Raw genomic sequence first — 72,089 nt, forward strand, 5'->3', positions numbered from 1 at the left:
ATATTTGGTATGATGGGAGACCTTATGACATCACATCCTGTACCTCATTAATTATGCGCATATCTAATTCTGAGCCAGCCAATAGAGCTAGATGTCTGATTTTTAGTATATAGGGATAACTTAGCAGTACAATTTTTTTGACAAAATGTCATGTGACCTTCATGACCTTTGACCTTATATATACATATATGGGCATAACTAAGTAACCCCAAGTGCTAGACCCTTCATATTTGGTATGACAGGACACCTTATGACACCACATCCTGTACATAATTAATAATGCGCATATCTAATTCTGAGCCAGCCAATAGAGCTAGAGGTCTGATTTTTGGTAAATAGGGATAGCTTAGGAATAAAAATTTTTTGACAAAATGTCATGTGACCTCGATGACCTTTGACCTTAAATATACCTATATGTCCACAACTTGATAACCACAAGTGCTACAGACTTCATATGTGGTATGATGGGAGACCTAATGACACTGCATCCTGTACTTCATTAATTATGCGCACAATCAATTTTTCTTTTGCTCTTAATGCTGCTACTTGTGTCGAAACCCGGTCATCGCTGCTTGCAGCTATATTTATTATTATTATTCTTCTTCTTCTTCTTCTGTCGCACTTCTGCAACTACCACGCGAACACCGTTGCACCTAGAGACTTCATATTTGGTACACAGGTACAACTCAGCAAAAGTAATTTTTTGTCACATGACCACAACAAAAGGTCACGTGACCTTTCGGCCATTTTGAAAATAAACTTTAAAATTGAGCTCATTTGCATAACAAGTGAAAAATCAAAATTCTGCTCCAGTCACTTTTTAGACCTTATAGCCTTGCTCCTTCATGCCAAATATCAAGGTCACAGGTGTTGCAAATTTCGAGAAGAAGATTTTTAAAGTATTATTTTTCTGATTTTTCAGTGACCTTTGACCTCCCCTATACCTATGCAGCTAAGCTATTGCAATGGCTTATTCTGGCCTATGTTTAAGTCAAAGACAGCAAACGTCAATTGGACAATGACCAGTAGGGGACCAAAGTGCACTCCACAATTTTGGGGATTCTCCTTGACCTTGACCTTGGCATCTTCCTGCAACCATTTATTATGCGCATATCTAATTCTGAGCCAGGCAATAGAGCTGGAGATCTGATTTTTGGTATATAGGGAAAGCTTAGTAATACAATTTTTTTGACGAAATGTCATGTGACCTCGATGACCTTTGACCTCAAATATACATATATGTCCATAACAAAGTAACCATTAGTGCTACACCCTTCATATTTGGTATGATGGGACACCTTATGACACCACATTCTGTACCTCATTAATTATGCGCATATCTAATTCTGAGCCAGCCAATAGAGCTAGAGGTCTGATTTTTGGTATATAGGGACAACTTAGCAATACAATTTTTTTGACAAAATGTCATGTGACCTCGATGACCTTTGACCTTGAATATACGTATATGTCCATAACTCAGTAACCACAAGTGGTACACCCTTCATATTTGGTATGATGGGAGACCTAATGACACACATCCTGTACCTCATTAATTATGCACATATCTAATTTTGAGCCAGCCAATAGAGCTAGAGGTCTGATTTTTGTATATGGGGATAATTTAGCAATACAAATTTTTTGACAAAATATCATGTAACCTCGATGACCTTTGACCTTGAATATACGTATATGTCCATAACTCAGTAACCACAAGTGCTACACCTTTCATATTTGGTATGATGGGACACCTTATGACATCACATCCTATACCTCATTAATTATGCACATATCTAATTCTGAGCCAGCCATTAGAGCTGGAGGTCTGATTTTTGGTATATAGGGATAACTTAGCAATACAATTTTTTTGACAAAATATCACGTGACCTCGATGACCTTTGACCTTGAATATACGTATATGTCCATAACTCAGTAACCACAAGTGCTACAGCCTTCATATTTGGTATGATGGGAGACCTTATGACACCACATCCTGTACCTCATTAATTATGCACATATCTAATTTTGAGCCAGCCAATAGAGCTAGAGGTCTGATTTTTGGTATATAGGGATAACATAGCAATACAATTTTTTGACGAAATGCGACGTGACCTCGATGACCTTTGACCTTGAATATACGTATATGTCCATAACTAAGTAACTAAATGAGCTACACCCTTCATATTTGGTAATTATGCACATATCTAATTCTGAGCCAGCCAATAGAGCTAGAGGTCTGATTTTTGGTATATAGGGATAACTTAGCAGTACAATTTTTTGACAAAATGTCATGTGACCTCGATGACCTTTGACCTAAAACATACATATATGGCCATAACTAAGTAACCCCAAGTGCTACACCCTTCATATTTGGTATGATGGGAGACATTATGACATCACATCCTGTACCTCATTAATTATGCGCATATCTAATTCTGAGCCAGCCAATAGAGCTAGAGGTCTGATTTTTGGTATATAGGGATAACTTAGCAATACAATTTTTTTGACAAAATGTCATGTGACCTCGATGACCTTTGACCTTAAATATGAGTATATGTCCATAACTCAGTAACCACACGTGCTACACCCTTCATATTTGGTATGATTGGAGACCTTATGACACCACATCCTGTACCTCATTAATTATGCGCATATCTAATTCTGAGCCAGCCAATAGAGCTAGAGCTCTGATTTTTGGTATATAGGGATAACTTAGCAATACAATTTTTTTGACAAAATGTCATGTGACCTCGATGACCTTTGACCTTAACTATACCTATATGTCCACAACTTCGTAACCACAAGTGCTACAGATTTCATATATGGTATAATTGGAGACCTTATGACACTGCATCCTGTACTTCATTAATTATGCGCACAATCTATTTTTTCTTTTGCTCTAATGCTGCCACTTCTGTCGAAACCCGGTCATCGCTGCTTGCAGCTATATTTAGGGTTTCGACACCATGGGTGCGAAACCCTATTGTAATCGTTATGTTTTTTATTATTATTATTAGGGTTTCGACACCATTGGTGCGAAACCCTATTGTAATCGTTATGTTTTTTATTATTATTATTATTATTATTATTATTTTATTATTATTCTTCTTGCGACGCACTTTTGCAACAACCACGCGAACACCGTTGCACCTAGAGACTTCATATTTGTACACAGGTACAACTCAATAAAGTAATTTTTTGGTCACATGACCATAACAATAGGTCACGTGACCTGGCGGCCATTTTGAAAATAAACTTTAAAATTGACTTCATTTGCATAAAAGGTGGTAAATCAAAATTCTGCTCCAGTCACTTTTTAGACCTTATAGCCTTGCTCTTCATGCCAAATATCAAGGTAACAGGTCTTGCCGATTTTGAGAAGAAGATTTTTAAAGTATTATTTTTCATATTTTTCAGTGACCTTTGACCTCCCCTATAGATTTACAAATGCTCATTATAGGCTAGCCATTAGAGTTAGGAGTCTGGTTCTTTTTCGACATAGACGATCATTGGCTGTTAATGTTCACCGAAATATTTTGGGTCAGGTCACGTGCCCTTGACCTCATTAATTATGCGCATATCTAATTCTAGGCTAACCAATAGGGCTAGAGATCCGAATTTTGGTTCACAGGGACTACTATGGGATAGAAATCTATTGCAAATATGTCACCTGACCAGACCTCATTAATTATGCGCATATCTAATTCTAGGCCAACCAATAGGCCTGGAGATCCAAATTTTGGTACACAGGGACTACTATGGGATAGAAATCTATTGCAAATATGTCACGTGACCAGACCTCATTAATTATGCGCATATCTAATTCTAGGCTAACCAATAGGGCTAGAGATCCGAATTTTGGTACACAGGGACTACTATGGGATAGAAATCTATTGCAAATATGTCACGTGACCAGACCTCATTAATTATGCGCATATATAATTCTAGGCTAACCAATAGGGCTAGAGATCCGAATTTTGGTACACAGGGACTACTATGGGATAGAAATCTATTGCAAATATGTCACGTGACCAGACCTCATTAATTATGCGCATATCTAATTCTAGGCTAACCAATAGGGCTAGAGATCCGAATTTCGGTACACAGGGACTACTATGGGATAGAAATCTATTGCAAATATGTCACGTGACCAGACCTCATTAATTATGCGCATATCTAATTCTAGGCTAACCAATAGGGCTAGAGATCCCAATATTGGTACATAGGGACTACTATGGGATGTAAATATATTGCAAATATGTCTCGTGATCAGACCTCATTAATTATGCGCATATCTAATTCTAGGCTAACCAATAGGGCTAGAGATCCAAATTTTGGTACACAGGGACTACTATGGGATACAAATCTATCGCAAATATGTCACGTGACCAGACCTCATTAATTATGCGCATATCTAATTCTGAGCCAGCCAATAGAGCTAGAGGTCTGATTTTTGGTATATAGGGATAACTTAGCATTACAATTTTTTGACAAAATGTCATGTGACCTCGATGACCTTTGACCTTGAATATACGTATATGTCCATAACTCAGTAACCACAAGTGGTACACCCTTCATATTTGGTATGATGGGAGACCTTATGACACCACATCCTGTACCTAATTAATTATGCGCATGTCTAATTCTGAGCCAGCCAATAGAGCTAGAGGTCTGATTTTTTGTATATAGGGATAGCTTAGCAATAAAAAATTTTTGACAAAATGTCATGTGACCTTCATGACCTTTGACCTTAAATATACCTATATGTCCACAACTTGATAACCACAAGTGCTACAGACTTCATATGTGGTATGATGGGAGACCTAATGACACTGCATCCTGTACTTCATTAATTATGCGCCCAATCTAATTTTTCTTTTGCTCTTAATGCTGCTACTTGTGTCGAAACCCGGTCATCGCTGCTTGCAGCTATATTTAGGGTTTCGACACCATTGGTGCGAAACCCTATTGTAATCGTTATGTTTTTTATTATTATTATTATTATTATTATTATTATTATTCTTCTTCTTCTTCTTCTGTCGCGCTTCTGCAACTACCACGCGAACACCGTTGCACCTAGAGACTTCATAGTTGGTACACAGGTACAACTCAATAAAAGTAATTTTTTGTCACATGACCATAACAATAGGTCACATGACCTGGCGGCCATTTTGAAAATAAACTTTAAAATTGACTTCATTTGCATAAAAGGTGGTAAATCAAAATTCTGCTCCAGTCACTTTTTAGACCTTATAGCCTGCTTGCCCTTCATGCCAAATATCAAGGTAACAGGTTTTGCCGATTTTGAGAAGAAGATTTTTAAAGTATTATTTTTCATATTTTCAGTGACCTTTGACCTCCCTATAGATTTACAAATGCCCATTATAGGCTAGCCAATAGAGCTAGGAGTCTGGTTCTTTTTCGACATAGACGATCATTGGCTGTTAATGTTCACCGAAATATTTGGGTCAGGTCACGTGACCTTGACCTCATTAATTATGCGCATATCTAATTCTAGGCTAACCAATAGGGCTAGAGATCCGAATTTTGGTACACAGGGAGTACTATCGGATAGAAATCTATTGCAAATATGTCACGTGACCAGACCTCATTAATTATGCGCATATCTAATTCAAGGCTAACCAATAGGGCTAGAGATCCAAATTTTGGTACACAGGGACTACTATGGGATAGAAATCTATTGCAATTATGTCACGTGACCTTTACCTCATTAATTATGCGCATATCTTATTCTAGGCTAACCAATAGGGCTAGAGATCGGAATTTTGGTACACAGGGACTACTATGGGATAGAAATATATCTCAAATATGTCATGTGACCAGACCTCATTAATTATGCGCATATCTAATTCTAGGCTAACCAATAGGGCTAGACATCCCAATTTTGGTACATAGGAACTACTATGGGATAGGAATCTATTGCAAATATGGCACGTGACCAGACCTCATTAGTTATGCGCATATCTAATTCTAGGCTAACCAATAGGGCCAGAGATCCAAATTTTGGTACACAGGGACTACTATGGGATAGAAATATATTGCAAATATGTCACGTGACCAGACCTCATTAATTATTCGCATATCTAATTCTGAGCCAGCCAATAGAGCTAGAGGTCTGATTTTTGGTATATAGGGATAACTTAGCATTACAATTTTTTTGACAAAATGTCATGTGACCTCGATGACCTTTGACCTTGAATATACGTATATGTCCATAACTCAGTAACCACAAGTGCTACACCCTTCATATTTGGTATGATGGGAGACCTTATGACATCACATCCTGTACCTCATAATTATGCGCATATCTAATTCTGAGCCAGCCAATAGAGCTAGATGTCTAATTTTTGATATATGGGATAACTAAGCAATACAATTGTTTTCACAAAATGTCATGTGACCCCGATGACCTTTGACCTTAAATATGATTATATGTCCATAACTCAGTAACCACAAGTGCTACACCCTTCATATTTGGTATGATGGGAGACCTTATGACACCACATCCTGTACCTCATTAATTATGCGCATACCTAATTCTGAGCCAGCTAATAGAGCTAGAGGTCTAATTTTTGGTATATAGGGATAACTTAGCAATACAATTTTTTTGACAAAATGTCATGTGACCTCGATGACCTTTGACCTTAAATATGAGTATATGTCCATAAATCAGTAACCACAAGTGCTACACGCTTCATATTTGGTATGCTGGGAGACCTTATGACACCACATCCTGTACCTCATTAATTATGCACATATCTAATTCTGAGCCAGCCAATAGAGCTAAAGGTCTGATTTTTGGTATATAAGGATAGCTTACCAATACAATATTTTTGACAAAATGGTCACATTACCTTAACAAAACGTCACGTGAACTTTCGACCATTTTGAAAATAAACTGTAAACTTAAGTTCATTTGCATAAAAAGTGATAAATCAAAATTCTGCTCATGTCACTTTTTAGACTATATAGCCATGCTCCTTCATGGGAAATTTAAAACTCACAGACCTTGCCAATTTTGAGAGGAAGATTTTTTAAAGCATTATATTTCATATATTCCAGTGACCTTTGACCTGCCCTATTTCTATGCAGCTATGCTATTGCAAAGGCTATTTAAGTCCTTTTTAAGAGACCAAAGGGCCAAATGGGCTAGTGTCTGTTTAACTTTGACCTGTATGAGACCAAAGTGAAATCGAAAATTTTTGTGATTCCTCTTGATCTTTGACCTTAGCATCATCCCAATACCCGGCACATATTATACATAGCCAATACTGATGGACAAATTTTGAACACAGCACTTTATTCAAGGATATATAATCTTCAAGGATATATAAATTACATAATACAGTTAACTGGAAATACAGTTGCTATACAATTGAGGATATATAAATTACATACTACAGTTAACTTGAAATACAGTTGCTATACAATCAAGGATATTACATACTACAGTTATCTGGAAATAGTACAGTATATTTTCAAAAACATCAAAAACAAAAAACAGACAAAATATTTTGAATCCTCACAACACATATCAAATCTGTAGGTACTGGTATTCTCAAAATATTCTCTAAGGACATTCAAAAATACATACATACATACATACATACATACATACATACATACATACATACATACATACATAAGTACATATGTAGACAGGTACATATGCACATACATACATACGGTACATACATACATACATACATACGGTACGCGCTGACGATGGATACCAGATAGATATTCATTCCAATAGTTTCTATAGACTATAATCCCCCTGGTGGTACAGATGTTTTTGGATGCAGGTCAAATGATATGCTCTTTTTGAAATGAATTATTATGGACCTCATTGTTGTGTTGAGGAAATGAACAGCACATCTCATACATGGCCAATACATACAGGTGAATAATTCAGAAAAAGCATTTCCTTCAGCGATATATAAATTACATCCTACAGTTAACTAAAACTACAGTTGCTATACAATCAAGGATATTTTCATTATATAATACAGTTAACTGTAAATAGCACAGTGGAGTGGAAATACAGTTGAATGTTGCATAAAATGAATATGACTATGTTATAGTGACACCATAATCCATGCTCAAGCCACATCTCTTTGAAACACTTTTATGCACTTTTTCATAAATAGCCTTCTTGAATATCAAATCTGTGGTGATGAACCTCAATAAATAAAGAGCCTCACAGCTTATATTATTCAATGACAACTTTCCTTTAACAATATGTGCAATTTTACAAGAGTTGTCACTACCACAATGACTACTTGGACTGAAACACGGCAAATGTGTATGGACGTCACTTTGATGAATGCTACCGTGACATAGTACCATCCACCTCAAAGTGAGTCATGCAGAGCACAATATGCACCAACAGGACTAGTTTACATCAATATATTTAGCAAGTGTTCTGACATAATCAGGTTCTGTTACTTCCATATGTATTGTGCCATTTGGAAAACACTGTCAATACAGCTTTGTCATGGGCTGTTATCATTTGCAGAAAATGCCCACATCTGACAATGCCCATAACCAAGGTGAGATCAATATTCTGCAGTTACCGAAATTAGAGGTATTGTCACATCTGTTCTATTCTATTTGGAAAACAATCTGAGTACTTCTTGTTTATTGTGCCTTGCCACCATCTGCAGACAGGGTCACACTCAGAAAGAGAATGACGCATTGTGTGTCATCTTCTATAGTCATAAAAGTTACAAGCAATGGAACATTCTGTTGTTTCCCTTGCTTCACAGATCTGTGGGATGGCAATATTGTACAGTGACACTGGTACATTAGTGTAGAGAACATTTCCATACTCCACAGTGTTGTGAGATATTCAGAATATGTTATTCACATAAATGCATTCTCTCCTGTGGCAAGACACTTCAATGTCCAGACTTATCATCTGCTCTTATCATCTGCAGAAAATATCTTCCTGGCAATGAAAATAAATGACTTGAGTATCCTTCTGTTACAGTCATCCAAATTAGAATCATATGAACTCTCAGTTACTGTCCCATGGCACTGTTGCACACTGATGTGAAAGTTGCTTTAATTTGAGAATGAAACATGCCTCTTTCATTGTGATTAGTCCATAGGTGACTTGATATTGCACCCTGAAAATGAAATCAGACAAAATACATATATTACTGATACTAAAATTTGTCAACTTGGTTTAGGTGTGTTATGCCATAATATGCCATTTGGATGAGGCCAGCATTAGCTTTTAATATGTTATATTTACTTCATTGCACTATCTTAATTTCCTATATGAACTTGTTATGAATGACACAGTCAAAGTCAACAACACCAAAATTTCTACTATGTCATGTTTTTCCTGGCACAAATCACCATTCACAAAACTAAAGGTTGCATTCACTGAATAAAAGTACAGAAGACAATTGAGTAATCCACTTGTGTATAGAGAACTGTTCAGAAATTCTTTCACACATATTACATGCTATTTTACATTGCAACTAAACAAGTCTGCTACTCGATAACAAATCTATTCTTAAAACATTCTCTTTTCCCAAAAATATTTACATAAGGTCATTTATTATTTCACATGTAATGCTATTACGAATGTTTCATTATTACTGTGCAGTGCGTACCTTTCAAGACAAACAACTTCAGTGACATACTATGGCCTGGTTTCACTAAGCTCATTGGCTAGAATGTCAGCTATATTTTCTGGGTAGAACATCCCTATCTCCATAGAACAGATTTAAATGAATACAGATCACTTCAAGCGACTTCATTTCAGCAGCATTTGATAGTCCATTGCAAGGCAGAAAGGACATTTCTTGCTGAATCTCAAAATACATTGTTCAATGGTAGGTCATCTTTACTTTCTGCATCTGTTAAACCTCCATTCACCACTCCACATAATGAGTTTACAGTTTGTATTCTTTTTGTGTGTCTGATATCTATAATTTCACCTCTTTGCAGACCAACAACTTTAAATGTCAATTGCTAACAGAGTTAGTTACATTGTGCTTCTGAAGCAATTCAACAAACACATAGCTTTCAATCATTTCAAAGCCCACCTCCCACTGTGCATAACAGGGCCGTAACCTGACAGAACCTTGGGCTTGGGTAAATTACTAATTATTTTTCTCTCACTACACTCAAACACTACACACTATGTCTGTGTGCACTGAATTTTACAATTCAAATATAAATGTTCATTTTGTAGAATAAACATAGGATCATATGATCTTGTCTCTCCTTCTGGCTAACATTGAATATTTACAACATACAGACAGAGATGAAATATTCTGAACACTATGGTACATCACAGTTGTGTAAATGGTAATAACATGAAATTGTTAGTTTTAAAAATAGACATGTATAGCACCTCTGTTTGTCAGTAGAACATTTTTGTAGTGGTACGGTTCAACTTTAGCTATGCATCTATTAGTGGCTATTTTATTGTCTATCCATATATCCTTAAACATATGCAATTGTAATGATAAGCATGTCATTTACATCACTGGCTGATTGAGGAATTAATAGCCAGTCAGTCACTACACAAACCACAAATTGTGACCTAAAAGGTTGATACAACTAAATGTTTACATTAGTAATGCTAACTTCTACCCAAGTCACATTACACCTGCCTTCAAAGTAAATACCAGTGCTCATAACACTTTTGGAAGTACAATGGTGATTTTTCAGGAATGCTAAGCTCCTATATTACTTAATATTATTACATGTGAAAAATTCTAGGACAGTGTGCCCTGAAGCATACACCACGTGCAGTCAAAAGTTTTAGTTAAATAAGGATTCTATACCTTTACATCTCCTATGCATAATTTCCTTGCTTTACCTGTGACTTTGTTTGGAAAGTGGTGTTTCACATTGGCTAAGAGCGCACACTGTTCTTAGATTTTTTCCAGTACCCCTTTCAGGCTACGGCCCTGTATGCAAGCACACACACACTCACACACACACACACACACACACACATATGGGGGCCCGTCACAATCAGCCCTCCCCATCTGTTTCTTATTTTCATCAGGACGGGATAACCTTTTGTGATTCCTTTTCCATAAACATGGTCAATGAAACAGCTTCAGAAGATTGTAATCTACACACACTTTAAAAACCATATCTTGCATTAAGTTCACAAGTGATGGTGATATTATTGGAATTATGAGTCACTTGACCATTTGCATATTTACCCTTTTTCACTACCATTCAAGGAAATGTTTCCCTGAAAACTTCTACTTTGTACAATACTAGTCTGTAAACTACTCATATACCACATACAGCATATGTAGCACTAGCTCATCTTTCATCACAAAGGTAAACAGTTAACATGACACCTTTGCATGCATTCAAATCTTCAACAAAAGTGCATTGTGAAAACTAAAATAAGTTTGTATAACTTCGACACCTACACTGTCTACATTTTTCACATAAACATGGTCAATCAATGTTCCACTTTCTGTTGTTGCCTCTGAAACACACTGTGAGAAGCCTCTCTGCTCCATCAATTTCAGCAAACATGAAGACACAAATATGTTTTCATTGAAATCACCAATGATGATGTTGCCACCAGGGATCTTCTCAATCTCTATCACTAATTTCAACAGATTTCTCTTGAACACATCAGCTTTATAAGACTTAGGTCTATATATAACAGCTACTGTCAATCTTATCTCTTAACATAGAATGCAAGATATTCCAGATTTGTTATACACAATTCCAAGATTTCAATACATTGATCCACACTTGAATAAATGCCTACTCCACCATGAGCTTGCTGCTTCAATTCAGATGTCACTGGGTCAGATGTATCGTAACAAAGTTCTCTTGGCTTGTGATAAAGTGCAAAACCAGTTAATTGCAAATCATTCTGCATATCTGAGGTTGGTAGCCAAGTTTCTGTCAAGCATATAAAATCAACTGTCATAAATCTATGGTCATTTCTCAGATCTTCAAAATGAGAGTGCAAACCCTCTATGTTATGCAGCATTATGGTACATGAACTATCTGCATTATAAGTTCCTTCTGACGATGTCATGAACTTTGGCATACAGGACAGGGCAGCATCAATTTTGTCATTGCAGTATATAGCTGATTGTTGGAAATCGGTTATAGTAAGTCCACTTAGAGACTTTACTCGACTTAAGGCTACATAAGCTTGTCCTGGTTGGAATATTTTGTCCAATGATACTACAGCTTCATCTACAGTTAATCCTTGCACTTTATGTACAGTACTAGCCCAGGCGAGCTTCAGTGGGAATTGACGCCGTATACTTCCACAGTTATTCACTTTGTCTTCCTCACACTTGATTGGCGTGCTTTTTTCTGGTATCATTGATAATGTCTCTGTATGGCGGCGAAGTTTTGCACCAACCTTTTCATTGTCAAAACAAACATATATAGTAGATGGAAAACTCTCTCTGGATTCCACATGTATGTATGACACAATGCCAAAAACGCCATTCACTAAACCATCAGACACATCAATATTCTTTGTCAACATCACACGAGCACCAACGGCCAGAGTAACAGTCTTTGCCAAATTGATTGTACACTTTACGATGTTGCCCACTCACTTTGACTAATTTCTTTGTTTGGGATCTCTGTACAAATCCTGTGCATTAATACAAATTACATCTGAACTTAACGAGTGAAGTTTCTAATGTTACATTCATCAACTTTTCGGTTGGTTGCAAAAATATGAATTCCTTTACCCTCCTCACCAGTTTCACAATTTGAAGCATAGTAACAACATGAGCATCTAAATCATCAGATTTCTGTCTTTTTCTGATTACGTTCAATGTTTCGGCAAATTCAGAGTCTTGCTGTCTCACTACTTCAGTCAATTCAGCAATGGAAAAGTAATCATTCCAGAGATCAACTCCTTCATTGTTGGCATATAATGCCTTTCCCTTCACTGGTGGTAATTGGTAAAAATCACCTACACCAATCACTGCTACACCACCAAATGGCAACTGATCACCAGTTTGTTTGATTTGTCTCAATCTTCCATGCACATAGCCAAGTAGTTTCTTATCAACCATAGAAATTTCATCAATAATGAGAACGTGAAGACTACCAAGCTTGGATCTCAGCGTGTTTATTTTTTCATCTCCAAGTGGTTGGTATGGGAGTTGTGCATCAATAGCTATTGAGAAGGTACTGTGTATGGTATTCGCATTTATATTAAACGCAGCTACACCAGTTGGTGCTGTTAACAAAACTGATACATCATCTGGATTTGGTAGAATACGAGCCAAAATTCGTGATGCTTCATAGTACACTGCTTTGATTAAATGAGATTTTCCTGTGCCTGCACCTCCAGTTAGAAACATGTGAAAAGCTTCAACACTTTTTCCATTGGCTTTGTTGAGACACCACTGCCGCACTTTGTAAAATATCTCTCTCTGTGTGCTATTTAAAGATCTTAGCAATATTACAGCTTCATTCCTTGACATTCCACACTGGTGATACACTTCTGAGGCTGACACTTTCTGTTTTTTCTCCAGCAAGTCAGGTATAGATTCATCATTTTCTCCTTCATCTGACACATAATTGTCCTTCCTCTCTTGTAAACTTTCCAATCTATCTATTTCAGACTCTGGATGAATTTGAGCCCATGCATCTTCCAAGTTATCACTTGTTCGAAGGATCTCCTCTGCTGAATCTAGTACATCAGCTTCTTTTTCAAAGACTGCTCTATTCCTTTCAACTATAGCCTTCACCCTTTCTACAGCTTTGCTACCACACTTCACTGCACCAGTGTTATAGAATTCTTCATATGAATTAAAGTTGTCAGGTTTCAACTGAGCATCAAACTGATATGGCAAGAACAGTTGAAGAATGCTTTGATAATACTTCTCTGGCTGTTTCATTGCTGAAAACCTTGCATATCTCACCACAGCTGGAGCAGTTCGAGTTCTTTTCTTCATATGACCAAAACCATTTTTCAGTTTAACTACATTCTTCTTTGAACATGTATTTGACACCTCTGATGACGACATTATTCTGTACTCAGATACAAAACTAGCAAGACACATTTCATCAAATATATCTCCATCTGGTCTGTTTTTATAACGATCTATGATGCTAGTCATCCAGATTTCCTCCTCATTAAGATCACCTTCTTCACTTCTCATTTGTAGAATTTCAAGAGGTAAACTCATTTTGATAGGGTTATCCCCTGTTGGGATAAAGTGTACTTTTCTTGATCCTTCTTTCAACCTCAAGTTGCACACTCTATACACAGCTTCTTGGGCACTCACTTCTCGATTATTAACATATAACAATCCCAATCGTCTAAGTGCTTTCTTGGCATCTACATTATCTTCTTTAGAAGCTTCCTTTTGTGCATGATCCAACAGTAAGCCCATTTCTCTTTCAGCTTTGGAATGTAACTAATAATGTACACAATGCAACTATATGCATCAACAACAAATTGTATATCCATATTAGCATTCCAACATCGTAACAAGTCCTTGTTGTATTGGTTTACCCACACATCAGTTGATTCTCTTTTCAAGACCACACTGGTTTTCTTAGTTAATACACTGCACGCTCTCTCAAACAAGTCTTGTGTAACTCCTATGCTAGTAAACAGAGATTCAACTGTTGAGAAAGTCTTCTCAGAATCTGAAAGTGCAGTCCAGATTTTCGACAGAATTTTCTTGGCCTCACCTTTACTTAGTACTTTTGGTGCTGATCTGATTCAACTTCGTCTACTTCATAGTATTCAACAGAACTTTCTGTACTATTGGAATTGATTCCACTGAGTGCTTTATCTAAATCACTAACAGCCTTTCTTATGACTTCAGGCAACTGAGCATCAGTGTCAGGTCGAGCAATAAACGTTTTTTCAGAAGGTGGTCTGGGAAAGTTGAATCTACAATCAGTACCATGTTTTCTACAAGATTTTGAATGCCGTGTGCTGTGTTTTTGAACACTGTTTACAATTTCATGAAGTTCTTCATCATATTCTGAGCATGGCATTTCACAAGTCACATATTTGTCAACAAATGAAGTGACATCATCGTCATCATCTTTGTCTACTTTTGGTGCATCCTTCACCCAAACAGACAATGTGTATGTGGTGAACCACGTTGCTGGAACTCAACTCGATAAAAGTAATCTTCAATTTTACCGATAGGTTCTGCTGGTGACATTATTACTTGAGTCAAAAAGTAATGAAATCTCTGATCAAACATTCGAGCAGCTGTTACAGGGTTATCTCTTAACACAGCACATTTCTCTGACCAGTCCAGCTCTTCTGCTTTGCGAATATCACCTTGTGCTTCAAGAATACTATCAACCATCTCAGGCCATCTCATATCAGCAGATGAAAATGAGCAAAACCACGTCGGAATACCTAGCTGCCTCACCATTGCAAACAGATCTTTCTGTGCACTTTGCCAATAAGGTGGTGTTCCTCGGATTGGTTTCAGAAATTTGTAACCTTCATCATAATTTAAAATTTTCTTTAGTGATTGTTCATCTGTCAAACTTGAAGCAGTTATATTTCACGGCATGTTTTGCTAGACCCTTTCCGCATTGCTATAGACACATTTGACAACACTTGTTGCACCTCTGATAAACACTGAGCATAAAATATGAAGTCGGTGTTTCTCGCAAACCTGCTATCTACATTCATCAAACGATTATGAAGATATCGTGCAAGTGTAATTCTAACTTCGCGACTGTCCAGAAAAGTTGGTGACCCATAGGGTACAATACAGGGAAAGACTTTGCTTCATTACTTTCATCACTTAACATTTCAACAGGATGATTTCTTTCTGCAGGAGCAACACAATAGATTTTGTCAAAATGCTGATCAAGAACTTCCTGAGCTATGTCAACAGGTTGAAGACATGTATCCATGAACATTCCTTGCTGCTCTTCACTATTCTTATCATCATTTTCTGCGTCTGCATTCCTGAATTATCCTGTGATTCTGTATTCTCAGCATTATCTCCTGATTTGCTATTTCCAGCATTATCCTGTGATTCAATATTTCTAGCATCATCCTGTGGTTCTGTCTTTGTTTATCACTCTCATGTCTTGTACCATCTTCATCAGAAATACATTCATCTCCTTCATCAATTCTGGACAATGGATTCCTCCAATCTTTATTGAAAGAAATACCTCTGTACCACTTATTGTTCATTGTTAGGTAATGAAGTGCACTTTTGATCTTCGAATCATTCACATATTGATATTGGTAATGACCTTTATAACTGAGTTTCCGTTTCAATTTCACCCTAATCATTTGATCATCTGACTCCTGTCGCGGCAAAACATAAGTACCTTTCTCTAGGCTAGAAGGAACACAAAGAACAGGTCCATGTACACCATTCTGACCACCTTTTGGTAGAGCTAACATTTTCATAAATGGAATATGCAAAGCAATCAAATGTTGCTCTAGAGAATTTAAGCATTTCAGTTCTTTTGGAATATTCATTACATGAAGATTATTAGCTGCAGCTTCTGCCGGCATATTCCCATTCAACAATTTACGATGACAAGTATAACATATCCACATTAATTTCTGTTGTTTCTGTCTCCAATATAAACAGTCACTATCACATACATCTGTGCATTGGTGAAATTCAAGACACTTCTTTGCAATCTTTGCTACAAAGCCTCCTTTCTTCGAATATATTTCTCTTTTACACTGTATTACTTGATTTTTGAAAAGTTGTCGATAGCAAACTGAACATACATAATTGGGGCCATGAACTATTTCATTTCGAAACATAGTTATAACAGTTTCAATGTTCTTCTGTTTATTAGCTTTGGACTGTCGAGCAGCAAATACCCTACACTTAGTATCATCCCTGTAGCTTTCACTATCTTTATACTTTCTAATGTATCTTGCTTTAACCAACTCCCTGTGACTCTCATTTTCCTGATATTTCTGGACACTTCTTGCCTTTACAGCTGCTCTATGACACTGATTCACTTCATACTTTTCAATACTTCTAGCTTTGACAGCTTCCCTATGAGACGGATTGTGTCTATACTTTTCAATACTTTGTGATTTCACATCTTCCCTATGACTCTCATTATTTGCATATTTCTGAATACTTCGTGCCATAACATCCTCCCTATGACATTCATTGTCTGCATATTTCTGAATACTTCGTGACCTAACATCCTCCCTATGACATTCATTGTCTGCATATTTCTGAATACTTCGTGACCTAACATCCTCCCTATGACATTCATTGTCTGCATATTTCTGAATACTTCGTGACCTAACATCCTCCCTATGACATTCATTGTCTGCATATTTCTGAATACTTCGTGACCTAACATCCTCCCTATGACATTCATTGTCTGCATATTTCTGAATACTTCGTGCCTTAACATCCTCTCTATGAATTTCATTCTTTTCATATTTCACAATACTTTGTGCTCTCTTAGCTTGTCTATAACAGTCCTTGTCTGCATACATTTGTTTTGCTTGTGCTTTTTTAGTTTGCCTATAACACTCTTTGTTTTTATACATTTGTTTCCCTTTCCTTTTTTAGCTTCCCTATAACACTCGTTGTCTGTATACATTTGTTTTGCTTGTGCTTTTTTAGTTTGCCTATAACACTCTTTGTTTTTATACATTTGTTTCCCTTTTCCTTTTTTAGCTTCCCTATAACACTCATTCTCAATATACATTTGTTTTGCTCTTGCTTTCTTATTTACAGCATTATCTATGTAGTGCCTATTCACAGCACTTTTCTTTTTTGCATGGAATTCAAATTCTCTCCAATATTTCTGTTGTTCCTTTTCTCGTTTTTGTTTCTTAATCAAAGTACTTCGATCAGTAACTGTACATGGTCGTTTCCGTTTCAAGACTCGATGTGCTATTGATCTACAAATCTCATCAACAGATACTACATTCTCCTCATACTTCAGTTGTTTTCCAGCTCTTTTTCTCCCATCGACATGTTTTGGGTCCACTACTTCATTTACATCAGTTCCTAAACTCCTCTTAACTTTACGGTGTGGAACATTTCCCATGACTTTAGTTGTATTCGTTGATGTATTCATTGCATTGTGGCCACATTCATACACTAAAACACCTGGAGGCTTGACACATTCCACAAATTCATAGTGAACTTCCATACAGTGTTTCAGAAATATTGATTTACCAGTAGTTTCACTGTTTTTGTTAATCTGAGTGCTAGAATATTTCAACCATTTACCTCTACTAAAAGTGACAACATCTGATTTCAAAAGGTTTGCAGTTGCTAGTATTTCTACTTCGGTTGCCCATGTTCCCAAATCTTGCATGTGAGATTTTACAAGGTATTCATCAACTGACTGATATCCAGATCTTAAATGACAATAGAATACTGCAGAGTTCTCTTTAAGATGCTTAACAATGGCCAATCGAATTACATCATGATTATTCTCTGTACCACACAATGCATATGATACCGCTCTAAAGAAACAATTTCCATCCTCCTTGATTTTCTTTGTTCTACAAGGGTCACCCATTTCAATACCTGGACCACTGTGTAAATATGCAACATTTTCATTCTTAATGCTTAGTTCATTGCACAGCATTTCACACAACTCAAAATCCAAAGGGCAATATAACTGTGGTGTCTCTTCTATGCCAACAACAACTACTTCATCATCATTGTTACTGTCTCCATTACTTACATTGGCAACACAGTCAGATTCAATATTCACAGTAATTCCAGTCACTTCAAACTGTTCATTTCTACCAATACCCATAGAAGTAGCTAAATTACAGCAATGTTTATACACTACCTCAATACTGTCCAATGGTATCAGTACACTTGTGCCATTTGCTGTAACCATGCCATTTGAGTCTCTTGAGTGACTGTCAAATGTATAGAAGATATTCTCTTTCTTCAATACGGCAAAAACAGCTGCTCCAAAATTAACAAAACATGCATCATATTGTGTTAATGTCACTACTAATGCATTGTACAAAGACATCACAAAACTATCTATATTGATATCTTCACCTATTAGACCTGTGACAGATTGTCCAAAACTTGACTTAAACCTTGTGTCAAACAACTCAATAGACTGTGGTAGTTCTGTGACTAAAAGATAAACATCCATAACTGATGGTGATTGCTGCACACAACTATACAATTCATTACCTGTTTGCAGTATTAAATCCATGTCGCACGTATTCCACATTTGCACATTTTTTATTTTACTGTACAGTACAGAAACATAGCTATTAGCAACACACTGCCTCCCACTGTTCTCACCAAATTGAGCATGACTTTGGTTAAAACTGCCCTGCACTAAGTTTGAGCATTTGATTTGTATCTTAACCTTCTCACTGTCAATCATTTTATCAACTTTAATGTCAGTTTCATTCACTCTCACTTCATATTCAGTATTACTTGTAGTTTTCATTGCCATACTAGTCATGTCATGTTCTGATGTCTCATTTCCTTCCTTGTATGAAATAAATCTTTCCCTAGTACTTACATTGTCATTTGCCATGTCATTAGAGTCACGAAGCACTGCATTTCGAGTTTCATTTGCCATGTCATCAGAGTCCCGAAGGACCACATTTCCAGATTCATTTGCCATGTCATTGGAGTCCCGAAGGACTACATTTCCAGATTCATTTGCCATGTCATTGGAGTCCCGAAGGACCACATTTCCAGATTCACTTGCCATGTCATTGGAGTCCCGAAGGACTACATTTCCAGATTCATTTGCCATGTCATTACAGTCCTGAAGGACCACATTTGCACATTCATTTGCCATGTCTTTACAGTCCCTAAGGACTACATTTCCAGATTCATTTGCCATGTCTTTACAGTCCCGAAGGACTACATTTCCATCTTTACAGTCCCGAAGGACTACATTTCCATCTTTACAGTCCCGAAGGACAACATTTCCATCTTTACAGTCCCGAAGGACTACATTTCCATCTTTACAGTCCCGAAGGACTACATTTCCATCTTTACAGTCCAAGAGACTACATTTCCATCTTTACAGTCCCGAAGGACTACATTTCCATCTTTACAGTCCCGAAGGACTACATTTCCATCATTTCTAGATTCATTTGCAATATTATGACAGTCCTGAAGGACTGTATGGTCCAAATGCACAGTGGTTGATGGGACACGACCCAAACTCAACCTCTTCTTCAGCACTGCACTCCTCTTCCAATTCTTCTTGCGGGGCATCTGAAAGATATTGAGACATAATATTAACATCAAAGCATAACTTAACAGGCCATTTTCAATAACATGGTACCCTGCAAATATACATATATACATACATATACATATAAATACTGACACACATATAAATACTGACATACAGACACACAAATATAAAAATACAGTACACAACAAAACTTGCGTTCAGACTCGGCGGGTGTTTGACGGCGATTAGACGCGTCCGAGACGCGTATAAGACGCGTCTAAAACACGACCCTTCCAGCTCATTATCTCACAATGGAAAGAAGGTCATGAGTGGCCCTTGTTATGTAAATACAATACTCCACCTATTCCCGTTTTTGTCATATTCTAGACGCTCCAATTCCTTTCGTCTACCATAATAAAATGTTGTCTAATCTAGCAAAATTTTGCCTAGTCGATGTTTCATAGTGTAAAACATTTGGAGAAAAGACCGATTGATTATATGTTGTTGCTCCAAAACCACCCAGCTAAACTCATTGCATTACCGATATCGTGTTGACCATGCGTTGTTCACTGTGCATGTCCATGAGAAAGTCATTATCGAATGGCCTGGACCGATGCCACGAAGTAATTGCTAGTACATGAAATCAAAATCTTCCCTTCTAAAATATTTTGGATATCAAAATACCGTACTAAGTACTAGTAGTAAATGTATGTACAGTCATGGTATTGTTGACAAAATGAACAGAAACACTGTTCATTCATGTGTCTGTGAGCTTTTTATTGCACTGTATGCATATATATTATTGCGGATTACTGTATTACTGTTTAACCCTTGCGTCTATTTTACACAAGCATAGGATTAAAAACACCAAGAAACGATAGCCCGCATAGCAAATAAAATTTATTACGAAAACCCAGATTTTATAATGTATCAGTTATTGTTAAAAACGTAACGATTTAATTCCCATTTGAGTAAAATAACTCGACAGTTGTAAATGGAATTCATGTTCGAACCCAATCACAATTTACCTCTCCTCTGGCGGAAATCAACCATAGGCAGACTTTACGCAGCTTTCCCACAATTTCGATGATCACATTATGTCCAAAAAATGTCATTTTACGTCTTCATTGTCATTATTTGCAATACCAGGGAAATGAAGACCATCAAAAACACAGAATACAAAATAAGATTTAAAGTTTTAAAAAGGAACTTCTAAATATAGAGGGAATGGCTCGGCAATTTCAGAGTTGCGTTGTACTAAATTCGAATGAAGTTACAAAAAAGATTAAAGAAACTACAGAAACGGCCTCTTCTGCTTCATATCTGGACATTTTACTTGAATTTGACTCCAATGGTCACCTTTCTACTAGGCTATATGACAAGAGAGATGATTTCAACTTTAGTATAATTAATTTTCCACACCTCATCAGTAATATTCCACTCTCACCTGCTTATGAGGTATACATTTCCAAGCTTATACGATATGCAAGAGCATGCAGTTCATATGGTGATTTTGTAGAGAGACATGGCCATCTCTCTTTCAAACTGTTAAATCAAGGTTACACCAGAGCAAGACTTGTCTGTACATTCAAACGCTTTTTTGGCAGGTATCGCAAGCTGGTAGATAAATACAATATCTCTCTTCGACAAATGATCACTGATGGCATCGGTGACATTGGGCCTTAGTTAGTGACCACTACCTATCTGACTTACAGATTGATATATGGCGGGTGCCACATGTGGGGCAGGATGCGCTTACTATTTTCGAAACACCTGACATCACTTCTTGGTCTTTTGGCCAGAGGTCCATATATCTTTCTTTCATGAATTTGACTTTGTTTGTACCGTCTATTTACTGTCTGTTCTGTGCTGTTTTGTGTCTATGTTTACAACTATTGTCTTACAAATTTTGACCAAGTGTTATTGGATTATGGATTGGTATGATTGCGATTATTTTACAAATGCAAGTTCGGAGTCTAGCAACAAACTTTTATTAAATACATTATTATTCGATCACTGTGTTATAGTTTTAACCACTTGTGCCCTAGTTCTACTGGTAATGTGCAGTATTGTACATGCTGTTACGCAACTGCATTGATTGGGAGAACAAACGTTCATGTACTTTTATAAGTGCACATTCATGAGCTGCCATGGACATTCCTTGATAAATATGAATATTTCTTGAAGTCTCTTTTATTTGTCGATGCGTATGTCATATTTCTGTCTTGTTTTCAATTCAAAAATGAATACACAACTTGTATACAATGTAACAATGCACACAACGACACAATCATACATTCTTCAGGGGCACAGATATATAGTCTTACATTTATTTCAGGAGTTTCATTGCACATCGTATCAACATGACTTTCTCACACCATGGAATTTCTTTACTCGAGTTTGAACTAACATTGACAACTGGTCCATTCAAGAACTCATGGAAAGAGACGCGACGGTGCTTCGTAATATATAGAGGTGTACCTCGATTATAATATTAAAACTTCAGTCGTATCTCGTCATCTTTCCGCGGTCGGATACAAAGCCACCTTACGGCAGCACAATCATAATCATACACCGAAGCCTAGAATTGTATTTTACACAGCGGTGTCTTGCACAGCGGCATAGAAATACCGGTAGACACAAGCTATACTTCTACGTGCAAAAGCGTGACAACAATGTTTGCTTCGAAATGCTCAGATAATTTTGAAAACAAACACTGGACAGACAAACTTGGCCTTCAAGCCTCAGTAAGATAGTGGGCCAATTCGGCTACCTCGGAAACATAAGTCAGATCTTTTCTCACTGAGAAATAAAACGGAATTAAGCAAAATCAGTTAGCCAACGAAATCACTTGCATTTTTCTACAACATTATTACCGTTGACTTACGGTACAGACCCATACAACCACAACCTACCGTACTATCACGTTAAACTATTTACCCTAGATAGGAGCAAAGTCGTACGTGAAAAAAGTAAAGGACAAAATACAATTTGCAGGTTTTCAAAACAAATTTTATTGAGATGTAAGTTCTCATTTCCATGTCGCTAGCGCTCCCGTTCAAGACCTGTGTAGAAAGGACACGTGGTTTAAAATGTAATAAATTGACGGAGCAACATTCATTTGGATTGATTCGGTGCTCAGTGTTCTTGTTTTGTTTTTTTCCCAAAATTCGTAATTTTTCAAACAGAACATAAAACCCATGGAAACCACTGTCTGTCACTGGTACTTTTCTTTTATTTGTTTTTGTAATTTTATTACATTGGACCTGCAAGGTATAATTGTCTCAGAACGGGTTAGTTTTACCCGGGAACACAACTTTTTTAAGTTACCTGCCCTGGTACTTGGTTGCAATGTAGTCCGGATGTTTCGCAACTAGTCTGTGAACATGAATTGTTCACTTTTAACATGTCAGCGGTGTGGACTCAGCGACCCAGCCGTACCAGGCTCTGAAACAATTCTAAAAAGACTACGCAAGACAGAGACTATAGACTTTTGTCTTTTGTCCGTTCATATTCCTTGTTCACTGGCATTTGGCAAAACGAACGTCCCACATATATTTCTAACTGACCACATGTTTTTATAAACGTGCTATCTATAGGCTATAGCTTCATGTGTACTTCGTCAAATCGCAATATCCCCATTCTTGCTAGCCAGAGCAAATCTCCGCTCCGCTGACCTACGCAAAAACGGGTAGTGCTAAGCTATCGCCATAAAGATGCACGTGGATTACGACGATGAATATCCCCAGCTATTTATCGAAATAGTTGTAGAAATGCTACGTTAGACAAATACAGAGAGGTGTAAAAGTCATGTCTTTATTGAGCTCTATACATATACCTATCCCGTTCCTCTGTAACTGCTGCTGTATGAGAGTGGAAATTACGCTGGCTGGGGCGATGACATTGCATGTGTTTGAGGATACAGTATATCGTATGATGTGTTTCAAATTCTGGCAAAATGTTTACCACTTCTGTGAAATGCCCATCTAATTTCCTGGCAGCACAAAAATATAACCCATTGTTTTTCATGTCCGTACGGACTTTGGCATATGAATTAGCAAAGTGTTGAGTAAAAATTTCAGCAATGTCTATACGAGGGACACTGTGTCCCCAAGACAACGCAACTCTACATTGGCTGTAAAACTTGATAGGGTTTTGGGCAAAGGGTCAATCCAAATTGAGACACTTTAGAGATACCAAATGAAATTGACAAGTTGATGAATATTTTCTTGACTGCGTCAAAAAAACGGTAACTCTCGCTTGAAAAAATTCTGGTGCAACCTACTGGCATACTTTAGACAAGTTAGCGGTGGGTTTTTTTGCATTACCTCTGGTGCATACAATTTACATATATGAATAACAGTCGCGTTTTGGACGCGTCTGAAACGCGTCTCAGACTGAGTATTGTCATGAAAAAGTCACATCAGAAACGCGTCTTTCTGAACAGAAGTTTCGCTGCATAATATATATATATATATATATATATATATATATATATATATATATATATATATATATATATATACACACACACACACACACATACAGACACGTACGGAGGTAAGGGAACAACTCACATACAGACATGACATACACGCATACATACATACATACATACATACACAGGGTTTTACATGACGCGCATTTCTGCGTCCTTTACGCATAAAACCGGACGCAGGACCCCTCAAAAACTAAACCACGCGTCCCTTGGGACGCAGCAATATCTGTTGCTGGTGTACACCTTGCGAAGCTGCTGAACACGTAAAACACATCCCAGTAAACCTTACCGACCCCGTACTTTAACCCTTAAAGTGCCGCGTCGGTTTATAAACCGACACGGCATTCTCGCTCTCAGCGCCACGTCGGTATATAAACCGACAGTGATTGCGTTCTATGCTTATGCCTAACTTAGCTATGCATTGCCGAACTCAGCCAGAAGGAGGGTATTCCTGACCCTTTGAACCCAGTTTAGTACCATATAAGGACTAAAATAATGACATCATGCAGCCTAACAATCGAAAATTCCAGTAATTTATGCGAACTTTCTTCAAAAGAGGTCAGCGGTTTTCATGAATATTTAATCAGGTCTGCAGTTTCACCGTGCGTACGCGGATACGGCCACAGTGCATTGAACGAAACACGTACGTACGTTTTGAAAGCTTTACCATGCCGTAGACACGGAAGACAACTATATTATGCCAAGCTACTGCCCTCTGGGTGATAGAAATGATAGATTTTACAGTTTTTTTGAGAATATTTTATGGAAAAATGACGCGATTTGGTGACCAAATCGATCGCGATAGTGAACTTTGAACGTATCGGCGGCCAAGATGGCGGCACTGTGTGATGCCTAACTCTCGACATGGAACCCGAGGTTAAGGTTTTCGAAGTCCAAAACATGCAAGATTGAGAAATTTGTAAGGATTCGGTTAAATTGAAGTGTATTTTGTGAATTTCAAGCGTTTGACTGCCAAAAAGCCCCTTTAAACTGTTGATATTTGACCTCCGGCCGTCCTGAAGCGAGACGGCCATAACAGTCGACCCGGTTTGTAAATGAAATGTAGTTGTTCTGAACTGTTGACATTGCGAGACATTTCCTACGTGTTACGCATTTTTTTAACTGAAATAAACCTGACATGAAACTTTTTTCTCGATACTTAGTGGTTTCTTTCCATTTTGTGGCGGATTTTGTGGCGTGCTTGTCAAAAAATGTGATCAAACTTGGCGAACGGATTGACTAGTATGTATGGTAGTACGAGTCCGTGACTCGATAAGCCACAGATAGTTACACACGCGTACGTGAATTAAACTAATGTAAGTTGGGTCAAACACCAAAATTAATCGATAAAAAGGTTAGTGAAATGTGTTTTGTCTTCAACTCTTCATTATAGTTATACAGGCGGTTCAAACTATACAGAGTCAGTTGAATATGCCCTATAGTTGTGTGCATGTGTTGCACAATAGTTACCCCTCCATGTACAATATGGAACCTTGTTGTCTCTGTGTATGCAAATTAATACTAATTGAACACAGTGAAGACCATGGCATTGATAAACTATAAAACGTTTTTGTGAAATAAATTGGGACCCCCATATTTTGATGTAGGACTCCCATTTTCTAACACCAGGAGTCCCAGGGACTCTCAAAGTTAAAAGTGATGTAAAACCCTGTGTACATACATACATACATACATACATACATACATACATACATGTATACACAGCTCAACAGACACATACATAAAGACAGACAGACATATATACATAAGATACAAATATACATTCAAAGACACATACAAACATACATATTGATATACACACATCTATATAGACATACAAGCAGCCAGACATCATATATGCATAATTGGAACACATACATGTATGCATGCATACATGCATGCATACATGCATGCATACATACATACATACACACATACTCCTAACCAAGTCAATCTGAATAGTTAGAAGTCAAGACAGTATTATGCATCGTTACAGTTGGTAGAATTACTTTTCAGATCACAGAACTATCAATGGATGTCATACATTGGGACACTGAACCTCCCATGACAGCTTCACAAGGAAAATGGCTTGTTTTTTTCCATGGTCTACTTTCACTGTCTTGTGATACAATACAGCCTTAAAAACTCTGTAGCAATGACTAGCAAGATTACAAATTGTTCATAAATGCCTCTATTTTATTCCCCTACAACACCAAGCCTCCAGCCTCCCTCAAAATGTATCAAACACACAAAACTCAACTACACATTTAACAAACAAGATCAACACTTTGCTACATTTCATCTGATTACAACAGCAGTGTCACCTCAATTATCTGTGGATACTAACATGCACAGAAACAATACTTAAATTCAAATACACTCTCATTAAGAATATATGATCACTAAAAGTACAAGCATTGTAATCTCTTATCAAAAAAATACCACAATTATACAATGTCGCTCAAATTTGATCAGAATTGGTACATACCAGTATGGGTAGCAAAGATCAACAATAAATGTCGTTTCTATCTGTTCAGTGCAGGAAAATTCTACGTTGATGTTATGACAATGATTTCTGCACAGTACAACCAGAAAAACAACAAGAAATATTTAAACCAGAAAAACAAGAATGACAAAAGTAATTAAGGTCTGAAACTTTAGGTACTGGAGGACAACTTTAGCAACATGCATAGCAGAAAGGCAGCTAGCCCTCCTTAGTTTGACCACAGACTGTCTTCCTCCCCTCTACTGACGGTCTTCCTCCCTCTACTGCATATGGTTTGAGCAGGTCTGTTAATATGTAACAGTTCAATGACAATGACAGGAAATGACTCAAGTCAGTGGAGTAAGCCTGTTTCAGAATTTCGCTTTTTCTTACCTCATTTGCACACTTTTGACACTGATGTGTTCATTTGAACAAATTCACATCTCAACCCTACATCTACCTGTACACCAAATACTGAGACGGTAGCTTTGGCGGTATGGGAGCCTTTGTATGTGATGGACATACATCCGCACATACCCACAAATATACAGACATAGACGCCACTTAGACTCATCATATAAACTCTTTTTGGTATTTATATATAAAACCAAATATGACTAACAACACATGACAAGAACACTTACTGTGAGAAATGTTTGGTTACCCAAAATGTTCAATTTCATAGTTAACGCAACACACAGAGACCACAACATACCTCGATCATTCCAACTATTTTACATACAATTCTTACACATACTCTTACAGTCACTATCAAAATAGTGACAATATCACTGTTTGCTCCCATATAGTTATCAAAACAAACCAACAATTGTATGAAATAGGACATACATACAGACAGACTGACACTCACAGACTGGCACACAGTGATGACATTGACCCAAGTGTGCCTTGGCCCATGGAGAGTGATAAAGATATAACAAAAAGCTGAATGTTAATATAGGCCTACAGACACTGAGGGTGAATATGTTACAGCAATTTGATTAGTTTCTTTTCATTTTCTACTTCTGTGATAATTTTAAGACAATCAAACTGCAAGGCAGTTTTAATATGTATTAACAAACATATTATCTTTTACAAGCACACTGCAAACTGTTCTTGATTTTTCATTTACAATATTTGACACAGACTGAAATACATAACATGCAACCAATATTTACATTTTGCCCATGCACCAGATACATTGGAGTTTTTGATGTTGAGGGACACACATACAGACATACAGACATACATACAGACAGTTCCCTAGCCTATAAGAATAGCTTCCATTGCCATATATACATAGGGCTATGGGAGCTAAAAATCATAGTATAGCATATTCAACAACTTTGTCGCACCATAATATCTTATAAACATCAATCACACACACAAGTTGACAAACAAATGTAAGCTTATATTGGGTTTTTCAAATTTTGTTCAAATGTGCAGAGTTCCAGAATTTTTTGTAAATGTTTGCTCTTTTTTGTCCAATCAATATTTTTGTCTACACCGGCTTGTCTGATTGCTTTGAAAATTGCTGTGGACCTTCCGTAACACAGTAATAATCTCAATGAACATTGTCCTTGATGCTATTTTTTACATTTACTTACACAGTTACTGATTACATACAAAACCCACATTGAAACTACCATGTTGTCCCTAGCATTCATACATTCCTAATACTACAGTACACTAGTTACTTATGATAAGTGTACATTCAAGATCACTTTTTACACTGGAATGCTTTAGCGTAAATATCTTTTCCTACATAATTTCACAACAACAGTATTCATCACATTTACTGATTATTACTCTCACTATGAAAACAACACCAGCTTCTTACAACAATTCATCAACATGTATAGCTATTTGTCACTTTCTTTGTCTTTTATGTATCACATCTCTTCAAAATCTCCTTTAAACTCAGCATCATGGTAAAAGAATTGCTTACAAATCAGCCATGTGTTCTTAAAACTGCAGAATTTACAAGGAAGCACTTAGGATTCATGATAACATGTGCAGAGTTCCAGAATTTTTGGTAAATGTTTGCTCTTTTTTGTCCAATCAATATTTTTGTCTACACTGGCTTGTCTGATTGCTTTGAAAATTGCTGTGGACCGTCCGTAACACAGTAATAATCTCAATGACATTGTCCTTGATGCTATTTTTTACATTTACTTACACAGTTACTGATTACATACAAAACCCACATTAAACTACCATGTTGTCCCTAGCATTCATACATTCCTAATACTACAGTACACAGTTACTTTATGATAAGTGTACATTCAAGATCACTTTTTACACTGGAATGCTTTAGCGTAAATATCTTTTCCTACATAGTTTCACAATTTACTGATTATTACTCTCACTATGAAAACAACACCAGCTTCTTACAACAATTCATCAACATGTATAACTATTTGTCACTTTCTTTGTCTTTTATGTATCACATCTCTTCAAAATCTCCTTTAAACTCAGCATCATGGTAAAAGAATTGCTACAAATCAGCCATGTCTTGTTAACACTGCAGAATTTACAAGGAAGCACTTAGGATTCATGATAACATGTGCAGAGTTCCAGAATTTTTGGTAAATGTTTGCTCTTTTTTGTCCAATCAATATTTTTGTCTACACCGGCTTGTCTGATTGCTTTGAAAATTGCTGTGGACCTTCCGTAACACAGTAATAATCTCAATGAACATTGTCCTTGATGCTATTTTTTACATTTACTTACACAGTTACTGATTACTGTACATACAAAACCCACATTGAAACTACCATGTTGTCCCTAGCATTCATACATTCCTAATACTACAGTACACTAGTTACTTTATGATAAGTGTACATTCAACATCACTTTTTACACTGGAATGCTTTAGCGCAAATATCTTTTCCTACATAATTTCACAACAACAGTATTCATCACATTTACTGATTATTACTCTCACTATGAAAACAACACCAGCTTCTTACAACAATTCATCAACATGTATAACTATTTGTCACTTTCTTTGTCTTTTATGTATCACATCTCTTCAAAATCTCCTTTAAACTCAGCATCATGGTAAAAGAATTGCTACAAATCAGCCATGTCTTCTTAACACTGCAGAATTTACAAGGAAGCACTTAGGATTTATGATAACAACGAATCTCAGCTTAACTTCAACAGCCAACACTGTCCTTTACATGATTTCTAACATTCCATAATGGCTGTTATACAAAACATTCTCTACTTACCTGAAATATTTGGTAAACGGCATCGCATATTGCCAATGCACTGACATATAAAACCCCTGATATTGAAACACACACACACACACATATACTTCTACACTCCACATCAACACTCAGTCGACAGTCTAATAATTACTTAATCTAAGGACTATATTTGTGAACAATCACAAAATCGCAATTTTCACATGTCACTAAGTCAGGTTACTAGCCTATATTTGTCGCTCTGATGGTTGCTATTTATTTACTAAAAAATACCACAACTTAAGACCAAATGTTCCGCCATTTATCACACAAGCCTATCGTTTTGCCACGGAATAGCTAACTGAGCAAATATGATATTTCCCTACTTTCCTCGTTCTGGACATATTCTGTCGTATCGACGCAAAATCAAGATGGTGCCAAGACAACAGTATCACAATCACCAGCACGAAATACTCGTCACTTTATACGGCACATTTGCACGACTTATTGTTGACACCACTGAATGTAAAATACCCAGAAGGAAACAGATATATTTCACGATACAAACCTGCCAATCTCACTATCATTAACAAAGACCCATTACTTTGAACACATTTTTTTCACCGTCCATTTCTGCTGTCTTGGAATATTGCGCAATTGAAAACGCCATGTGACTAAACTCAAGACACCATATTGGAAGATCGCGAACCCATTTTAATGTTTCAAATCTCCTTCGGAATCAAAATTTCCGCTATATAATTATTGTCGAGTGTTGTACGAACTCCCAACACACATCGACACATAGTCTAAACCTCATGCATAAGTTTCCTAAGGTCTAAAATTCGAATCAATCGGCAGTAAAAAATAGACATGATGAACATACTCACCTTGAGTTGAACGTCATCTGAGATATGTCGACTCGTTTTCAGATATTCGAGACATGTCTTCAGACGATTTTTAAATATATAACGTGAATATCCTGCATATTTAGTGACACTTTACCGTTACACTTGTTTAATATGTTCAGTTTTTTACTGAAAAGCAATGTAAATAATGCTGCAACTTTAAAATCGGCTTCGGTTACCCGATTACTAAAAGTGTAATCCTAAACTGATTCAGAACCCGGCGCCTTTTTTAATGAACGCAATGCATTCCCAAAACATTCTCCATTCTGTCCCCTTGGTGGCGCCACCCTGGACTGAAATTTCAATAGTTAAACATACACTTTCAAAACAAAGTTGTACCCAATGTAAATTACAGGTCTGGTTTATGATTGACAGGCAAAAATATGGAGCTACAATTAATTTTATATCTGTAATTGAACACGTGATGCACATATCCCACTCTTTAAAAATATAGGGATAACTATGGCATTTAATTCCTTCGACAAAACTGCTATTCTCTACATATTTGATAGGATATTAGACCTTAAAATATCATATCTTGTAGCACAGGTCTGATTTTTAGTATATAGGGATAACTTGGTAATACAATTTTTTTTGACAAAATGTCATGTGACCTTCATGACCTTTGACCTTGAGTGTACGTGTATGTCCATAACTCAGTAACCACAAGTGCTACAGACTTCATATGTGGTATGATGGGAGACCTTATGACACTGCAGCGTGTACTTCATTAATTATGCGCACAATCTAAATTTTCTTTTGCTCTAATGCTGCCACTTGTGTCGAAACCCGGTCATCGCTGCTTGCAGCTATATTTATTATTATTATTATTCTTCTTCTTCTTCTGTCGCGCTTCTGCAACTACCACGAGAACACCGTTGCACCTACAGACTTCATATTTGGTACACAGGTACAACTAAGCAAAAGTAATTTTTTGGTCACATGACCATAACAATAGGTCACATGACCTGGCGGCCATTTTGAAAATAAACTTTAAAATTGACTTCATTTGCATAAAAGGTGGTAAATCAAAATTCTGCTCCAGTCACTTTTTAGACCTTATAGCCTTGCTCCTTCATGCTAAATATCAAGGTAACAGGTCTTGCCGATTTTGAGAAGAAGATTTTTAAAGTATTATTTTTCATATTTTTCAGTGACCTTTGACCTCCCCTATAGATTTACAAATGCCCATTATAGGCTAGCCAATAGAGCTAGGAGTCTGGTTCTTTTTCGACATAGACGAGCATTGGCTGTTAATGTTCACCGAAATATTTTGGGTCAGGCCACGTGACCTTGACCTCATTAATTATGTGCATATCTAATTCTAGGCTAACCAATAGGGCTAGAGATCCGAATTTTGGTACACAGGGACTACTATGGGATAGAAATCTATTGCAAATATGTCATGTGACCAGACCTCATTAATTATGCGCATATCTAATTCTAGGCTAACCAATAGGGCTAGAGATCCAAATTTTGGTACACAGGGACTACTATGGGATAGAAATCTATTGCAATTATGTCACGTGACCAGACCTCATTAATTATGCGCATATCTAATTCTAGGCTAACTAATAGGGCTAGAGGTCCGAATTTTGGTACACAGGGAGTACTATGGGATTGAAATCTATTGCAAATATGTCACGTGACCACACCTCATTAATTATGCGCATATCTAATTCTAGGCTAACCAATAGGGCTAGAGATCAGAATTTTGGTACATAGGGACTACTATGGGATAGAAATCTATTGCAAATATGTCACGTGACCAGACCTCATTAATTATGCGCATATCTAATTCTAGGCTAACCAATAGGGCTAGAGATCCGAATTTTGGTACACAGGGACTACTATGGGATAGAAATCTATTGCAAATATATCACGTGACCAGACCTCATTAATTATGCGCATATCTAATTCTGAGCCAGCCAATAGAGCTAGAGGTCTGATTTTTGGTATATAGGATAACTTACCATTGCAATTTTTTTGACAAAATGTCATGTGACCTCGATGACCTTTGACCTTGATATACGTATATGTCCATAACTCAGTAACCACAAGTGGTACACCCTTCATATTTGGTATGATGGGAGACCTTATGACACCACATCCTGTACCTTATTATTTATGCGCATATCTAATTCTGAGCCAGCCAATAGAGCTAGAGGTGTGATGTTTGGTATATAGGGATAGTTTAGCAATAAAACTTTTTTGACAAAATGTTGTGTGACCTCGATAACCTTTGACCTTAAATATACCTATATGTCCACAACTTGATAACCACAAGTGCTACAGACTTCATATGTGGTATGATGGGAGAACTTATGACACTGCATCCTGTACTTCATTAATTATGCGCACAATATAATTTTTCTTTGCTCTCAATGCTGCTACTTGTGTCGAAACCCGGTCATCGCTGCTTGCAGCTATATTTATTATTATTATTATTCTTCTTCTTCTTCTTCTTCTTCTGTCGCGCTTCTGCAACTACCACGCGAACACCGTTGCACCTAGAGACTTCATATTTGGTACACAGGTACAACTAAGCAAAAGTAATTTTTTGGTCACATGACCATGACAATAGGTCACATGACCTGGTGGCCATTTTGGAAATAAACTTTAAAATTGACTTCATTTGCATAAAAGGTGGTAAATCAAAATTCTGCTCCAGTCACTTTTTAGACCTTATAGCCTTGCTCCTTCATGCGAAATATCAAGGTAACAGGTCTTGCCGATTTTGAGAAGAAGATTTTTAAAGTATTATTTTTCATATTTTTCAGTGACCTTTGACCTCCCCTATAGATTTACAAATGCCCATTATAGGCTAGCCAATAGAGCTAGGAGTCTGGTTCTTTTCGACATAGACGATCATTGGCTGTTAATGTTCAACAAAATATTTTGGGTCAGGTCACGTGACCTTGACCTCATTAATTATGCGCATATCTAATTCTAGGCTAACCAATAGGGCTAGAGATCCGAATTTTGGTACACAGGGACTACTATGGGTTAGAAATCTATTGCAAATATGTCACGTGACCAGACCTCATTAATTATGCGCATATCTAATTCTAGGCTAACCAATAGGGCTAGAGATCCGAATTTTGGTACACAGGGACTACTATGGGATAGAAATCTATTGCAAATATGTCACATGACCAAACCTCATTAATTATGCGCATATCTAATTCTAGGCTAACCAATAGGGCTAGAGATCCGAATTTTGGTACACAGGGACTACTATGGGATAGAAATCTATTGCAAATATGTCACGTGACCAGACCTCATTAATTATGCGCATATCTAATTCTAGGCTTACCAATAGGCTAGAGATCCCAATTTTGGTACACAGGGACTACTATGGGATAGAAATCTATTGCAAATATGTCACGTGACCAGACCTCATTAATTATGCGCATATCTAATTCTGAGCCAGCCAATACAGCTAGAGGTCTGATTTTTGGTATATAGGAATAACTTAGCATTACAATTTTTTGACAAAATGTCATGTGACCCCGATGACCTTTGACCTCAAATATACATATATGGCCATAACTAAGTAACCACAAGTGCTACACCCTTCATATTTGGTATGATGGGAGACCTTATGACACCACATCCTGTACCTCATTAATTATGCGCATATCTAATTCTGAGCCAGCCAATAGAGCTAGAGGTCTGATTTTTGGTATATAGGGATAACTTAGCAATACAATTTTTTTGACAAAATGTCATGTGACCTCGATGACCTTTGACCTCAAATATACGTATATGGCCATAACTAAGTAACCCCAAGTGCTACACCCTTCATATTTGGTATGATGGGAGACCTTATGACACCACATCCTTGTACCTCATTAATTATGCGCATATCTTATTCTGAGCCAGCCGATGGAGCTAGGGGTCTGATTTTTGGTATATAGGGATAACTTAGCATTACAATTTTTTTGACAAAATGTCATGTGACCTCGATGACCTTTGACCTTGAATATACGTATATGTCTATAACTCAGTAACCACAAGTGCTACACACTTCATATTTGGTATGATGGGAGACCTTATGACACCACATCCTGTACCTCATTAACTATGCCCATATCTAATTCTGAGCCAGCCAATAGAGCTAGAGGTCTGATCTTTGGTACACTGGCATAAGTATTTGATAGAAGTTTTATTCAAAACTACCAGGTTGAAAGGATGACTTTGAGTACCATTTTAACAAATATGCCAATTATTCATTAGGTAGGTGCAGTCTTATTTTTCTTTTGCTCTAATGCTGCCATTTGTGTCGAAACCCGGTCATCGCTGCTTGCAGCTATATTTATTATTATTATTATTCTTCTTCTTCTTCTTCTTGCGACGAGCTTCTGCAACTACCATGCGAACACCGTTGCACCTAGAGACTTCATATTTGGTACACAGGTACAACTCAGCAAAAGTAATTTTTTTGTCACATGACCATAACAAAAGGTCACGTGACCTTTCGGCCATTTTGATTATAAACTTTAAAATTGAGCTCATTTGCATAACAAGTGATAAATCAAAATTCTGCTCCAGTCACTTTTTAGACCTTATAACCTTGCTCCTTCATGCCAAATATTAAGGTCACAGGATTTGCCAATTTCAGAAGAAGATTTTTAAAATATTATTTTTCTGATTTTTCAGTGACCTTTGACCTCCCCTGTACCTATGCTGCTAAGCTATGGCAATGGCTTATTCTGGCCTATGTTCAAGTCCAAGACAGCAAGCTTCTATTGCACAATGGCCAGTAGGGGACCAAATTGCACTCCACAATTTTGGGGATTCCACTTGACCTTTGACCTTCGCATCTTCGTGCAACATTTATTATGCGCATATCTAATTCTGAGCCAGCCAATAGAGCTAGAGGTCTGATTTTTGGTAAATAGGGATAACTTAGCAATACAATTTTTTTGACAATATGTCATGTGACCTCGATGACCTTGACCTCGAATATAGATATATGGCCATAACTCAGTAACCCCAAGTGCTACACCCTTCATATTTGTTATGATGGGAGACCTTATGACATCACATCCTGTACCTCATTAATTATGCGCATATCTAATTCCGAGCCAGCCAATAGAGCTAGAGGTCTGATTTTTGGTATATAGGGATAACTTAGCAATACAATTTTTTTGACAAAATGTCATGTGACCTCGATGACCTTTGACATCAAATATACATATATGGCCATAACTAAGTAATCCAAAGGGCTACACCCTTCATATTGGTATAATGGGAGACCTTATGACAACACATCCTGTTCCTCATTAATTATGCGCATATCTAATTCTGAGCCAGCTAATAGAGCTGGAGGTCTGATTTTTGTATTTAGGGAATAGCTTAGCAATACAATTTTTTTGACAAAATGTCATGTGACCCTGATGACCTTTGACCTCAAATATACATATATGGCCATAACTAAATAACCCCAAGTGTTACAGCCTTCATATTGGTATGATGGGAGACCTTATGACATCACGTCCTGTACCTCATTATTTATGCGCATATCTAATTCCGAGCCAGCCAATAGAGCTAGAGGTTTGATTTTTGGTATATAGGGATAACTTAGCAATACAATTTTTTTGACAAAATGTCGTGTGACCTCGATGACCTTTGACCTTAAATATGAGTGTATGTTGATAACTAAGTAACCACAAGTGCTACACCCTTCATATTTGGTATGATGGGAGACCTTATGACACCACATCCTTTATGTTCATTAATTATTCACATATCTAATTTTGAGCCAGCTAATAGAGCTAGAGGTCTGATTTTTTGGTATCTAGGGATAACTTAGCACTACAGTTTTTTTGACAAATGGTCATGTGACCTCGATGACTTTTGACCTTGAATATACATATATGCATAACTCAGTAACCCAAAGTGCTATTCCCTTCAAAAATTGATAGGATATAAGGCCTTAAAATGTCACATCTTGGCCCTCATTTATTCTGCACATTTGTATTTCCTGGCTTACCAATAGAGCTAGAGGCCAGATCTTTGGTAAACTGGCATAAGGAGGTCAAGCAATTTTTTTGCAAAAATGACAGGTTCGAAGGATGACTTTTAGCACCATTTTAATACATGTGCCCATGACTCATTAGGTAGGTGCTTATGTAATTATTATTATTATTATTATTATTATTATTATTATGTCGCACTTCTGCAACTCCCATGTAAATACCGTTGCACTTAGAGACTTTATAGTTGGTATACAAGTGCAAGTCTGCAAAAGTAAATTTTTGGTCACATTACCTTAACAAAACGTCATGTGAACTTTCGACCATTTTGAAAATAAACAGTAAACTTTAGTTCATTTGCATAAAAAGTGATAAATCAAATTCTGCTCATGTCACTTTTTAGACTATATGGCCATGCTTCTTCATACAAATTTCAAACTCGCAGACCTTGACAATTTTGAGAGGAAGATTTTTGAAGCATTATATTTCATATTTTCCAGTGATCTTTGACCTGCTCTATTTCTATGCAGCTATGCTATTGCAAAGGCTATTTAAGTCCTTTTTAAGAGACCAAGGGCCAAATGGGCTAGTGTCTGTTTAAAAGTGACCTGTATGGGACCAAAGTGAACCCGAAAACTTTTGTGATTCCTCTTGATCTTTGACCTAAGCATCATCCCAATACCAGCACATATTAAAAATAGCCAATACTGATGGACAAATTTTGAACACAGCTCTTTATTCAAGGATATATAATCTTCAAGGATATATAAATTACATATTACAGTTAACTGGAAATACAGTTGCTATACAATTGAGGATATATAAATTACATACTACAGTTAACTTGAAATACAGTTGCTATACAATCAAGGATATTACATACTACAGTTATCTGGAAATAGTACAGTATATTTTCAAAAACATCAAAAACAAAAAACAGACAAAATATTTTGAATTCTCACAACACATATCAAATCTGTAGGTACTGGTATTCTCAAAATATTCTCTAAGGACATTCAAAAATACATACATACATACATACATACATACATACATACATACATACATACATACATACATACATAAGTACATATGTAGACAGGTACATATGCACATACATGCATACATGTATACACATACATACATATGGTACATACATACATACATATGGTACGCGCTGACGATGGATACCAGATAGATATTCATTCCAATAGTTTCTATAGACTATAGTCCCCCTGCTGGTACAGATGTTTTTGGATGTAGGCCAAATGATATGCTCTTTTTGAAATGAATTATTATGGACCTCATTGTTGTGTTGAAGAAATCAACAGCACATCTCATATATGGCCAATACTGGTGAAGAATTCAGAAAAAGCATTTCCTTCAGCGATATATAAATTACATTCTACAGTTAACTAAAACTACAGTTGCTATACAATCAAGGATATTTTCATTATATAATACAGTTAACTGTAAATAGCACAGTGGAGTGGAAATACAGTTGAATGTTGCATGAAATGAATATGACTATGTTATAGTGATACTATAATCAATGCTCCAGCCACATCTCTTGAAACACTTTTATGCACTTTTTCATAAATAGCCTTCTTGAATATGAAATCTGTGGTGATGAACTTCAATAAATAAAGAGCCTCACAGCTTATATTATTCAATGACAACTGTCCTTTAACAATATGTGCAGTTTTACAAGAGTTGTTACTACCACAATGAATGAACTTGAACTGAAACACGGCAAATGTGTATGGACGTCACTTTGATGAATGCTACGGTGACATAGTCCATCCCACCTCACAGTGACTCATGCAGAGCACAATATGCACCAACAGGACTAGTCTACATCAATATATTTAGCAAGTGTTCTGACATAATCAGGTTCTGTTACTTCGATATGTATTGTCCCATTTGGAAACACTCTTAATACTACAGCTTTGTCATGGGCTGTTATCATTTGCAGAAAATGCTCACATCTGACAATGCCCATAACCAAGGTGAGATCAATATTCTGCAGTTACCGAAATTAGAAGTATTGTCACATCTGTTCTATTCTATTTGGAAAACAATCTGAGTACTTCTTGTTTATTGTGCCTTGCCACCATCTGCAGACAGGGTCACACTCAGAAAGAGAATGACACATTGTGTGTCATCTTCTATAGTCATAAAAGTTACAAGCAATGGAACATTCTGTTGTTTTCGTTGCTTCACAGATCCGTAGGATGGCAATATCGTACAGTGACACTGGTACATTAGTGTAGAGAACATGTCCATACTCCACAGTGTTGTGAGATATTCAGAATCTGTTATTCACATAAATGCATTCTCTCCTGTGGCAAGACACTTCAATGTCCAGACTTATCATCTGCTCTTATCATCTGCAGAAATATCTTCCTGGCAATGAAAATAAATAACTTGAGTATCCTTCTGTTACAGTTATCCAAATTAGAATCATGTGAACTCTCAGTTACCTCTCCCGTGGCACTGTTGCACACTGATGTGAAAGTTGCTTTAGTTTGAGAATGAAACATGCCTCTTTCATTGTGATTAGTCCATAGGTGAGTTGATATTGCACCCTGAAAATGAAAGCAGACAAAATACTTATATTACTGATACTAAAATTTGTCAACTTGGTTTAGGTCTGTTATGCCATAATATGCCATTTTGATGAGGCCAGCATTAGCTTTTAATATGTTACATTTACTTCATTGCACTATCTTAATTTCCTATATGAACTTGTTATGAATGACACAGTCAAAGTCAACAACACCGAAATTTCTACTATGTCATGTTTTTCCTGGCACAAATCACCATTCACAAAACTAAAGGTTGCATTCACTAAATAAAATTGCAGAAGACAATTGAGTAATCCACTTGTGTATAGAGAACTGTTAAGAAATTCTTTCACACATATTACATGCTATTTTACATTGCAACTAAACAAGTCTGCTACTCGATAACAAATCTATTCTTAAAACATTCTCTTTTCCCAAAAATTTTACATAAGGTCATTCATTATTTCACATACAAATAAAGTACTACAGTAATGCTATTACGAATGTTTCATTATTACTCTGCAGTGCGTACCTTTCAAGACAAACAACTTCAGTGACATACTATGGCCTTGGTTTCACTAAGCTCATTTTCAGGGTAGAACATGCCTATCTCCATAGAACAGATTTAAATGAATGCAGATCACTTCAAGCGACTTCATTTCAGCAGCATTTGAATCTCAAAATACATTGTTCAATGGTCGGTCATCTTTACTTTCTGCATCTGTTGAACTTCCATTCACCACTCCACATAATGAGTTTACAGTTTGTATACTTTTTGTGTATCTCAGATTTATAATTTCACCTCTTTGCAGACCAACAACTTTAAATGTCAATTGCTAACAGAGTTAGTTACATTATTGCTTCTGAAGCAATTCAACAGACGCATAGCTTTCAATCATTTCAAAGCCCCCTCCCACTGTGCATAACAGGGCCGTAACCTGACAGAACCTTGGAATTGGGTAAATTACTAATTATTTTTCTCTCACTACACTCAAACACTACAACACTATGTCTGTGTGCAGTAAATTGTTACAGTTCAAATATAAATGTTCATTTTGTAGAATAAACATAGGATCATATCATCTTGTGTCTCCTTCAGGCTAACATTGAATATTTACAACATACAGACAGAGATGAAATATTCTGAACACTATGGTACATCACAGTTGTGTAAATGCTAATAACATGAAATTGTTAGCTGTAAAAATAGACATGCATAGCACCTCTGTTTGTCGGTAGAACATTTTTGTGGTGGTACGGTTCAACTTTAGCTATGCATCTATTAGTGGCTATTTTATTGTCTATTCATATATCCTTAAACATATGCAATTGTAATGATGGGCATGTCATTTATATCATTGGCTGATTGAGGAATTGATAGCCAGTCAACCACTACACAAACCACAAATTGTGACCTAAAGGTTGATACAACTAAATGTTTACATTAGTAATGGTAACTTCTACCCAAGTCACATTACACCTGCCTTCAAAGTAAATAGCAGTGCTCATAACACTTTTGGAAGTAAAATGGTGATTTTTCAGGAATACTAAGCTCCTATATTACTTAATATTATTACATGTGAAAAATTCTAGGACCGTGTGCCCTGAAGCATACACCACGTGCAGCCAAAAGTTTTACTTAAATAAGGATTCTATACCTTTACATCTCCTATGCATAATTTCCTTGCTTTACCTGTGACTTTGTTCGGAAAGTGGTGTTTCACATTGGCTAAGAGCGCACACTGTTCTTAGATTTTTTCCTGTACCCTTTTCAGGCTACTGCCCTGTATGCAAGCACACACACACTCACACACACACACACACACACACAACACACATATGGGGGCCCGTCTCAATCTGCCCTCCCCATCTGTTTTTTATTTTCATCAGGACGGGATAACTTTTTGTGATTCCTTTTCCATAAACATGGTCAATCAAAAGATGCTATATCTACACACACCTTAAAACCATATCTTGCATTAAGTTCACAAGTGATGGTGATATCATTGGAATTATGAGTCACTTGACCCTTTGCATATTTACTCTTTTTCTCTACCATTCAAGGAAATGTTTCCCTAAAAACTTCTACTTTGTACAATACTAGTCTGTAAACTACTCATATACCACATACAGCATATGTAGCACTAGCTCATCTTTCATCACAAAGTAACCAGTTAACATGACACATTTGCATGCATTCAAATCTTCAACAAAAGTGCATTGTGAAAACTAAAATAAGTTTGTATAACTTCGACGCCTACACTGTCTACATTTTTCACATAAACATGGTCAATCAATGTTCCACTTTCTGTTGTTGCCTCTGAACACACTGTGAGAAGCCTCTCTGCTCCATCAATTTCAGCAAACATGAAGACACAAATATGTTTTCATTGAAATCACCAATGATGATGTTGCACCTGGGATCTTCTCAATCTCTATCACTAATTTCAACAGATTTCTCTTGAACACATCAGCTTTATAAGACTGGGGTCTGTATATAATAGCTACTGTCAATCTTATCTCTTTAACATAGAATGCAAGATATTCCAGATTTGTTATACACAATTCCAAGATTTCAATACATTGATCCACACTTGAATAAATGCCTACTCCACCATGAGCTTGCTGCTTCAATTCAGATGTCACTGGGTCAGATGTATCATAACAAAGTTCTCTTGGCTTGTGATAAAGTGCAAAACCACTTAATTGCAAATCATTCTGCATATCTGAGGTTGGTAGCCAAGTTTCTGTCAAGCATATAAAATCAACTGTCATAAATCTATGGTCATTTCTCAGATCTTCAAAATGAGAGTGCAAACCCTCTATGTTATGCAGCATTATGGTACATGAACTATCTACATTATAAGTTCCTTCTGACAATGTCATGAACTTTGGCATACAGGACAGGGCAGCATCAATTTTGTCATTGCAGTATATAGCTGATTCTTGGAAATTGTTATAGTAAGTCCACTTAGAGACTTTACTCGACTTAGGGCTACATAAGCTTGTCCTGGTTGGAATATTTTGTCAATGATACTACAGCTTCATCTACAGTTAATCCTTGCACTTTATGTACTGTACTAGCCCAGGCGAGCTTGAGTGGGAATTGACGCCTTATACTTCCACAGTTATTCACTTTGTCTTCCTCACACTTGATTGGCGTGCTTTTTTGTGGTATCATTGATAATGTCTCTGTATGGCGGCGAAGTTTGCACCAACCTTTTCATTGTCAAAACATACATATATAGTAGATGGAAAACTCTCTGTGGATTTCACATGTATGTATGACACAATGCCAAAAACGCCATTCACTAAACCATCAGACACATCAATATTCTTCGTCAACATCACACGAGCACCAACTGCCAGAGTAACAGTTTTTGCCAAATTGGTATTGTACACTTTACGATGTTGCCCCTCACTTTGACTAATTTCTTTGTTTTGGGATCTCTGTACAAATCCTGTGCATTAATACAAATTACATCTGAACTTAACGAGTGAAGTTTTCTAATGTTACATTCATCAACTTTTCGGTTGGTTGCAAAAATATGAATTCCTTTACCCTCCTCACCAGTTTCACAATTTTGAAGCATAGTAACAACATGAGCATCTAAATCATCAGATTTCTGTCTTTTTCTGATTACGTTCAATGTTTCAGCAAATTCAGAGTCTTGCTGTCTCACTACTTCAGTCAGTTCAGCAATGGAAAAGTAATCATTCCAGAGATCAACTCCTTCACTGTTCACATACAATGCCTTTCCTTTCACTGGTGGTAATTGGTAAAAATCACCTACACCAATCACTGCTACACCACCAAATGGCAACTGATCACCAGTCTGTTTAATTTGTCTCAACCTTCCGTGAACATAGCCAAGTAGTTTCTTATCAACCATAGAAATTTCATCAATAATGAGAATTTGAAGACTGCTAAGCTTAGATCTCAATGTGTTAATCTTTTCTTCTCCGAGCGGTTGATATGGCAGTTGTGCATCAATAGCTATTGAGAAGGTACTGTGTATGGTATTAGCATTTATATTAAATGCAGCTACACCAGTTGGTGCTGTTAACAAAACTGATACATCATCTGGATTTGGTAGAATACGACCCAAAATTCGTGTAGCTTCATAGTACACTGCTTTGATTAAATGAGATTTCCTGTGCCTGCACCTCCAGTTAGAAACATATGAAAAGCTTCAACACTTTTTCCGTTGACTTTGTTCAGACACCACTGCCGCACTTTGTAAATATCTCTCTCTGTGTGCTATTTAAAGATCTTAGCAATATTACAGCTTCATTCCTTGACATTCCACAATGGTGATACACTTCTGAGGCTGACACTTTCTGTTTTTTCTCCAGCAAGTCAGGTATAGATTCATCATTTTCTCCTTCATCTGACACATAATTGTCCTTCCTCTCTTGTAAACTTTCTAATCTATCTATTTCAGACTCTGGATGAATTTGAGCCCATGCATCTTCCAAGTTATCACTTGTTCGAAGGATCTCCTCTGCTGAATCCAGTACATCAGCTTCTTTTTCAAAGACTGCTCTATTCCTTTCAACTATAGCCTTCACCCTTTCTACAGCTTTGCTACCACACTTCACTGCACCAGTGTTATAGAATTCTTCATATGAATTAAAGTTGTCAGGTTTTAACTGAGCATCAAACTGATATGGCAGAAACAGTTGAAGAATGCTTTGATAATACTTCTCTGGCTGTTTCATTGCTGAAAACCTTGCATATCTCACCACAGCTGGAGCAGTTCGAGTTCTTTTCTTCATATGACCAAAACCATTTTTCAGTTTAACTACATTCTTCTTTGAACATGTATTTGACACCTCTGATGACGACATTATTCTGTACTCAGATACAAAACTAGCAAGACACATTTCATCAAATATATCTCCATCTGGTCTGTTTTTATAACGATCTATGATGCTAGTCATCCAGATTTCCTCCTCATTAAGATCACCTTCTTCACTTCTCATTTGTAGAATTTCAAGAGGTAAACTCATTTTGATAGGGTTATCCCCTGTTGGGATAAAGTGTACTTTTCTCGATCCTTCTTTCAACCTCAAGTTGCACACTCTATACACAGCCTCTTGGGCACTCACTTCTCGATTATTAACATATAACAATCCCAATCGTCTAAGTGCTTTCTTGGCATCTGCATTATCCTCTTTAGAAGCTTCCTTTTGTGCATGATCCAACAATAAGCCCATTTCTCTTTCAGCTTTGGATATGTAACTAATAATGTACACAATGCAACTATATGCATCAACAACAAATTGTATATCCATATTAGCATTCCAACATCGTAACAAGTCCTTGTTGTATTGGTTTACCCACACATCACTTGATTCCCTTTTCAAGACCACACTCGTTTTCTTAGTTAATACACTGCATGCCCTCTCAAACAAGTCTTGTGTAACTCCGATGCTAGTAAACAAAGATTCAACTGTTGAGAAAGTCTTCTCAGAATCTGAAAGTGCAGTCCAGATTTTGGAGAGAATTTTTTTGGCTTCAGCTTTACTTACTACTTTTGGTGCTTGTTCTGATTCAACTTCGTCTACTTCATAGAATTCAACAGAACTTTCTGTACTACTGGAATTGATTCCACTGAGTGCTTTATCTAAATCACTAACAGCCTTTCTTATGACTTCAGGCAACTGAGCATCAGTGTCAGGTCGAGCAATAAACGTTTTTTCAGAAGGTGGTCTGGGAAAGTTGAATCTACAATCGGTACCATGTTTTCTACAAGATTTTGAATGCCGTGTGCTGTGTTTTTGAACACTGTTTACAATTTCATGAAGTTCTTCATCATATTCTGAGCATGGCATTTCACAAGTCACATATTTGTCAACAAATGAAGTGACATCATCATCATCATCTTTGTCTACTTTTGGTGCATCCTTCACCCAAAACAGACAATGTGTATGTGGTGAACCACGTTGCTGGAACTCAACTCGATAAAAGTAATCTTCAATTTTACCAATAGGTTCTGCTGGTGACATTATTACTTGTGTCAAAAAGTAATGAAATCTCTGATCAAACATTCGAGCAGCTGTTACAGGGTTATCTCTTAACACAGCACATTTCTCTGACCAGTCCAGCTCTTCTGCTTTGCGAATATCACCTTGTGCTTCAAGAATACTATCAACCATCTCAGGCCATCTCATATCAGCAGATGAAAATGAGCAAAACCACGTCGGAATACCTAGCTGCCTCACCATTGCAAACAGATCTTTCTGTGCACTTTGCCAATAAGGTGGTGTTCCTCGGATTGGTTTCAGAAATTTGTAACCTTCATCATAATTTAAAATTTTCTTTAGTGATTGTTCATCTGTTAAACTTGCAGCAGTTATATTTTCACTGCATGTTTTGCTAGACCCTTTCCGCATTGCTATAGACACATTTGACAACACTTGTTGCACCTCTGATAAACACTGAGCATAAAATATGAAGTCACTGTTTCTCGCAAACCTACTATCTACATTCATCAAACGATTATGAAGATATCGTGCAAGTGTAATTCTCACTTCGCGACTGTCCAGAAAAGTTGGTGACCCAGTAGGGTACAATACAGGGAAAGACTTTGCTTCATTACTTTCATCATTTAACATTTCAACAGGATGGTTTCTTTCTGCAGGAGCAACACAATAGATTTTGTCAAAATGCTGATCAAGAACTTCCTGAGCTATGTCAACAGGTTGAAGACATGTATCCATGAACATTCCTTGCTGCTCTTCACTATTATTATCATCATCCTCTGCGTCTGCATTCCCTGAATTATCCTGTGATTCTGTATTCTCAGCATTATCTCTCGATTTGCTATTTCCAGCATTATCCTGTGATTCAATATTTCTAGCGTCATCCTGTGGTTCTGTCTTTTGTTTATCACTCTCATGTCTTGTACCATCTTCATCAGAAATACATTCATCTCCTTCATCAATTCTGGACAATGGATTCCTCCAATCTTTATTGAAAGAAATACCTCTGTACCACTTATTGTTCATTGTTAGGTAATGAAGTGCACTTTTGATCTTCTAGCTGCAGCTTCTGCCGGCATATTCCCATTCAACAATTTACGATGACAAGTATAACATATCCACATTAATTTCTGTTGTTTCTGTCTCCAATATAAACAGTCACTATCACATACATCTGTGCATTGGTGAAATTCAAGACACTTCTTTGCAATCTTTGCTACAAAGCCTCCTTTCTTCGAATATATTTCTCTTTTACACTGTATTACTTGATTTTTGAAAAGCTGTCGATAGCAAACTGAACATACATAATTGGGGCCATGAACTGTTTCATTTCGAAACATAGTTATAACATTTCAATGTTCTTCTGTTTATTAGCTTTGGACTGTCGAGCAGCAAATACTTTACACTTAGTATCATCCCTGTAGCTTTCACTATCTTTATACTTTCTAATGTATCTTGCCTTAACCAACTCCCTGTGACTCTCATTTTCCTGATATTTCTGGACACTTCTTGCCTTTACAGCTGCTCTATGACACTGATTCACTTCATACTTTTCAATACTTCTTGCTTTGACAGCTTCCCTATGAGACTGGTTGTGTCTATACTTTTCAATACTTTGTGATTTCACATCTTCCCTATGACTTTCATTGTTTGCATATTTCTGAATACTTTGTGCCTTAACATCCTGCCTATGAGACTCATTGTTTGCATATTTCTGAATACTGTGTGCCTTAACATCCTCCCTATGAATTTCATTCTTTTCATATTTCTCAATACTTTGTGCTCTCTTAGCTTGTCTATAACAGTCCTTGTCTGCATACATTTGTTTTGTTTGTGCTTTTTTACCTTGCCTATAACACTCTTTGTTTTTATACATTTGTTTCCCTTTTCCTTTTTTAGCTTCCCTATAACACTCGTTGTCTGTATACATTTGTTTTGCTTGTGCTTTTTTAGCTTCCCTATAACACTCGTTGTCTGTATACATTTGTTTTGCTTGTGCTTTCTTAGTTTCCCTATAACACTCGTTGTCTGTATACATTTGTTTTGCTCTTGCTTTCTTATTTACACCATTATCTATGTAGTGCGTATTCACAGCACTTTTCTTTTTTGCACGGAATTCAAAATCTGTCAAATATCTCTGTTGTTCCTTTTCTTGTTTTTGTTTCTTAATCAAAGTACTTCGATCAGTAACTGTACATGGTTGTTTCCGTTCAAGACTCGATGTGCTATTGATCTACAAATCTCATCAACAGATACTACATTCTCCTCATACTTCAGTTGTTTTCCAACTCTTTTTCTCCCATCAACATGTTTTGGGTCCACTACTTCATTTACATCAGTTCCTAAACTCCTCTTAACTTTACGTTGTGGAACATTTCCCATGACTTTAGTCGTATTCCTTGATGTATTCATCGCATGATGGCCACATTCATACACTAAAACACCTGGAGGCTTGACACATTCCACAAATTCATAGTGAACTTCCATACAGTGTTTCAGAAATATTGATTTACCAGTAGTTTCACTGTTTTTGTTAATCTGAGTGCTAGAATATTTCAACCATTTACCTCTAGTAAAAGTGACAACATCTGATTTCAAAAGGTTTGCAGTTGCTAGTATCTCTACTTCGGTTGCCCATGTTCCCAAATCTTGCATGTGAGATTTTACAAGGTAATCATCAACTGACTGATATCCGGATCTTAAATGACAATAGAATACTGCGGAGTTCTCTTTAAGATGCTCAACAATGGCCAAACGAATTACATCGTGATTATTCTCTGTACCACACAATGCATATGATACCGCTCTAAAGAAACAATTTCCATCCTCCTTGATTTTCTTTGTTCTACAAGGGTCACCCATTTCAATACCTGGACCAGAGTATAAACGTGTAACATTTTCATTCTTAATGCTTAGTTCATTGCACAGCATTTCACACAACTCAAAATCCAAAGGGCAATATAACTGTGGTGTCTCTTCTATGCCAACAACAACTACTTCATCATCACTGTTACTGTCTCCATTACTTACATTGGCAACACAGTCAGATTCAATATTCACAGTAATTCCAGTCACTTCAAACTGTTCATTTCTACCAATACCCATAGAAGTAGCTAAATTACAGCAATGTTTATACACTACCTCAATACTGTCCAATGGTATCAGTACACTTGTGCCATTTGCTGTAACCATGCCATTTGAGTCTCTTGAGTGACTGTCAAATGTATAGAAGATATTCTCTTTCTTCAATACGGCAAAAACAGCTGCTCCAAAATTAACAAAACATGCATCATATTGTGTTAATGTCACTACTAATGCATTGTACAAAGACATCACAAAACTATCTATATTGATATCTTCACCTATTAGACCTGTGACAGATTGTCCAAAACTTGACTTAAACCTTGTGTCAAACAACTCAATAGACTGTGGTAGTTCTGTGACTAAAATAAACATCCATAACTGATGGTGATTGCTGCACACAACCATACAATTCATTACCTGTTTGCAGTATTAAATCCATGTCGCATGTATTCCACATTTGCACATTTTTTATTTTACTGTACAGTACAGAAACATAGCTATTAGCAACACACTGCCCTCCCACTGTTCTCACCAAATTGAGCATGACTTTGGTTAAAACTGCCCTGCACTAAGTTTGAGCATTTGATTTGTATCTTAACCTTCTCACTGTCAATCATTTTATCAACTTTAATGTCACTTTCATTCACTCTCACTTCATATTCAGTATTACTTGTAGTTTTCATTGCCATACTAGTCATGTCATGTTCTGATGTCTCATTTCCTTCCTTGTATGAAATAAATCTTTCCCTAGTACTTACATTGTCATTTTCCATGTCATTAGAGTCACGAAGCACTGCATTTCGGGTTTCATTTGCCATGTCATCAGAGTCCCGAAGGACACATTTCCAGATTCATTTGCCATGTCATTGGAGTCCCGAAGGACTACATTTCCAGATTCATTTGCCATGTCATTGGAGTCCCGAAGGACCACATTTCCAGATTCACTTGCCATGTCATTGGAGTCCCGAAGGACTACATTTCCAGATTCATTTGCCATGTCATTACAGTCCTGAAGGACCACATTTGCACATTCATTTGCCATGTCTTTACAGTCCCTAAGGACTACATTTCCAGATTCATTTGCCATGTCTTTACAGTCCTGAAGGACTACATTTCCATCTTTACAGTCCCGAAGGACTACATTTCCATCTTTACAGTCCCGAAGGACAACATTTCCATCTTTACAGTCCCGAAGGACTACATTTCCATCTTTACAGTCCCGAAGGACTACATTTCCATCTTTACAGTCCCGAAGGACTAAATTTCCATCTTTACAGTCCCGAAGGACTACATTTCCATCTTTACAGTCCCGAAGGACAACATTTCCATCTTTACAGTCCCGAAGGACTACATTTCCATCTTTACAGTCCCGAAGGACTACATTTCCATCTTTACAGTCCCGAAGGACTACATTTCCATCTTTACAGTCCCGAAGGACTACATTTCCATCTTTACAGTCCCGAAGGACTACATTTCCATCATTTCTAGATTCATTTGCAATATTATGACAGTCCTGAAGGACTGTATGGTCCAAATGCACAGTGGTTGATGGGACACGACCCAAACTCACCTCTTCTTCAGCACTGCACTCCTCTTCCAATTCTTCTTGCGGGGCATCTGAAAGATATTGAGACATAATATTAACATCAAAGCATAACTTAACAGGCCATTTTCAATAACATGGTACCCTGCAAATATACATATATACATACATATACATATAAATACTGACACACATATAAATACTGACATACAGACACACAAATATAAAAATACAGTACACAACAAAACTTGCGTTCAGACTCGGCGGGTGTTTGACGGCGATTAGACGCGTCCGAGACGCGTCTAAAACACGACCCTTCCAGCTCATTATCTCACAATGGAAAGAAGGTCATGAGTGGCCCTTGTTATGTAAATACAATACTCCACCTATTCCCGTTTTTGTCATATTCTAGACGCTCCAATTCCTTTCGTCTACCATAATAAAATGTTGTCTAATCTAGCAAATTTTGCCTAGTCGATGTTTCATAGTGTAAAACATTTGGAGAAAAGACCGGTTGATTATATGTTGTTGCTCCAAAACCACCCAGCTAAACTCATTGCATTACCGATATCGTGTTGACCATGCGTTGTTCACTGTGCATGTCCATGAGAAAGTCATTATCGAATGGCCTGGACCGATGCCACGAAGTAATTGCTAGTACATGAAATCAAAATCTTCCCTTCTAAAATATTTTGGATATCAAAATACCGTACTAAGTACTAGTAGTAAATGTATGTACAGTCATGGTATTGTTGACAAAATGAACAGAAACACTGTTCATTCATGTGTCTGTGAGCTTTTTTATTGCACTGTATGCATATATATTATTGCCTGATTACTGTATTACTGTTTAACCCTTGCGTCTATTTTACACAAGCATAGGATTAAAAAACACCAAGAAACGATAGCCCGCATAGCAAATAAAATTTATTACGAAAACCCAGATTTTATAATGTATCAGTTATTGTTAAAAACGTAACGATTTAATTCCCATTTGAGTAAAATAACTCGACAGTTGTAAATGGAATTCATGTTCGAACCCAATCGAAATTTACCTCTCCTCTGGCGGAAATCAACCATAGGCAGACTTTACGCAGCTTTCCCACAATTTCGATGATCACATTATGTCCAAAAAATGTCATTTTACGTCTTCATTGTCATTATTTGCAATACCAGGGAAATGAAGACCATCAAAAACACAGAATACAAAATAAAGATTTAAAGTTTTAAAAAGGAACTTCTAAATATAGAGGGAATGGCTCGGCAATTTCAGAGTTGCGTTGTACTAAATTCTGAATGAAGTTACAAATGCAAGTTCGGAGTCTAGCAACAAACTTTTATTAAATACATTATTATTCGATCACTGTGTTATAGTTTTAACCACTTGTGCCCTAGTTCTACTGGTAATGTGCAGTATTGTACATGCTGTTACGCAACTGCATTGATTGGGAGAACAAACGTTCATGTACTTTTATAAGTGCACATTCATGAGCTGCCATGGACATTCCTTGATAAATATGAATATTTCTTGAAGTCTCTTTTATTTGTCGATGCGTATGTCATATTTCTGTCTTGTTTTCAATTCCAAAAATGAATACACAACTTGTATACAATGTAACAATGCACACAACGACACAATCATACATTCTTCAGGGGCACAGATATAGTCTTACATTTATTTCAGGAGTTTCATTGCACATCGTATCAACATGACTTTCTCACACCATGGAATTTCTTTACTCGAGTTTGAACTAACATTGACAACTGGTCCATTCAAGAACTCATGGAAAGAGACGCGACGGTGCTTCGTAATATAATAGAGGTGTACCTCGATTATAATATTAAAACTTCAGTCGTATCTCGTCATCTTTCCGCGGTCGGATACAAAGCCACCTAACGGCAGCACAATCATAATCATACACCGAAGCCTAGAATTGTATTTTACACAGCGGTGTCTTGCACAGCGGCATAGAAATACCGGTAGACACAAGCTATACTTCTACGTGCAAAGCGTGACAACAATGTTTGCTTCGAAATGCTCAGATAATTTTGAAAACAACACTGGACAGACAAACTTGGCCTTCAAGCCTCAGTAAGATAGTGGGCCAATTCGGCTACCTCGGAAACATAAGTCAGATCTTTTCTCACTGAGAAATAAAACGGAATTAAGCAAAATCAGTTAGCCAACGAAATCACTTGCATTTTTCTACAACATTATTACCGTTGACTTACGGTACAGACCCATACAACCACAACCTACCGTACTATCACGTTAAACTATTTACCCTAGATAGGAGCAAAGTCGTACGTGAAAAAAGTAAAGGACAAAATACAATTTGCAGGTTTTCAAAACAAATTTTATTGAGATGTAAGTTCTCATTTCCATGTCGCTAGCGCTCCCGTTCAAGACCTGTGTAGAAAGGACACGTGGTTTAAAATGTAATAAATTGACGGAGCAACATTCATTTGGATTGATTCGGTGCTCAGTGTTCTTGTTTTGTTTTTTTCCCAAAATTCGTAATTTTTCAAACAGAACATAAAACCCATGGAAACCACTGTCTGTCACTGGTACTTTTCTTTTATTTGTTTTTGTAATTTTATTACATTGGACCTGCAAGGTATAATTGTCTCAGAACGGGTTAGTTTTACCCGGGAACACAACTTTTTAAGTTACCTGCCCTGGTACTTGGTTGCAATGTAGTCGGATGTTTCGCAACTAGTCTGTGAACATGAATTGTTCACTTTTAACATGTCAGCGGTGTGGACTCAGCGACCCAGCCGTACCAGGCTCTGAAACAATTCTAAAAAGACTACGCAAGACAGAGACTATAGACTTTTGTCTTTTGTCCGTTCATATTCCTTGTTCACTGGCATTTGGCAAAACGAACGTCCCACATATATTTCTAACTGACCACATGTTTTTATAAACGTGCTATCTATAGGCTATAGCTTCATGTGTACTTCGTCAAATCGCAATATCCCCATTCTTGCTAGCCAGAGCAAATCTCCGCTCCGCTGACCTACGCAAAAACGGGTAGTGCTAAGCTATCGCCATAAAGATGCACGTGGATTACGACGATGAATATCCCCAGCTATTTATCGAAATAGTTGTAGAAATGCTACGTTAGACAAATACAGAGAGGTGTAAAAGTCATGTCTTTATTGATCTCTATACATATACCTATCCCGTTCCTCTGTAACTGCTGCTGTATGAGAGTGGAAATTACGCTGGCTGGGGCGATGACATTGCATGTGTTGAGGATACAGTATATCGTATGATGTGTTTCAAATTCTGGCAAAATGTTTACAACTTCTGTGAAATGCCCATCTAATTCCTGGCAGCACAAAAAAATAACCCATTGTTTTTTCATGTCCGTACCGACTTTGGCATATGAATTAGCAAAGTGTTGAGTAAAATTTCAGCAATGTCTATACGAGGGACACTGTGTCCCCAAGACAACGCAACTCTACATTGGCTGTAAAACTTGATAGGGTTTTGGGCAAAGGGTCAATCCAATTGAGACACTTTAGAGATACCAAATGAAATTGACAAGTTGATGAATATTTTCTTGACTGCGTCAAAAAAACGGTAACTCTCGCTTGAAAATATTCTGGTGCAACCTACTGGCATACTTTAGACAAGTTAGCGGTGGGTTTTTTGCATTACCTCTGGTGCATACAATTTACATATATGAATAACAGTCGCGTTTTGGACGCGTCTGAAACGCGTCTCAGACTGAGTATTGTCATGAAAAAGTCACATCAGAAACGCGTCTTTCTGAACAGAAGTTTCGCTGCATAATATATATATATATATATATATATATATATTATATATATATATATATATAACATACACACACACACACACACATACAGACACGTACGGAGGTAAGGGAACAAACTCACATACAGACATGACATACACGCATACATACATACATACATACATACATACATACATACATACATACATACATGTATACACAGCTCAACAGACACATACATAAAGACAGACAGACATATATACATAAGATACAAATATACATTCAAAGACACATACAAACATACATATTGATATACACACATCTATATAGACATACAAGCAGCCAGACATGCATATATGCATAATTGGAACACATACATGTATGCATGCATACATGCATGCATACATACATACATACACACATACTCCTAACTAAGTCAATCTGAAATATGTAGAAGTCAAGACAGTATTATGCATCGTTACAGTTGGTAGAATTACTTTTCAGATCACAGAACTATCAATGGATGTCATACATTGGGACACTGAACCTCCCATGACAGCTTCACAAGGAAAATGGCTTGTTTTTTCCATGGTCTACTTTCACTGTCTTGTGATACAAATACAGCCTTAAAAACTCTGTAGCAATGACTAGCAAGATTACAAATTGTTCATAAATGCCTCTATTTTATTCCCCTACAACACCAAGCCTCCAGCCTCCCTCAAAATGTATCAAACACACAAACTCAACTACACATTTAACAAACAAGATCAACACTTTGCTACATTTCATCTGATTACAACAGCAGTGTCACCTCAATTATCTGTGGATACTAACATGCACAGAAACAATACTTAAATTCAAATACACTCTCATTAAGAATATATGATCACTAAAAGTACAAGCATTGTAATCTCTTATCAAAAAAATACCACAATTATACGGTGTCGCTCAAATTTGATCAGCAATGGTACATACCAGTATGGGTACCAAAGATCAACAATAAATGTTGTTTCTATTTGTTCAGTGCAGGAAAATTCTACGTGATGTTATGACAATGATTTCTGCACAGTACAACCAGAAAAACAACAAGAAATATTTAAACCAGAAAAACAAGAATGACAAAAGTAATTAAGGTCTGAAACTTTAGGTACTGGAGGACAACTTTAGCAACATGCATAGCAGAAAGGCAGCTAGCCCTCCTTAGTTTGACCACAGACTGTCTTCCTCCCCTCTACTGACGGTCTTCCTCCCCTCTACTGCATATGGTTTGAGCAGGTCTGTTAATATGTAACAGTTCAATGACAATGACAGGAAATGACTCAAGTCAGTGGAGTAAGCCTGTTTCAGAATTTCGCTTTTTCTTACCTCATTTGCACACTTTTGACACTGATGTGTTCATTTGAACAAATTCACATCTCAACCCCTACATCTACCTGTACACCAAATACTGAGACGGTAGCTTTGGCGGTATGGGAGCCTTTGTATGTGATGGACATACATCCGCACATACCCACAAATATACAGACATAGACGCCACTTAGACTCATCATATAAGCTCTTTTTGGTATTTATATATAAAACCAAATATGACCTAACAACACATGACAGGAACACTTACTGTGAGAAATGTTTGGTTACCCAAAATGTTCAATTTCATAGTTAACGCAACACACAGAGACCACAACATACCTCGATCATTCCAACTATTTTACATACAATTCTTACACATACTCTTACAGTCACTATCAAAATAGTGACAATATCACTGTTTGCTCCCATATAGTTATCAAAACAAACCAACAATTGTATGAAATAAGGACATACATACAGACAGACTGACACTCACAGACTGGCACACAGTGATGACATTGACCCAAGTGTGCCTTGGCCCATGGAGAGTGATAAAGATATAACAAAAAGCTGAATGTTAGTATAGGCCTACAGACACTGAGGGTGAATATGTTACAGCAATTTGATTAGTTTCTTTTCATTTTCTACTTCTGTGATAATTTTTAAGACAATCAAACTGCAAGGCAGTTTTAATATGTATTAACAAACATATTATCTTTTACAAGCACACTGCAAACTGTTCTTGATTTTTCATTTACAATATTTGACACAGACTGAAATACATAACATGCAACCAATATTTACATTTTGCCCATGCACCAGATACATTGGAGTTTTTGATGTTGAGGGACACACATACAGACATACAGACATACATACATACAGACAGTTCCCTAGCCTATAAGAATAGCTTCCATTGCCATATATACATAGGGCTATGGGAGCTAAAAATCATAGTATAGCATATTCAACAACTTTGTCGCACCATAATATCTTATAAACATCAATCACACACACAAGTTGACAAACAAATGTAAGCTTATATTGGGTTTTTCAAATTTTGTTCAAATGTGCAGAGTTCCAGAATTTTTTGTAAATGTTTGCTCTTTTTTGTCCAATCAATATTTTTGTCTACACCGGCTTGTCTGATTGCTTTGAAAATTGCTGTGGACCTTCCGTAACACAGTAATAATCTCAATGAACATTGTCCTTGATGCTATTTTTTACATTTACTTACACAGTTACTGATTACATACAAAACCCACATTGAAACTACCATGTTGTCCCTAGCATTCATACATTCCTAATACTACAGTACACTAGTTACTTTATGATAAGTGTACATTCAAGATCACTTTTTACACTGGAATGCTTTAGCGTAAATATCTTTTCCTACATAATTTCACAACAACAGTATTCATCACATTTACTGATTATTACTCTCACTATGAAACAACACCAGCTTCTTACAACAATTCATCAACATGTATAGCTATTTGTCACTTTCTTTGTCTTTTATGTATCACATCTCTTCAAAATCTCCTTTAAACTCAGCATCATGGTAAAAGAATTGCTACAAATCAGCCATGTGTTCTTAAAACTGCAGAATTTACAAGGAAGCACTTAGGATTTATGATAACATGTGCAGAGTTCCAGAATTTTTTGTAAATGTTTGCTCTTTTTTGTCCAATCAATATTTTTGTCTACACTGGCTTGTCTGATTGCTTTGAAAATTGCTGTGGACCGTCCGTAACACAGTAATAATCTCAATGAACATTGTCCTTGATGCTATTTTTTACATTTACTTACACAGTTACTGATTACATACAAAACCCACATTGAAACTACCATGTTGTCCCTAGCATTCATACATTCCTAATACTACAGTACACTAGTTACTTTATGATAAGTGTACATTCAAGATCACTTTTTACACTGGAATGCTTTAGCGTAAATATCTTTTCCTACATAGTTTCACAATTTACTGATTATTACTCTCACTATGAAAACAACACCAGCTTCTTACAACAATTCATCAACATGTATAACTATTTGTCACTTTCTTTGTCTTTTATGTATCACATCTCTTCAAAATCTCCTTTAAACTCAGCATCATGGTAAAAGAATTGCTACAAATCAGCCATGTCTTCTTAACACTGCAGAATTTACAAGGAAGCACTTAGGATTTATGATAACATGTGCAGAGTTCCAGAATTTTTTGTAAATGTTTGCTCTTTTTTGTCCAATCAATATTTTTGTCTACACTGGCTTGTCTGATTGCTTTGAAAATTGCTGTGGACCTTCCGTAACACAGTAATAATCTCAATGAACATTGTCCTTGATGCTATTTTTTACATTTACTTACACAGTTACTGATTACATACAAAAGCCACAGTGAAACTACCATGTTGTCCCTAGCATTCATACATTCCTAATACTACAGTACACTAGTTACTTTATGATAAGTGTACATTCAAGATCACTTTTTACACTGGAATGCTTTAACGTAAATATCTTTTCCTACATAATTTCACAAAACAGTATTCATCACATTTACTGATTATTACTCTCACTATGAAAATAAAACCAGCTTCTTACAACAAGTCATCAACATGTATAACTATTTGTCACTTTCTTTGTCTTTTATGTATCACATCTCTTCAAAATCTTCTTTAAACTCAGCATCAGTATAGCATATTCAACAGCTTTGTAGCACCATAATATCTTATAAACATCAATCAGACACACAAGTTGACAAACAAATTTAAGCTTATATTGGGTTTTTCAAATTTTGTTGAAATGTGCAGACTTCCAGAATTTTTTGAAAATGTTTGCTGTTTTTTGTACAATCAATATTTTTCTCTACACTGGCTTGTCTGATTGCTTTGAAAATTGCTGTGGACCTTCCATAACACAGTAATAATCTCAATGAACATCAGTATTCATCACATTTACTGATTATTACTCTCACTAACACCAGCTTCTTACAAAAAGTCATCAACATGTATAACTATTTATCACTTTCTTTGTCTTTTATGTATCACATCTCTTCAAAATCTCCTTTAAACTCAGCATCATGGTAAAAGAATTGCTACAAATCAGCCATGTCTTCTTAACACTGCAGAATTTACAAGGAAGCACTTAGGATTTATGATAACAACGATTCTCAGCTTAACTTCAACAGCCAACACTGTCCTTTACATGATTTCTAACTTTCCATAATGGCTGTTATACAAAACATTCTCTACTTACCGAAATATTTGGTAAACGGCATCGCATATTGCCAATGCACTGACATATAAAACCCCTCAATATTGAAACACACACACACACATATACTTCTACACTCCACATCAACACTCAGTCGACAGTCTAATAATTACTTAATCAAAGTACTATATTTGTGAACAATCACAAAAATCGCAATTTCCACATGTCACTAAGTCAGGCTACTAGCCTATATTTGTCACTCTGATGGTTGCTATTTATTTAGTAAAAAATACCACAACTTACGACCAAATGTTCCGCCATTTATCACACAAGCCTATCGTTTTGCCACGGAATAGCTAACTGAGCAAATATGATATTTCCCCACTTTCCTCGTTCTTGACATATTCTGTCGTATCGACGCAAAATCAAGATGGTGCCAAGACAACAGTATCAGCACGAAATACTCGTCACTTTATATACGGCACATTTCCACGACTTATTGTTGACACCACTGAATGTAAAATACCCAGAAGGAAACAGATATATTTCACGATACAAACCTGCCAATCTCACTATCATTAACAAAGACCCATTACTTTGAACACATTTTTTTCACCGTCCATTTCTGCTGTCTTGGAATATTGCGCAATTGAAAACGCCATGTGACTAAACTCAAGACACCATATTGGAAGATCGCGAACCCATTTTAATGTTTCAAAATCTCCTTTGGAATCAAAAATTTCATCTATATCATTATTGTCGAGTGTTGTACGAACTCCCAACACACATCGACACATAGTCTAAACCTCATGCATAAGTTTCCTAAGGTCTAAAATTCGAATCAATCGGCAGTAAAAAATAGACATGTGAACATACTCACCTTGACTTGAACGTCATCTGAGAGATGTCGACTCGTTTTCAGATATTCGAGACATGTCTTCAGACGATTTTTAAATATATAACGTGAATATCCTGCATATTTAGTGACACTTTACCGTTACACTTGTTTAGTATGTTCAGTTTTTTACTGAACAGCAATGTAAATAATGCTGCAACTTTAAAATCGGCTTCGGTTACCCGATTACTAAACGTGTAATCCTAAACCGATTCAGAACCCGGCGCCTTTTTAATGAACGCAATGCATTCCCAAACATTCTCCATTCTGTCCCCTTGGTGGCGCCACCCTGGACTGAAATTTCAATAGTTAAACATACACTTTCAAAACAAAGCTGTACCCAATGTAAATTACAGGTCTGGTTTATGATTGACAGGCAAAAATATGGAGATACATTATACCTGTAATTGAACACGTGATGCACATATCCCACTCTTTAAAAATATAGGGATAACTATGGCATTCAATTCCTTCGACAAAACTGCTATTCTCTACATATTTGATAGGATATTAGACCTTAAAATATCATATCTTGTACCACAGGTCTGATTTTTAGTATATAGGGATAACTTAGCAATACAATTTTTTTGACAAAATGTCATGTGACCTTCATGACCTTTGACCTTGAATATACGTATATGTCCATAACTCAGTAACCACAAGTGCTACAGACTTCATATGTGGTATGATGGGAGACCTTATGACACTGCATCGTGTACTTCATTAATTATGCGCACAATCTAAATTTTCTTTTGCTCTAATGCGGCCACTTGTGTCGAAACCCGGTCATCGCTGCTTGCAGCTATATTTAGGGTTTCGACACCATGGGTGCGAAACCCTATTGTAATCGTTCTGTTTTTTAGGGTTTCGACACCATGGGTGCGAAACCCTATTGTAATCGTTCTGTTTTTTATTATTATTATTATTATTCTTCTTACGACGAGCCTTTGCAACTACCACGCGAACACCGCTGGACCTAGAGACTTCATATTTGGTACACAGGTACAACTCACCAAAAGTAATTTTTTTGTCACATGACCATAACAAAAGGTCACGTGACCTTTCGGCCATTTTGAAAATAAACTTTAAAATTGACCTCATTTGCATAAAAATTAACCAATCAAAATTCTGTCCTAAATTTTTGTAGACCATAGGGTTAGGCCCCTTCATGCCAAATATCAAGGTCACAGGTCTTGCCGATTTTGAGAAGAAGATTTTTAAAGTATTATTTTTCATATTTTTCAGTGACCTTTGACCTCCCCTATAGATTTACAAATGCCCATTATAGTCTAACCAAAAGAGCTAGGAGTCTGGTTCTTTTTCGACATAGACGATCATTGGCTGTTAATGTTCACCGAAATATTTTGGGTCAGGTCACTTGACCTTGACCTCATTAATTATGCGCATATCTAATTCTAGGCTAACCAATAGGGCTAGAGATCCGAATTTTGGTACACAGGGACTACTATGGAATAGAAATCTATTGCAAAAATGTCACGTGACCAGACCTCATTAATTATGCGCATATCTAATTCTAGGCTAACCAATAGGGCTAGAGATCCGAATTTTGGTACACAGGGACTACTATGGGATAGAAATCTATTGCAAATATGTCACGTGACCAGACCTCATTAATTATGTGCATATCTAATTCTAGGCTAACCAATAGGGCTAGAGATCCGAATTTTGGTACACAGGGACTACAATGGGATAGAAATCTATTGCAAATATGTCACCTGACCAGACCTCATTAATTATGCGCATATCTAATTCTAGGCTAACCAATAGGGCTAGAGATCCGAATTTTGTACAGAGGGACTACTATGGGATAGAAATCTATTGCAAATATGTCATGTGACCAGACCTCATAATTATGCGCATATCTAATCTGAGCCAGCCAATAGAGCTAGAGGTCTGATTTTTGGTATATAGGGATAACTTAGCATTACAATTTTTTTAACAAAATGCCATGTGACCTCGATGACCTTTGACCTTGAATATACGTATATGTCCATAACTCAGTAACCACAAGTGAAACACCCTTCATTTTTGGTATGATGGGAGACCTTATGACATCACATCCTGTACCTCATTAATTATGCGCATATCTAATTCTGAGCCAGCCAATAGAGCTAGAGGTCTGATTTTTGGTATATAGGGATAACTTAGCAGTACAATTTTTTTGACAAAATGTCATGTGACCTTCATGACCCTTGACCTTATATATACATATATGGGCATAACTAAGTAACCCCAAGTGCTAGACCCTTCATATTTGGTATGTTGGGAGACCTTATGACACCACATCCTGTACCTAATTAATTATGCGCATATCTAATTCTGAGCCAGCCAATAGAGCTAGAGGTCTGATTTTGGTATATAGGAATAGCTTAGCAATAAAATTTTTTTGACAAAATGTCATGTGACCTCGTGACCTTTGACCTTAAATATACCTATATGTCCACAACTTGATAACCACAAGTGCTACAGACTTCATATGTGGTATAATGGGAGACCTAATGACACTGCATCCTGTACTTCATTAATTATGCGCACAATCTAATTTTTCTTTTGCTCTTAATGCTGCTACTTGTGTCGAAACCCGGTCATTGCTGCTTGCAGCTATATTATTATTATTCTTCTTCTTCTGTCGCACGTTTGGAACTCTGGAGCAAAAACCGCTGGACCTAGAGTCTTCAAATTTGGCATATAGGTAGAAGTCTGCGAAAGTAAATTTTTGATCACATGACCATAATCTGGGGTCACGTGACCTTTCGGCCATTTTCAAAATAAACTTTAAAATTGACTTCATTTGCATAAAAAGTGATAAATCAAAATTCCGCTCCAGTCACTTTTTAGACCATATAGCCTTGCTCCTTTATGCCAAATATCAAGGTCACAGGTCTTGCCAATTTTGAGAAGAAGATTTTTAAAGTATTATTTTTCTGAATTTTCTATGACCTTTGACCTCCCCTATACCTATGCAGCTAAGCTATGGCAATGGCTTATTCTGGCCTATGTTTAAGTCCAAGACAGCAAGCGTCTATTGGACAATGGCCAGTAGGGGACCAAATTGCACTCCACAATTTTGGGGATTACACTTGACCTTTGACCTTGGCATCTTACTGCAACTCATTTATTATGCGCATATCTAATTCTGAGCCAGCTAATAGAGCTAGAGGTCTGATTTTGGTATATAGGGATAACTTAGCAATACAATTTTTTTGACAAAATGTCATGTGACCTTCATGACCTTTGACCTCAAATATACATATATGGCCATAACTAAGTAACCACAAGTGCTACACCCTTCATATTTGGTATGATGGGAGACCTTATGACATCACATCCTGTACCTCATTAATTATGCGCATATCTAATTCTGAGCCAGCCAATAGAGCTAGAGGTCTGATTTTTGGTATGTAGGGATAACTTTGGAATACAATTTTTTTCACAAAATGTCATGTGATCCCGATGACCTTTGACCTCAAATATACATATATGGCCATACCTAAGTAACCCAAAGTGCTACACCCTTCATATTTGGTACGATGGGAGACCTTATGTCACCACATCCTATACCTAATTAATTATGCGCATATCTAATTCTGAGCCAGCCAATAGAGCTAGAGGTCTGATTTTTGGTATATAGGGATAACTTAGCAATAAGATTTTTTTGACAAAATATCATGTGACCTCGATGACCTTTGACCTTAAATATGAGTATATGTCCATAACTAAGTAACCACAAGTGCTACACCCTTCATATTTGGTATGATGGGAGACCTTATGACACTACAACCTGTACCTCATTAATTATGCGCATATCTAATTCTGAGCCAGCCAATAGAGCTAGAGGTCTGATTTTTGGTATGTAGGGATAACTTAGCATTAAAATTTTTTTGACAGAATGTCATGTGAGTTCGATGACCTTTGACCTTGAATATACGTATATTTCCATAACTCAGTAACTACAAGTGCTACACGCTTCATATTTGGTATGATGGGAGACCTTATGACACCACATCCTGTACCTCATTAATTATGCGCATATCTAATTCTGAGCCAGCCAATAGAGCTATAGGTCTGATTTTGGTATATAGGGATAGCTTACCAATAGAAATTTTGTGACAAAATGTCATGTGATCTCCATGACCTTTGACCTTAAATATGAGTATATGTCAATAACTAAGTAACCACAAGTGCTACATCCTTCATATTTGGTATGATGGGAAACCTTATGACACCACATACTGTACATATTAATTATGCGCATACTGTAACTTTTTTTTTGCTCTAATGCTGCCACTTGTGTCGAAACCCGGTCATCGCTGCTTGCAGCTATATTTAGGGTTTCGACACCATGGGTGCGAAACCCTCTTGTAATCGTTCTGTTTTTTATTATTAGGGTTTCGACACCATGGGTGCGAAACCCTATTGTAATCGTTCTGTTTTTTATTATTATTCTTCTTCTTCTTCTTCTTCTTCCGCCTTTCGTTTGCAACTACCACGCGAACACCGTTGCACCTAGAGACTTCATATTTGGTACACAGGTACAACTCAGCAAAAGTAATTTTTTGGTCACATGACCATAACAAAAGGTCACGTGACCTTTCGGCCATTTTGAAAATAAACTTTAAAATTGACCTCATTTGCATAAAAATTAACCAATCAAAATTCTGTCCTAAATTTTTGTAGACCATAGGGTTAGGCCCCTTCATGCCAAATATCAAGGTCACAGGTCTTGCCGATTTTGAGAAGAAGATTTTTAAAGTATTATTTTTCATATTTTTTAGTGACCTTTGACCTCCCCTATAGATTTACAAATGCCCATTATAGGCTAGCCAATAGAGCTAGGAGTCTGGTTCTTTTTTGACATAGACGATCATTGGCTGTTATGTTCGCCGAAATATTTTGGGTCAGGTCACGTGACCTTGACCTCATTAATTATGCGCATATCTAATTCTAGGCTAACCAATAGGCTAGAGATCCGAATTTTGGTACACAGGGACTACTATGGGATAGAAATCTATTGCAAATATGTCACGTGACCAGACCTCATTAATTATGCGCATATCTAATTCTAGGCTAACCAATAGGGCTAGAGATCCAAATTTTGGTACACAGGGACTACTATGGGATAGAAATCTATTGCAATTATGTCACGTGACCAGACCTCATTAATTATGCGCATATCTAATTCTAGGCTAACCAATAGGGCTAGAGATCCGAATTTTGGTACACAGGGACTACTATGGGATAGAAATCTATTGCAAATATGTCACGTGACCAGACCTCATTATTTATGCGCATATCTAATTCTAGGCTAACCAATAGGGCTAGAGATCCAATCTGGTACATAGGGACTACTATGGGATAGAAATCTATTGCAAATATGTCACGTGACCAGACCTCATTAATTATGCGCATATCTAATTCTGAGCCAGCCAATAGAGCTAGAGGTCTGATTTTGGTATATAGGGATAACTTAGCATTACAATTTTTTTGACAAAATGTCATGTGACCTCCATGACCTTTGACCTTGAATATACGTATATGTCCATAACTCAGTAACCACAAGTGGTACACCCTTCATATTTGGTATGATGGGAGACCTTATGAATCACATCCTGTACCTCATTATTATGCGCATATCTAATTTTGACCACGCCGTTCTGGCACATGACCAAGACCTCATTAATTAGGCGCATATTAATTCTGAGCCAGCCAATAGAGCTAGAGGTCTGATTTTTGGTATATAGGGATAACTTAGCAATACAATTTTTTTGACAAAATGTCATGTGACCTCGATGACCTTTGACCTCAAATATACATATATGGCCATAACTAAGTAACCACAAGTGCTACACCCTTCATATTTGGTATGATGGGAGACCTTATGACATCACATCCTCTACCTCATTAATTATGCGCATATCTAATTCTGAGCCAGCCAATAGAGCTAGAGATCTGATTTTTGGTATATAGTGATAACATAGCATTACAATTTTTTTGGCAAAATATCATGTGACCTCAATGACCTTTGACCGCAAATATGAGTACATGTCCATAACTAAGTAACCAGAAGGGCTACACCTTTCATATTTGGTATGATGGGAGACCTTATGACACCACATCCTGTACCTAATTAATTATGCGCATATCTAATTCTGAGCCAGCCAATAGAGCTAGAGGTCTGATTTTTGGCATATAGGGATAGCTTAGCAATAAAAATTTTTTGACAAAATGTCATGTGACCTCGGTGACCTTTGACCTTAAATATACCTATATGTCCACAACTTGATAACCACAAGTGCTACAGACTTCATATATGGTATGATGGGAGAACTAATGACACTGCATCCTGTACTTCATTAATTATGCGCACAATCTAATTTTTCTTTTGCTCGTAATGCTGCTACTTGTGTCGAAACCCGGTCATCGCTGCTTGCAGCTATATTTATTATTATTATTATTATTCTTCTTCTTCTTGCGACGAGCTTCTGCACTACCACGCGAACACCGTTGCACCTAGAGACTTCATATTTGGTACACAGGTACAACTCAGCAAAAGTAATTTTTTGGTCACATGACCATAACAAAAGGTCACGTGACCTTTCGGCCATTTTGAAAATAAACTTTAAAATTGACTTCATTTGCATAAAAATAACCAATCAAAATTCTGTCCTATATTTTTGTAGACCATAGGATTGAGCTCCTTCATGCCAAATTTCAAGGTCTAAGGCCCTGCCGATTTTGAGAAGAAGATTTTTAAAGTATTATTTCTCTGATTTTTCTATGACCTTTGACCTTCCTATACCTGTGCAGCTAAGCAATGGCAAAGGCTTTTTCAGGCCTATGCAAGGCTCCCAATAGGCTAGCCTGTCTTGAACAATGACCTTTTGGGGACCACATTGAACACCGAAATTTTGGGGATGCCCCTTGACCTTTGACCTTGGCATCATTTAGCACATTATTAAACATGCACGTATGCAATTCTGGAGCACCAGATACAGCAAGAGGTCTGATTTTTGCTATAAGGAGGCAACAAAGTTTTTGAGGTCAAAGGTCATCCTGGTCACGTGACTTTTGTCAACAAACTTTACTGCTATACTTCTGCCTGTGTACCAAAAATCAGATCCCTAGCTCTATCGGCTAGCCCGGAATTAGATATGCGCATAATTAATGAGCTACATGATGTGGTACCATATTGTCTTCCATCCCACCAAATATCAAGGCAGTAGCACTTGTGGTTACTGATTTACAAGCCTATTCGTGAAATCGAGGTCAAAGGTCATCCTGGTCACGTGACTTTTTGCCCCAAACCTTGGCTTCCACACGTCTCCCTATGTACCAAAAATCAGACCCCTAGCTCTATTGGCTTGGCCAGCATAGGCGTTAGCAGCCCCTGTGCACTAATGCTGGCTGAGCATATTCCCTATTCATAAGCTATAGGCTGGCAGCGTACGTAACTCAATGAGATGAAAGCTCGCTGGCTTCACATTCTGAAAAACTGATCTGATTTTGGAATGAATCTCATGTTGGCTCTAAAATCAACTTACAACCCATGCTCTATCTTTGTAAGCCACAAACTGAGTGCTGATCAGCTGCTATTCAAACATAGAGACACGCACTACTTTTTGAACCGGACTATCTTCGTGGGTAACGGATGACCTTTGACCTAGTAGCTCTACCTTTGACCTTAGCATCTCTACAGCATATTCCTGTGTATGTGTACCCTGGCCCATATGCCTACAGCTTTCCCCTATTGCTTTCATTGGGTTTTTTATTATTAGGGTTTCGACACCATGGGTGCGAAACCCTCTTGTAATCGTTCGTTTTTTATTAGGGTTTCGACACCATGGGTGCGAAACCCTCTTGTAATCGTTCTGTTTTTTATTATTATTATTATTAGGGTTTCGACACCATTGGTGCGAAACCCTCTTGTAATCGTTCTGTTTTTTATTATTATTATTAGGGTTTCGACACCATGGGTGCGAAACCCTCTTGTAATCGTTCTGTTTTTTATTATTATTATTATTATTATTATTCTTCTTCTTCTTCTTCTTCTTCTGTCGCGCTTTTGCAACTACCACGCAAACACCGTTGCACCCAGAGACTTCATATTTGGTACACAGGTACAACTCAGCAAAAGTAATTTTTTTGTCACATGACCATAACAAAAGGTCACGTGACTTTTCGGCCATTTTGAAAATAAACTTTAAAATTGACTTCATTTGCATAAAAATTAACCAATCAAAATTCTGTCCTATATTTTTGTAGACCATAGGATTGGGCTCCTTCATGCCAAATATCAAGGTCACAGGTGTTGCGATTTTGAGAAGAAGATTTTTAAAGTATTATTTTTCATATTTTTCAGTGACCTTTGACCTCCCGTATAGATTTACAAATGCCCATTATAGGCTAGCCAATAGAGCTAGGAGTCTGGTTCTTTTCGACATAGACGATCATTGGCTGTTAATGTTCACCGAAATATTTTGGGTCAGGTCACGTGACCTTGACCTTATTAATTATGCGCATATCTAATTCTAGGCTAACCAATAGGGCTAGAGATCCGAATTTTGGTACACAGGGACTACTATGGGATAAAAATCTATTGCAAATATGTCACGTGACCAGACCTCATTAATTATGCGCATATCTAATTCTAGGCTAACCAATAGGGCTAGAGATCCAAATTTTGGTACACAGGGACTACTATGGGATAGAAATCTATTGCAAATATGTCACATGACCAGACCTCATTAATTATGCGCATATCTAATTCTGAGCCAGCCAATAGAGCTAGAGGTCTGATTTTTGGTATATAGGGATAACTTAGCATTACATTTTTTTGACAAAATGTCATGTGACCTCGATGACCTTTGACCTTGAATATACGTATATGTCCATAACTAAGTAACCACAAGTGGTACACCCTTCATATTTGGTATGATGGGAGACCTTATGACATCACATCCTGTACCTCATTAATTATGCGCATATCTAATTCTGAGCCAGCCAATAGAGCTAGAGGTCTGATTTTTGGTATATAGGGATAACTTAGCAGTACAATTTTTTTGACAAAATGTCATGTGACCTTCATGACCTTTGACCTTATATATACATATATGGGCATAACTAAGTAACCACAAGTGCTAGACCCTTCATATTTGGTATGATGGGAGACCTTATGACACCACATCCTGTACCTAATTAATTATGCGCATATCTAATTCTGAGAGAGCCAATAGAGCTAGAGGTCTGATTTTTGGTATATAGGGATAGCTTAGCAATAAAATTTTTTTGACAAAATGTCATGTGACCTCGATGACCTTTGATCTTAAATATACCTCTATGTCCACAACTTGATAACCACAAGTGCTACAGACTTCGTATGTGGTATGATGGAGACCTAATGACACTGCATCCTGTACTTCATAATTATGCGCCCAATCTAATTTTTCTTTTGCTCTTAATGCTGCTACTTGTGTCGAAACCCGGTCATCGCTGCTTGCAGCTATATTTATTATTATTATTATTATTCTTCTTACGACGAGCGTTTGCAACTACCACGCGAACACTGTTGCACCTAGAGACTTCATATTTGGTACACAGGTACAACTCACCAAAAGTAATTTTTTTGTCACATGACCATAACAAAAGGTCACGTGACCTTTCGGCCATTTTGAAAATAAACTTTAAAATTGACCTCATTTGCATAAAAATTAACCAATCAAAATTCTGTCCTAAATTTTTGTAGACCATAGGGTTAGGCCCCTTCATGCCAAATATCAAGGTCACAGGTCTTGCCGATTTTGAGAAGAAGATTTTTAAAGTATTATTTTTAATATTTTCAGTGACCTTTGACCTCCCCTATAGATTTACAAATGCCCATTATAGGCTAGCCAATAGAGCTAGGAGTCTGGTTCTTTTTCGACATAGACAAGCATTGGCTGTTAATGTCCACCGAAATATTTGGGTCAGGTCACGTGACCTTGACCTCATTAATTATGCGCATATCTAATTCTAGGCTAACCAATAGGGCTAGAGATCCGAATTTTGGTACACAGGGACTACTATGGGATAGAAATCTATTGCAAATATGTCACGTGACCAGACCTCATTAATTATGCGCATATCTAATTCTAGGCTAACCAATAGGGCTAGAGATCCGAATTTTGGTACACAGGGACTACTATGGGATAGAAATCTATTGCAAATATGTCACGTGACCAGACCTCATTAATTATGCGCATATCTAATTCTAGGCTAACCAATAGGGCTAGAGATCCGAATTTTGGTACACAGGGACTACTATGGGATAGAAATCTATTGCAAATATGTCACGTGACCAGACCTCATTAATTATGCGCATATCTAATTCTAGGCTAACCAATAGGGCTAGAGATCCGAATTTTGGTACACAGGGACTACTATGGGATAGAAATCTATTGCAAATATGTCACGTGACCAGACCTCATTAATTATGCGCATATCTAATTCTAGGCTAACCAAAAGGGCTAGAGATCCGAATTTTGGTACACAGGGACTACTATGGGATAGAAATCTATTGCAAATATGTCACGTGACCAGACCTCATTAATTATGGCATATCTAATTCTAGGCTAACCAATAGGGCTAGAGATCCCAATTTTGGTACATAGGGACTACTATGGGATATAAATCTATTGCAAATGTCATGTGACCAGACCTCATTAATTATGCGCATATCTAATTCAAGGCTAACCAAAAGGGCTAGAGATCCAAATTTTGGTACACAGGGACTACTATGGGATAGAAATCTATTGCAAATATGTCACGTGACCAGACCTCATTAATTATGCGCATATCTAATTCTGAGCCAGCCAATAGCGCTAGAGGTCTGATTTTGGTATATAGGGATAACTTAGCAGTACAATTTTTTTGACAAAATGTCATGTGACCTTCATGACTTTGACCTTATATATACATATATGGGCATAACTAAGTAACCCCAAGTGCTAGACCCTTCATATTTGGTATGACGGGAGACCTTATGACACCACATCCTGTACCTCATTAATTATGCGCATATCTAATTCTGAGCCAGCCAATAGAGCTAGAGGTCTGATTTTTGGTATATAGGGATAGCTTAGCAATAAAAATTTTTTGACAAAATGTCATGTGACCTCGATGACCTTTGACCTTAAATATACCTATATGTCCACAACTTGATAACAACAAGTGCTACAGACTTCATATGTGGTATGATGGGAGACCTTATGACATCACATCCTGTACTTCATTAATTATTTCACAATCTAATTTTTCTTTTGCTCTAATGCTGCCACTTGTGTCGAAACCCGGTCATCGCTGCTTGCAGCTATATTTATTAGGGTTTCGACACCATTGGTGCGAAACCCTATTGTAATCGTTATGTTTTTTATTATTATTATTATTATTATTATTATTATTCTTCTTCTTCTTCTGTCGCGCTTTTGCACCTACCACGCAAACACCGCTGCACCTAGAGACTTTATATTTGGTACACAGGTACAACTCAGCAAAAGTAATTTTTTTGTCACATGACCATAACAAAAGGTCACGTGACCTTTCGGCCATTTTGAAAATAAACTTTAAAATTGACCTCATTTGCATAAAAATTAACCAATCAAAATTCTGTCCTAAATTTTTGTAGACCATAGGGTTAGGCCCCTTCATGCCAAATATCAAGGTCACAGGTGTTGCCGATTTTGAGAAGAAGATTTTTAAAGTATTATTTTTCATATTTTCCAGTGACCTTTGACCTCCCCTATAGATTTACAAATGCCCATTATAGGCTAGCCAATAGAGCTAGGAGTCTGGTTCTTTTTCGACATAGACGATCATTGGCTGTTAATGTTCACCGAAATATTTTGGGTCAGGTCACGTGACCTTGACCTTATTAATTATGCGCATATCTAATTCTAGGCTAACCAATAGGGCTAGAGATCCGAATTTTGGTACACAGGGACTACTATGGGATAAAAATCTATTGCAAATATGTCACGTGACCAGACCTCATTAATTATGTGCATATCTAATTCTAGGCTAACCAATAGGGCTAGAGATCCAAATTTTGGTACACAGGGACTTCTATGGGATAGAAATCTATTGCAAATATGTCACATGACCAGACCTCATTAATTATGCGCATATCTAATTCTGAGCCAGCCAATAGAGCTAGAGGTCTGATTTTTGGTATATAGGGATAACTTAGCATTACAATTTTTTTGACAAAATGTCATGTGACCTCGATGACCTTTGACCTTGAATATACGTATATGTCCATAACTAAGTAACCACAAGTGGTACACCCTTTCATATTTGGTATGATGGGAGACCTTATGACATCACATCCTGTACCTCATTAATTATGCGCATATCTAATTCTGAGCCAGCCAATAGAGCTAGAGGTCTGATTTTTGGTATATA

The 72,089-nt window shown here is 36.9% G+C and overlaps 3 protein-coding genes across 7 annotated transcripts; all 3 read right to left on the reverse strand.

Moving 5' to 3' along the window:
- Positions 1-7,299: 7,299 nt before the first annotated feature.
- On the reverse strand, positions 7,300-31,445 carry LOC139126888 (uncharacterized). Of its 5 annotated transcripts, none has more exons than XR_011550855.1 (4): positions 31,231-31,252; positions 19,495-20,204; positions 18,793-18,914; positions 7,300-9,149 (listed from the first exon to the last, which is right to left on the reverse strand). XR_011550855.1 is itself a non-coding variant. In XM_070692814.1 (4 exons), the coding sequence occupies exon 4, from the start codon at positions 14,394-14,396 to the stop codon at positions 12,645-12,647; it is 1,752 nt and encodes a 583-aa protein (XP_070548915.1). In that variant the 5' UTR covers positions 14,397-16,143; positions 18,793-18,914; positions 19,495-20,204; positions 31,231-31,445; the 3' UTR covers positions 12,631-12,644. The 5 variants fall into 5 exon arrangements, 2 of the variants coding, with proteins under 2 accessions (XP_070548915.1, XP_070548914.1); XR_011550854.1 differs by lacking the exon at positions 31,231-31,252 and adding an exon at positions 27,794-27,819; XR_011550856.1 differs by lacking the exon at positions 31,231-31,252 and adding an exon at positions 27,794-27,819 and having other exon boundaries at positions 18,682-18,914.
- A 6,507-nt stretch (positions 31,446-37,952) lies between these two features.
- Positions 37,953-50,504, reverse strand: LOC139126889 (uncharacterized). Its single transcript, XM_070692815.1, has 3 exons — positions 49,627-50,504; positions 48,926-49,047; positions 37,953-39,817 (listed from the first exon to the last, which is right to left on the reverse strand). The coding sequence occupies exons 1-2, from the start codon at positions 50,502-50,504 to the stop codon at positions 49,002-49,004; spliced, it is 924 nt and encodes a 307-aa protein (XP_070548916.1). The 3' UTR covers positions 37,953-39,817; positions 48,926-49,001.
- Positions 39,587-46,810, reverse strand: LOC139126887 (uncharacterized). The gene is made up of 3 exons (XM_070692811.1): positions 44,118-46,810; positions 43,219-43,807; positions 39,587-39,817 (listed from the first exon to the last, which is right to left on the reverse strand). Exons 1-3 carry the CDS (start codon positions 46,808-46,810, stop codon positions 39,587-39,589), a joined length of 3,513 nt encoding a protein of 1,170 aa, XP_070548912.1.
- Positions 50,505-72,089: the final 21,585 nt, after the last annotated feature.

This window comes from Ptychodera flava, unplaced genomic scaffold (assembly GCF_041260155.1).
Source record: "Ptychodera flava strain L36383 unplaced genomic scaffold, AS_Pfla_20210202 Scaffold_150__1_contigs__length_94849_pilon, whole genome shotgun sequence".
In the NCBI taxonomy this organism is placed as follows: Eukaryota; Metazoa; Hemichordata; class Enteropneusta; family Ptychoderidae; genus Ptychodera; species Ptychodera flava.

What these genes read in the sequence shown, in the direction of transcription:
- LOC139126888 (XM_070692814.1), bottom strand. Translation starts at nt 14,396, where the DNA reads ATGGGCTTACTGTTGGATCATGCACAAAAGGAAGCTTCTAAAGAAGAT.
- LOC139126887 (XM_070692811.1), bottom strand. Translation starts at nt 46,810, where the DNA reads ATGAACAATAAGTGGTACAGAGGTATTTCTTTCAATAAAGATTGGAGG. An exon ending in AAAGTGTCAGCCTCAGAAGT is followed by an intron (nt 43,808 to 44,117) that starts GTATCACCATTG and finishes TACCATACACAG; the next exon opens with TACCTTCTCAATAGCTATTG. An exon ending in AAACAAAGAAATTAGTCAAA is followed by an intron (nt 39,818 to 43,218) that starts GTGAGGGGCAAC and finishes TTTCATTTTCAG; the next exon opens with GGTGCAATATCAACTCACCT.
- LOC139126889 (XM_070692815.1), bottom strand. Translation starts at nt 50,504, where the DNA reads ATGTCTCAATATCTTTCAGATGCCCCGCAAGAAGAATTGGAAGAGGAG. An exon ending in ATGACATGGAAAATGACAAT is followed by an intron (nt 49,048 to 49,626) that starts GTAAGTACTAGG and finishes ATTTTGGAGCAG; the next exon opens with CTGTTTTTGCCGTATTGAAG.